The sequence below is a fragment of the Salvia splendens genome, chromosome 12 (assembly GCF_004379255.2).
Source record: "Salvia splendens isolate huo1 chromosome 12, SspV2, whole genome shotgun sequence".
Taxonomy (NCBI): domain Eukaryota; kingdom Viridiplantae; phylum Streptophyta; class Magnoliopsida; order Lamiales; family Lamiaceae; genus Salvia; species Salvia splendens.
The window spans coordinates 10,970,718-11,031,665 of record NC_056043.1 but is presented as its reverse complement, the minus strand read 5'-3'; the positions used below and the strand labels follow the sequence as shown (position 1 = coordinate 11,031,665).

The 60,948-nt window shown below is 38.2% G+C and overlaps 2 protein-coding genes, 1 long non-coding RNA gene and 2 pseudogenes across 3 annotated transcripts in view; 3 read left to right on the top strand and 2 right to left on the bottom strand.

The window, feature by feature from the left end:
- Positions 1-336: 336 nt before the first annotated feature.
- LOC121757534 lies at positions 337-1,803 on the top strand (annotated as a pseudogene).
- A 13,487-nt stretch (positions 1,804-15,290) lies between these two features.
- Positions 15,291-17,078, bottom strand: LOC121758310 (zinc finger protein JAGGED). The gene is made up of 5 exons (XM_042153729.1): positions 16,915-17,078; positions 16,687-16,781; positions 16,379-16,504; positions 16,190-16,274; positions 15,291-15,885 (listed from the first exon to the last, which is right to left on the bottom strand). Coding segments are annotated over exons 1-5 (606 nt in total). The 5' UTR covers positions 16,917-17,078; the 3' UTR covers positions 15,291-15,587.
- A 13,883-nt stretch (positions 17,079-30,961) lies between these two features.
- LOC121757532 lies at positions 30,962-31,513 on the bottom strand. The gene has a single exon (XM_042153060.1). The coding sequence runs from the start codon at positions 31,511-31,513 to the stop codon at positions 30,962-30,964; it is 552 nt and encodes a 183-aa protein (XP_042008994.1).
- A 3,265-nt stretch (positions 31,514-34,778) lies between these two features.
- On the top strand, positions 34,779-37,165 carry LOC121757298 (annotated as a pseudogene).
- An 18,249-nt stretch (positions 37,166-55,414) lies between these two features.
- LOC121758776 overlaps positions 55,415-60,948 on the top strand; it is an 8,592-nt gene continuing 3,058 nt past the window's right edge. The window contains exon 1 of the long non-coding RNA XR_006041556.1: positions 55,415-55,541. This is a non-coding gene — a long non-coding RNA (uncharacterized LOC121758776). The remainder of the gene's footprint in view (positions 55,542-60,948) is intronic.

Genomic DNA, 60,948 nt, shown 5'->3' with positions numbered 1-60,948 from the left:
TCTCCATTACTATATATCCAGAAATTAAAAGTGCAAATAAAATTTAATAAGGATCAAAAAGGCTAAAACCCAATCATCCAAAAACCTAAATCAGTTGCCAACATTTATCGAAATCTCCTGAAGTCAATTTCTTTTAGCTTCATTATTGAGCTCGAAGTATAACTGAAATATTCCCTCACATAAAATATTGGCAAAAATACTTTTTCATTTATCTAACTAAGTAGCCAAAAAGTTACTCAACCTTTCCTTAGACCATATTGTAGAGCACATTACTACATCCTTATAAACACAACCACATACATACACACACTGATATATCACATGCAATATTCAACCATGGAAAATAGGAAACTTTTTCATATACTATTGATCTCATTCTCACTCACACTTGCAACTCCATTTGCATATGGTTGGGGCTTTGAAGGCCATACAGCCATATGCCGAATCGCGCAGGTTCGTCCTCACATTTCGCCTCTCAATTCTTAGAATCACACATTGTAACAATAACATATGAAACAGGCGAGGCTTACCAAACCAGCATTAGCAGCACTTCAAAAACTGCTACCAATAAACGGCGATTTTGGGGCGTTGTGCCCGTGGGCCGACACAGTGAAGTTTCGCTACCGGTGGTCGTCGTCACTACACTTCATCAACACCCCTGAACGCCTCTGCTCCTACTCATATGCCAGTTACTACTACCTTTTTGTTTTTTTTTGAGGTTGCCTGATTTAAAATAAAGATAATAAAATAAAATGAAATTGCAGGGGATTGCAAAGATAGAGGTGGAGTGAATGGCAATTGTTTGGAAGGAGCAATCAACAATTATACTACACAACTAAACCTTAAGAAAACGCCCCAATGTAAATGATGCATTCTAATATTATAAAGTAATTCTTTTTAATTATATGTTCCATATCTAATTGTTGTAAACATAATTAAATTAGATAATCTAACAGAGGCGTTGCTCTTCCTGTCACATTTTATAGGAGACATTCATCAGGTAAAGGAATTACATTAACATATCAAATTCTGAATTTTTTTTGGTATAAAAATGATGAAATATTTGCAGCAGCCGTTACACACGGGATTTACCTCGGACAAAGGAGGTAACAGCATCAACGTGCGATGGTTCAACAGAGCCTCAGAGCTACATCATGTGAGCTAACTTTGATTTTAATTTCATGGTCTAAATCTCAGCTTTTTTGTTGGTTATTTGCACTAACAGGTATGGGATACTGATATAATAACAAGTGCACAGGGAAAAGGAGCATATGCTACAACTCTAGATGGGTTCATCAACCAAATTCAACAGAAAATAAATGTAAATCCACATTTACATAAGTCACATGTATATTTTATTGCTCTACATTAATGATTTTTATAATTTCTGGGATCTTAAATAGGGGCTGTGGGCAAAGCAAGTGAAAAGATAGGAGGCTTGCAAGACAGTAACATGTCCAAATGTGTAGGTTTAGAAAAAGACTAAGAAGTTGAAGATTGAAAAAAAAAATCAGAATCAAGAAGTCTAATAATGTGTGGATTTCAGGTATGCAACAGAGAGCATCAAAGCAGCTTGTGAGTGGGCTTATAAGGGAGTGCAAATTGGTTCAGTACTTGGAGGTTTACTCATTAATTTTAGCAAAATACTAAGTTGTATTATATTGTAGTAATTGTTTTTTTGATTGATTTTTTCACGATATTGCAGATGAATACTTCAAGACGCGATTGCCTATTGTAGAAATGCGAATAGCTCAAGCTGGGATTCGACTAGCAGCAACTCTAAATCGCATACTTGCAGGCTAACTAATCTTCAAACACCAAAAATAATAGTACTATTGTTTAAATAATGATATGCCTGCATCTGTGTTATACTTGGAATATTATATATAAATCTACTATTTTAATGATTGAGAGGCCACTCTGAACCCGACACAAAATTATATAATTCGAACATTAAAATATGAATTATGTAACTTTAAGTATTTATAAATTATATAATTTTTTATATTTCATTAATATTGTTTTCGGTATTAATAAGTAAGTAATTTTCAATAATTAAAAATGATGAAAAATAAATAAATATTACTGATATAATCTGATATTTAATTTGGGGTATAATTAAGTTGTTGGCATTCTGGTTTGTTACATAATTAAAGAGGAATGATAATGTGAGTTTTGGTATGATTTGAGGTATGACGTATGGATTATATTTCACCAAAACTATTTAAATCGGTTTCACCGGTAACGTACTAAGTATATTTCGACATGACGATGTTGAAGACGAAAATTTCTAGAATATTACTTACTAAAATACAGCTTTGTAAACTCAAGCTAGCTAGAGTTGTAGTCAAGTAACATGATACTTAACCATAACTAATCAAATGGTCAATGGTTCAATCGGTTCGGTTGACAAATAAAGTAGCCCTAAATTACATAAAATATATTGCAGAAATTTAGTGGGACATATGGAGTATTTTCTAAATTACATCAAATATATTTTTCTTAATATGTGTGAAAATTAAAAGTGAGCTATATATCTACGTAGAACGAAGAGAGCATATAGTTTATCCATAATATTAGAATCCCAAAAATTCGTGCATCATATGATAAAAGAATCCTAGAATTAGCAAAATTACATGGATTTTATTGAGCTCGGATAATTTATGTTCAATTTCCGATTATGGGCCTATTCTACTACGTAGTCTCAGGCCAGGCTACTACTCTGGGCCTTGCTAGCTCTCTTTCTACTTAATCCATCCAACCCAAGATTAAGAGGACCCAATTCATATATAATAGGGGCCGGCTTAAACCTTTTGCAATTGTCAAAGGCCCATTTACAAGTTATAAAATACTCTAACATCGACCAAGGATAGGGAAACCAAGAAGTAATTATTTGAAATAGGAAAGTGGGGACCTGTAGTTGAAAACAAAAAAGTTGGGTCAATTAGGCTCTATAGTGTTTGATAATATTAGTAGTTGATTTGGGCTCTATAAATTTTTTTTTGATGAAAAACAAACGCTCAAGCCACAGAACGGCGAGCTACAAAAAGGCAAAGCCACTAACAAAAAAACAAAACCCCCTACCTCTCAGAAAAGGGATCCAAAAACAAGCGAAAAAATCAACCTAAAAAAGCAGCCCCACCAAAGTAACAGACCAATCATCCCCTCGTAAGCCAAAACCCACAACAGTGCCACAAGAGAAGGTTGTTTTCATTTTGAATTTATATTATTGTGCAACACTATTTAAAGGGTTGTTTTCATTTTCAAATAATTAATCAATGAATAATTTAGACATATTTTGGACATCTAGGGTTTCTGTTGAGAGATAAGGAAATTTAGGGTTTAGTCATGCGGACGTACATTTAGTAGTCATGAGTGGATTCTTCTTGTTACAGATCCAAGACTATATATTATACAAACCTTCTAATTTTAAATGTTGAATCTTTTAAGAGATTGTAAACCCCATATATACTATTTTAAAGTCTTCTACATTTATCTTAATTTATCAATTGGTATAGTAAATTAAAGTAATTTTTTGTTTAGGAAAACGTCTTTGTTAAACTTCAAATCAATTCTATCGATATTATATTCTTTTATTTGACACTAAAGAAAACCAAAAATAATGAATATCAAAATTTAAGACCAAAGTCCCAATAGTTGAGTTGTTGTAATGGAAAAATAGGGGAGCTAAAGTAGAAAACATCACGGACGAAATCGGAATTGGAAAGATAGGAGTACGTAGTGCTCTAGGTTATTGGATTTGTGCAGCTGCTGCAATGAATGACAAACACAGGCATGCTTCCAATTTATTACACACTCTCATGCCTTTCTTTCACCTTAAAGCATACGTCTGTTTCACCCAAAATTCATTACATTATCTACAAACGCACATCACCCATCATGCAAAAACAACATATCACAAGTGTAACTTTTTTTTTAATAAGTCAAGGTTTCTCATATATACTCAACATTGATTCTCCATGATTGTTCTATTTTTTTAATCAAAATTATGGGGTAAATCCATTTATCAGTTTACCAATATATTTTTTCTTGAAAAATTTGTTTAAAGAAAACAACATATAGTTTAATTGTTCCTGCAATAGTAGATGACTGATGTCAAAATAATGTCCACATTTGCCATTTTGGTCCTTCCATAAAATTCTATCCACATTTACTTTTTTCATTTTTGGTAAGTAGAGGGGTGACAAATCGTGCGTGTTGGGTCGTTATCGGGACAACCTGTTAACGACCCGACCCAATAAGAACAAACACGAACACGACATGTTAAGAAAACTCCAAACCCGAACACGAACCCGACCTGCTACCCTCAAACCTGAACATGACACGAACCCGACACGAACCCATTAATGACACGAACCACCTTGGATCAACACGACACGATAACAACACAAACATGACACGACACTATAACAACGCGACCTGATAACACGATTAGAACCTGATAACACGATTAGAACCTGATAACATCTGTTCTTGATTAACAAAAGTTACGGAACCTTGAATCTGATCATTAAGGGTCTAATTAAAAACCTAAGATCTGATTACACAATCTGATTTGATGAACAATAACATCAATAGATTCATAGAAACAAAATCCAAGAAAATCCAACAAAAAAATATCATATTTAAAATACTAAAAATTAATAATATTATAATATTATTTCTTAACGGGTAACACGAACACGACATCAAATTTCCGTGTTCTTAACGGGTCGAACCGATAAGGACACGAACCCAATAAGCTTTGACCCAAACTCATTAATTTTGTGTGGATTCATGTCGTGTCGTAAATTGTCTGTCCTAAGTAGAATCTACTTTCCACTAACTCATTACACTCACATTCTAATATATATAAAGTGGTATTCGCATTTCACTAAGTTTTTCAACCCACTTTCCTCTTAAACCTTATCGGGTCAACGTGAGAGTTTAAATCATGGACGGAGGGAGTAATTGCTATGCTATGCCTATGATGTATGCTGGATTTCAGCCACGTACGCGACATCGTTTATGGGACGAAAATGACAATTTAATCACTACTTTTTCGGACTTGTTTTTAATTAATTTTCTAGTTTTTGTTATGTATCCCTTTCGGTCCTCGGGGTATTCTAGCTGCTTATAAAGCGAGTATCTTTATTTTGAATGCCATTTCTTACTAACAAGATTATTTACATTTTCAAGAAATTAGGGTTTCCCTGATCGCTCATAAGCTCATTCATTGTTTACAATAAGCTGAATGTTGCATCACCTCGGAGTATCACTATGGATAAATTCCTTCAACTAAACCACCTAAAACAGAGATTAGAAAATGTTAAATTAATTGACAAGAGTAGCAAAGGTATCGTCATCGAGAATTAATAAACTCTAATTGTAGATTAATAAATTCTAATTGAATATTGAATAAACCTAATTGGGGTTGCTGCTGCAGCAACTCAAAAACCCCTGTATTACTATTTTTTTTAAACCTTACATATGGAAAAAAGTGTGTAGAAGGAATTAATAAAGAAAAGCAATAAAAAAGTGTGCTGTTTGCAATGAAATCTAGAAGACAAAACTAGTACACAGTTTGGCTGTACATCAGATTATAAAACATCATTTTGATGAAGGATTGAGAGTAAGACAGAATAGTGCCAAAATTAGATACAATAGGTATACTTATTCTGGTTGATAAAGTGCCATTGGTTTTGGCTAAACAGAGAGGTACAATTATGGGTTGATATTGATCACAATAAAGAGGAGAAACAAATGGAGAAAAATTAGGGTACATGATGTTGCAGCTTTAAACATGTCTAAAATATGCAACGCATCTTTGTAAGCTAAATCTATTATACATATATACATATACAAGCATAGGGTCTAATTAGCCTACTTTTCATAGCTCTCATATAAATCATGCTGAAAAATATACCACAACCGTAAAACCTCTTCAAATTTCAGGTCTTGTTCCTTTCACCCATTAATTCTCGAGATTCCTAGAGAGAGAGAAAGAGCAACGTCTACTGCTCTCTGGTTTTCTTGGAGTTTAAGAGTAGATCCATTCTTGAAATATACTCCCTCCATCTATAAAATATAGTCAAATTTGTAGACGACATGAGTTTTAATAAGAAATTAGTAAAATAAGAGAGAAGAAAAACGTACGTAAAATAAGAGAGATATAAAAAAAATTAAATAAAGTATATAGAAGAAAAAGTAGGTAAAATATGAGAGATAAACTTTCTATTTTTAGAAATGAGACTATTTTTTGTGTTTATTTCGAAATGATAAAATGAGACTATTGTTGGTGGACGGAGGAAGTATAGGAAGAGGGATAAGCTTATTTTAAAGGGGGCATAGAAATTGTTTCAAGAGCTTGGAAGTTAAAGAAATAAATAGAAAAAAGATACATATGGTTGTTGCCAAACAAGATATTTTTATGGACAAGCTCAACACATGTGCAACGATTTCCGAATACAAATCATTAGGTACAAAATGGGCATACATCGAATCTTGTAGTTGCATTCTTCATCTTATATAGGGGATGAATCTTATGAAACCGCTACCTTGTATTTCTAGAATCAAACATAACCTAATTATAACTGTACAATTTCTTTATTGATGTCTATCAATATTGCTAAAAATATGTGTATGTTTATATAAGGTTATTGGTTTTAAAAAGCATGAACTTTGGACTAATTCTAATATTTTTCACAAAGTTAGAAAGCAGTCTTAAAATCACAAACTTTTGTAAGTATGCAATTATCCCAACCCGGTCTAAATAGAATTTTTTTTCTTCAGATTTTGATATTACTTGCTAGCCATGAAATCTATGTAGCTTCTAAATTATACATGAAACGTCGTCGCTAATTCTTGAATTGGATGTTGAATATCCGTTTGATATGATAAAATTTACTTCATAGATTTGTCGGGTTTAAAGAATAACTCGCTGTAAGAGATTGACACCAATCTTAAAGTTTATGATTTTTACGATCACTTTCAAAGTTTGTGAAAAATAGCATAATTCGCCCAAATTTATAGTTAATTAAATTAAAAGTCACAAGTTTTAATTACATGTTTGGTGGTGCATAAGTGTTGTTAAAAACATCTTAAAATCTTGTCTCACATCGACTTGGTAATGACCGTGTCTCATCTATATTAGTATGGAAAATCCTCCTATCTTATGAGGTATTTTAAAAGAGTGAGTGACTCATGATATTAGAGCGGACCAAACTCAATAATGAATCTCTTGTTTTTGTATGTCTCACGTGCGGAAATATGATGTATGTAATAATGGAGTGCTCATTTCAGTTGGAAGAAGCTCGGCTAGAAAGGAGTTCGGTAAGCTCGGCTTACCGAGCTGGAACTAGCCTGGAACTAGCCGAGAAGAAGAAGGCAGAAGTCGGTAAGCTCAGCGGTAAGGAAGCTCGGTAAGGAAGCTCGGCGTTGAGCTGGAATGAGCCGAGAAGGAAGAGTTCGGTTGTAAGCCGAGCCGAGAAGGAAGAGTTCGGTTGTAAGCCGAGAAGGAGTTCGGTTGTAAGCCGAGGAAGGAGTTCGGTCTTGAACCGAGGAAGGAGTTCGGTCTTGAACCGAGAAGGTAGAAGCAACCTAGCCGAACTAGCCGTTGGAGCAGCAGTTAGTTAGCTGAGATGTAGCGGTTATTCTTCTTGCTTTCTTGATTCTTCTTGTAGTTAGTTAGTAGCAGTTGCTACTTGATTATAGAGCTTTAAATAGCTCACCGTGTATGTAGTGTAGAGAAGAGTTTAATCAATAAAGAGTTTTCCAGTTTTCTCTCCAAGTTTATCATCTTCAATACTCAAAGTGTGAGTGTGTGTGTTTTCTGCATTGTGTGATCTCATACAACAGTGAGTGTGTGTGTGATCTTATTGAGTGTGTGAAAGCCTTGTGTGTGCGAATCCTAACAAGTGGCGCCGTCTGTGGGAAAGGGATATTGAAGCTGATTTGCAGAGGATCAAACGGTTTCAGAGATGGCAGCAAGGCTTGATGCAGAAAAGTTCACAGGCAAGAATGATTATGGCCTGTGGAAGATGAAGATGAAGGCGGTTTTAATTCAACAAGGCTTGGCGGCAGTTCTTGCAAAACCAGAGGAGAAAGGAAAGGCTCCAGTGCTTGATGAAAAAGCTCAGGCAAAGATGGAGGAAATGCAGCTCAAGGCACATTCTGCAGTGATTCTGTGCCTTGGAGATAAGGTCTTGAGGGAAGTTCAAGAAGCCAAGACTGCGGTGGAGATCTTGGACAAGTTAGATGAAGTTTACTTGGCCAAATCCTTGGCTAACCGGCTGTATCTCAAGAAGAGGCTGTATGCCTATAGTTTTTCTGGAGATAGGTCCATAATTGAGCAGCTAGAGGAGTTCAACAAGATCATTGATGACCTGGGATCTGTTGATGTCAAGATCTCAGATGAGGATAAGGCCATTCTCACATTGAATGCCTTGCCTAGCTCGTATGACCAGCTAAGTGATGCAATTATCTATGGAAGAGATAAACCTATCACCTATGCAGAAGTCTATTCAGCCTTGATGGCCAAAGAACTCCAGAAGACAGCCAACAGAGGCTCTGTAAGCTCCAATGTTCAAGCTGCAGAGGCCTTGAATGTGAAGAAGTTCAAGAAGCAGAACTTCAAGAAGAAGTTTGAGGGCCCTAAACCCTCAAGTTCTGATGCTCAGAAGGAAACCAGAGCTTGCTATTGGTGCAAGAAACCTGGACATTTGAAGAAAGATTGTCATGCATGGAAGAGAAAGATGGCCTCTGAGGGACACAATCAATCTGATTGTGTGGAGAGTGCTGATCCCCCGGCTCAACTCATGAATATCAGTGATAGTGGGGTCAGTCATAGGTGGATAATGGACTCGGGGTGCAGCTTCCATATGTGCCCAAATAGAAGCTGGTTTCATGATCTTCAAGAAGCATCGGGTACGGTTGTTCTTGGTAATAATCACATTTGTCAGATCAAAGGAATAGGGAAGGTAAAGCTAAGCCTACAAGATGGCTCTATAAAGATCCTAACTGGGGTGAGGTATATTCCAGAAGTAAAGAGGAACCTCATCTCATTGGGAATGCTGGAACAGAAAGGGTTCACCATATTGATGAGTCAAGGAAAATTGTTTGTGAAATCTGGAGATGCAGTGATGATGGAGGCTGACAGAGAGCATATTCTCTATTATCTGAAGGCTAAGGCTGTTGATGGAGAAAGCAATGCAGTGTCAGATGATTCCATAATGCTATGGCACAAGAGATTGGGCCACCCAGCCGAAGGAAGCTTGAAAGAACTCATCAAGAAGGGTCTGATCTCTGGAGATTTCAACAAGATGGACCCCTGTGAGCAATGTATACTTGGAAAGGCTAAGAAGGCACCCTATCCTACAGGTATTCACTCTTCTACAGCCCCTTTAGACTACATACATAGTGATCTTTGGGGGCCTTCACCGGTGTGTTCAATTGGTGGAGGAAAGTATTATCTAGCTATCATTGATGACTATACAAGAAAGTTGTGGGTATATATTCTTAAAGAAAAATCTGAAACACTCACAAAGTTCAAGATATGGTGTAAGGAGGTTGAGCTAGAGAAGGGTAGAAGTGTTAAATGCTTAAGGACAGACAATGGCCTAGAGTTCTTGTCTGCTGAGTTTGATCTGTTTTGTAAAGAGAAGGGTATGAAGAGGCACCGGACTGTTCCTGGTAATCCTCAGCAAAATGGTGTTGTGGAAAGGATGAATAGGACAATCCTAGAGAGGGTGAGGTGCCTACTTCTTGGGTCTGGTTTGAGCAGCAGATTCTGGGGTGAGGCTGTGTATACAGCAGCCTATCTCATCAATAAATGCCCATCTACTGCCCTGAAATCTGAAACTCCTGATTACATGTGGTATGGAGCTCATAGTGACTACTCAAAATACAAGGTGTTTGGGTGTGTGGCCTATGCTCATGCTAGGCAAAGTAAGCTTGAAGCTAGGGCTCTGAAATGTATCTTGCTGGGGAGGGGTGTTAAGGGGTATAGGCTCTGGTGTATTGAGCCCGGTAAGCAGAAGGTCTTGGTGAGTAGGGATGTGGTGTTCTTGGAGGATCAGATGCCATACCTGAAAGATAAGCTGGACTCCAGTGAAGATGAGGGTGATTTCTTCAAGGTGGAGCCTGTGGGGGTTGGCCTAGGAGCAGGTGGAGTTATTGACTCAGGGAGTGAGTCTGATTCAGATAAAGAAGAGGCTCCAACTCAGGGCAACCAGGCTGGTGAGTCTATATCAGACTCTATCAGAGACTATCAGCTTGCAAGGGACAGAGTTAGAAGAGAAACAAAGCCACCAACAAAGTTCTCTGATGTTGTGTATTATGCTCTGTGTGCAGCTGAAGGTATTGATGGTGCAGATCCACTCACATATAAAGAAGCTATGCAGAGTAAAGATAGAGAAAGATGGATTGAAGCCATGAATGAGGAAATAGAGTCTTTACTCAAGAACAAAACATGGATTTTGGTGGACAAATCCAAGCTGAATACAGATGGAAAGGAGAGGAAGCTGATCAGTTGCAAGTGGTTGTTTAAAAAGAAGGTAGAAACCACTGATAAAGACAGAATCAGGTTCAAGGCAAGGCTGGTGGCTAGAGGCTTTACACAGCAGGAGGGAATCGATTTCAATGAAGTGTTTGCACCTGTTGTGAAGCACACTTCGATTAGGATTCTATTGGCTGTGGTGAATCAGCTTGACTGGGAGCTACAACAGCTTGATGTGAAGACAGCCTTCCTCAATGGAGATCTAGAGGAAACTATCTTCATGGAACAGCCAGAGGGCTATGTGAAGATTGGAGAAGAAGGCAAGGTGTGCCTGTTACAGAAAAGTCTTTATGGACTTAAGCAAAGTCCTAGACAGTGGAATAAGAAGTTTGATGCACAGATGAAGAAGATTGGCTTCTCCAAGTCAGAATATGATGATTGCATCTACATCAAGAAGGCAGGCAGGACTCCCGTTGCCTACCTATTACTCTATGTGGATGATATGCTACTTGCAGGGCCTTCTATGACAGAAATTCAGAAAGTTAAACAAGATCTGAAGTCAAGCTTTGAAATGAAGGATCTAGGAGAGTCAAGGAAGATCCTAGGCATACATATTCAGAGAGATAGAGGCTGCAAGAAGCTGTGGATGCTGCAAACTGACTATATTGAGAAAGTTTTGCAGAGATTCAAAATGGAAAATGCAAAAGCTGCATCAACTCCTCTGTCCCAGAGCTTTAAGCTATCAAAGGAACAAGCCCCTAAAACTAAGCAAGAGGCTGATGAGATGGAGGCTATCCCTTATGCTAGTGTGATTGGAAGTGTTATGTACACTATGATTTGTACAAGACCAGATTTGGCTCATGCTATCTCAGTGACTAGCAGATACATGGCAGACCCGGGGAAGGAGCATTGGAATGCTCTTAAGTGGATATTGAGGTACATGAAGTCAACTAAGGACTGGGGGATTGTGTTCAATGGCTGGGAAGGTGAATCTGAGGAGGTTGTGCAGGGCTATTGTGATGCAGACTATGCTGCAAACCTGGACAACAGAAAGTCCCAAACAGGTTATCTTTTCACCATGTTTGGAACTGTAATCAGCTGGAAGTCAGGGTTGCAAAGTGTTGTTGCTCTCTCAACAACAGAATCAGAGTATATAGCTCTCACTGCAGCTGTACAGGAGAGTTTTTGGATTCAGGGAGTGATTTCTGATTTTGGTTTTGACCAAAAGACAATGGTGATTCATTGTGACAGCAGCTCAGCTATGTGCTTGGCTAAACATCCGGGTTTTCATGAAAGGAGCAAGCACATAGACATAAAGTTGCATTTCATTAGAGATGAGATTGAAAAGGGGAGAGTGAAGGTGATTAAGATTAACACCTTGCACAATCCGGCTGACATGCTAACAAAGTCTCTAGGTAGAGACAAGTTTGATCATTGCAAGAAATTGATCAATGTTTGTGCAAGAACTGAGATGAGCCCTCAGGTGGAGAATTGTAATAATGGAGTGCTCATTTCAGTTGGAAGAAGCTCGGCTAGAAAGGAGTTCGGTAAGCTCGGCTTACCGAGCTGGAACTAGCCTGGAACTAGCCGAGAAGAAGAAGGCAGAAGTCGGTAAGCTCAGCGGTAAGGAAGCTCGGTAAGGAAGCTCGGTAAGGAAGCTCGGCGTTGAGCTGGAATGAGCCGAGAAGGAAGAGTTCGGTTGTAAGCCGAGCCGAGAAGGAAGAGTTCGGTTGTAAGCCGAGAAGGAGTTCGGTTGTAAGCCGAGGAAGGAGTTCGGTCTTGAACCGAGGAAGGAGTTCGGTCTTGAACCGAGAAGGTAGAAGCAACCTAGCCGAACTAGCCGTTGGAGCAGCAGTTAGTTAGCTGAGATGTAGCGGTTATTCTTCTTGCTTTCTTGATTCTTCTTGTAGTTAGTTAGTAGCAGTTGCTACTTGATTATAGAGCTTTAAATAGCTCACCGTGTATGTAGTGTAGAGAAGAGTTTAATCAATAAAGAGTTTTCCAGTTTTCTCTCCGAGTTTATCATCTTCAATACTCAAAGTGTGAGTGTGTGTGTTTTCTGCATTGTGTGATCTCATACAACAGTGAGTGTGTGTGTGATCTTATTGAGTGTGTGAAAGCCTTGTGTGTGCGAATCCTAACAATGTACATTCTAGCTCACACCGATAATGAATATATTTAAGAATATCCATTAGGAAGAAATTTGTTGTACGTCAAAAGCCAATTCAAAATTAGTGTAAAAGTTGTCCGAGCATGCATGATTAGGGCACAGAAAAATGGACAAAGCGACAAGCAGCATAACCTAACGAATAGTAGATCTATTTAGGGTAGCGGCGAAGAGGACGAAGAACACTGCCGCCGGTGATTATACGAGCAGCGAAAGCGGCGCATATTCGATGGACCTCAACCAGTCGATGTGCGAGGATGATAGTTCCGGCACACCGATGTCCTCTCGGCATCCCATTGGCAGCAAGGCTGCCAAGAACAAGGGCAAGGCGAAGGCGACATCCTCACAGGCCTCGGCCTCGGCCCCGACCCTGACCCCGACCCCGATCGCGACCCCGACCCCGGCCCCAACTTCGGCTGCGGGACATGCCTACGCAGAGTTGGTGGCGGCCGCCAACCGGAGGACGTTGTTAGACACGCACCACACCCTCAAGCAGTGCGATGACCCGGTCGAAGCCTAATACCTCAAGTGGATGATCAATGATCTGCGCCGCAAGTTGGGAATGATGTAGAGTAGTGAACTTATTTTTTATTTCTAACTCTTGTAACCTTTTTTTTTAAGTAATGTTGGATTTGCCTTTTTTTAATTAATCGTGGTACTTTTTTTTTATTTTGTATTGACATATTTGAAAACATAAAATTAATTAACAAAATAGTAGTGAAACTTATATGAAGGACTTTAGGGCGTCCCACTCCAAGTGAAATGGTAGAAGGATAGAATGTTATAGGTGCCCCATTATGAATGCTTTTAGCCTGTACACTGAAACTGAGTTGACCTGCCAATTATACTTCTTTGTTTTTGCACTTCTATGTACCTCAATTTCATATGCAGCTTTACGCCGAATTTTACAACTAGATTTGTACTACTACTAGATTTTATGCACAACAACTATTCATCCCTACCTAAATTTTACTTTCTTCCGTGGCTACTGGTGGCGAGTTTTAAATAATATAATAAAAAATAAATTGGAAAAGTTAGTGGTACGTGGATTCTATTTTTACATAGTTTTATAATAAAATACGAGTAAGAATGAGTGAGCGGTCCACTACTAGAAAGAAAAAGGTGAAAGTGAAATGTGATATTATTTTAGGGACGGACGAAAAAGGAAATAAGTGACAAATTTTTAGGTACGGAGGGAGTACAAAATAATTATATTCCCTTCATCCCACTTTAAGTGACACATTTTCCTTTTTGGAATGTCTCACTCTAAATGACACATTTCTATATAAAGAAACATCACTCTATCTACTTTTTCCCTCTCTCTTACTTTATTTTTTCTACCTTACTCACAAAATACACTAAATAAAATCTTGTGCCGAATTAGAAATGTTCACTTAAGAGTGGGATGGAGGGAGTACTTATTTTGTCCCATTAAAAATGAAACTTTTTTCTTTTTGAATTGTCCTGTTAAAAATAAAATGTTTTCTAAAATAAAAACAACATCATCTTTACTTGTTCTTCTCTCTTAATTTATTCTCTAGTTTTATTAACTCACAAAACAATCTTACATAAAATTTCATGTCAAAAAACAAATATTTCATATTTAATGAGAAGATGTATACTACTACTACCTTTCAGCAAATCTCTAGTTTACTTTTAAACGAGTAGTCATTTGATTTTTATGATACTTATATATACTCACTATTTAATCTTGAGAATGTAAATACTTTGAATAAGAAACATTACATAATTTAATCTTAATCGCGTTTGAAATATTAAAAACTTGATACTATTATTTTCTGAATTCAGTCCCATTTATCGCAATTTAAATAGCTACAACATACTCTTACCATTTCAGGAATGGCAATTACTTTGAAAATAAAGTAGCTTTGCATGCAATGATGAATTCCAAACCACATCCGGCATTAATTCAATAAGAATTTTTATAATATGTAAAATAAAAGCAGTCCACATATAATAGAGCTTGTTGTTACAAATTTTAAATTTACCCCGAAATGGTAAATATCCAAATGCACAATATATACCTCTTATTCAGTGGCGGACTCAGAAAATATAGTTAGGAGGGGCTTCATTGTAAACTTCGTTCGTCTCATGGTAATTGAGTCGCGTTTCTTTTTAAATCGTCTTAAGATAATTGAGTCATTTCTTATTTTGACAAAAACTTTATTCTCTCTCCGCTTAATCTCTAAGCACTCATTTTGTAACTTCCGTGTAAAAAAATTGCTCCAACTAAGATGAAATTATAAAGTCAATCTCATAAATTTCATAAAATTTAAGCAAAAATTTTATTCTCTCTCAGTTTTATTTTTCATATTTTCATTATCAATTTCACATAATTAAATCAAAGAACTATTGAAAGACTAAATTTAGAATGATTAAATTAACCAAGGAAATTAAATAAAAGAGAAAAACTGAACTTATAGATTAAAGTTACAAAATATTCTCGTGGATTATGTGGGAAATTGTAATAATATATTAATTAGGGACATACGAAATTGGTGTCAATTAATGTATTTTTTCAGAAGGATGACATTCAAAATAAAATAGAGCAAACCATATAACAATAAAGTTGTAATAAAATCACATAACATTAAAGTATTTCTCAGAAGGATGACATTCAAAATAGCATCATATTATTCCATGGACAAACCTTTGATTTCTTTTATTTAAACCTAAGTTGTTGTCCACCTTCACCAACTACATACCTATCCCCACCAAATAACAACCTTCTTCTACACCAAACATATTCATTGCAAGGCAGAGAAAAGAGAGAAAAAAGAAACTAAAGAAAAATACACACCACACACACTCCTCCAATCCAGAAATTTGGTCGCTCAAAATACAAAACTCCATCTCCCCTTGCAAATCCACACATCCATCCATCTTGAAATGAAACGATGATTTCTACCTCCGGGCCCAGCCGAGCCCCTCATGATCCTGATTGTGCATCGATGAGTCACCGTCGACGCCCCGAGCAGCTGCAACGGGGGCACCAATGCAGGTGTAGAAGCTCCCATTGGGCGGAGGGGCGGCGTAGCAGGAGTTGGAGAGCATGTAGTAGTCGCTGTGGGGCGGCGACGGGAATCCGTACTGTGGCTGCGGCGGCGGAGGAGTGGTTGGGAACATTCTAGAAGGTGCAGCTGGGTATATGGATCTGAAAGCTTCGTCCATGCTGCTGCTGCTTGCTTGATGAAACCCTCCGCTAAATCATTCACTAAAGCATCAGCATTTTATTCACTAAATCCCAAACTTAATTGCGACGTTCACTACAACAAAAAATTCCGTTAAAGACATTTAAATATGCTAATTTATATTTTTAAATAACGCTTCAAAAAATATCCTATTGTTGGCGTTATAAATAAGCAAAAGAAGATTGAGTTAATTTATCATTAGTTTAAGGACTCTTTTGTGTCATAAATTATTGTTATTTTTAAAATTTTCTAATTGCGTCTAGATTTTTATTTTCTTAAAAAATAAGTAGTTCGAATTCATAACCGTTTTGTTACCTCGAGACATAATTTATGTGAGGCGGAGCAACATCGTTACTGAACACAAGCTGACGAGCCTTGTTCAGGGTTTCTGTCTCCCTTTCTGAAACATCAAACAAAAAACAATAAAATTACAAAACCACTGCTAAATAATTATTCCTACACAGAATTCAGTAGGGATTGACGGAGAGTTCTATAAAAACATGCCTTGGCGGTGGCGATTCATGTGTCCCCCAAGGGCTTGAGATTTGCCGAATTTGAGGGAACAAAACCTGCACTCATACACCTTCCCACCTTCATCTTTTTCCTCCTCAGCGCCGCTTTTCTTTTTCCCTGCAATTTTACTAATTTAACCCTATTTCATCCCCAAACCCTAATTTCCTCTTTTAGGGTTTCTTTTTCTTCTCAAAACCCCAAAAAATCAATTTGAAGCTCAAGTGATTTGGAAAGCATAAAATAATCAATCTGAGAAACAAAATCCTTAAAATTAATTGGTGCTAGAATCGCATATGTACCTGCAGATGAAGAGGTGTCGCCTAAGGTCTGTTTGCCGTCTCTTGTATAATCTTCAGGTAGATTATTGAGGTCTAACGAATTCGCTTCTGGTCTCCTGAAAAACAAAGCCAAGGAAAAATTAATGAAAGAGTGAGACTTTTAGAAAGGAAAAGTACAGGTAGTATTAAATGAAGATGAATGAAGAAGCAGAGGTAATTAAAAGGGTGTGTGGGGTGAGGTCTACATACATGGAAGCGACAGAGTTAATTTAATTTTATGAAAAGGGAGGGGATGAATTCGGTAATTGAGATGGAAGAGAAGTAGATAGAGGTTTGAGGGCTAGTTGAGTGATGGTGAAGAAATTAAAGTGGGCTTGAATGTTTTGTATCACTTTCCGCAGAAATAGAAATGAAATAACGATAAAGGGAGAGAGGGTCTCGTGACTATAAAAAGGAGAGAGGGAGGGCATTTGGTTTGTATTGAGAGAAAATGAGAGGGACGTTGCCTAATTTAATTGGCTCAGCAAGGTTTATTGCCCTAGACATACTAGGCTGCATGCACAATGACAAACAACAATAAACGAACAAAATGTATATCCAAGTACTATACTTTTGTATTTATTAATTGCGTTCACACCGGTAGAATATGACTATCATTGTAGGAGTACTAATTATCAATTAATATGCAGAATTGTCTCATGAAATCCGAATTCAGAGTGTACGCCATCCGCAACGTATCCCTTAGCCGTCTCTTATCTCGTCCGGGAGAGACGAGACGGATAAGAGACAGCGTTGCAACCTTCCGTCTCCATCCCGTCTCGGAGAGACGCCCGTCCCGGAGGGACAGCTCGCGAGACATCTCGCCACGCGTGTTGGCGACGTGGCGAGCTCCGGTTCGTCCGTGATGCCCACTCGCCGGCCCGCGAGTGGGCGTCGTTTTTATTCGAAAAAATATTTTTTTATGTTTTTTTTAAAAATTCAGGAAAAATTCAAAAATAAAAAAAAACAAAAAATATACTAGCCGTTTATAGGCGTTTTTGCAAATTTTTAATTTTTTTTAATTTTTTTAAGCCTCCAATCACTTCTATAAATATCAAATTATTCCCACAAATTAATCCACCATAAAAATATGTTTTTTATTTAAATTATGTATTTTTTATTTTTTTAGGATTTTATTAATGGGGTTTTTAACTCTTTTGGAATTTTAAGTTGTAATTTTATTTTATTTAATGAAGTGTGTTTTTATTAATTGAATTTGTTGGAAATAAAAATAAAAAAATGAAATTGAATGAATAGTTAATGAATGAGATGGTTAAGAGACGGATAAGAGATGGAGGGTTGTAGGTGTTGTCTCTTAGTTAAGAGATGAAGTAAAAAGTACAGTAGGACCCATGAATAGTTAAGAGATGAGACGGTTAAGAGACGGATAAGAGACAGCGTTGTGGATGGCCTAAGGCTATAAGCCAGTAGTCTCTTTGAGTTATAGAACCTGATTGTATTATGCATATCTTTCTTGCTTTAATGGAGTTTTTTTTGTGGTGTGGGGATGATGATGGGCATGGTATACATGTTGTTGGTGGAGAATATGGAACACTAATATACCTTAAAGAGCTGTGGAGACAATTATAGAGAATGTTGTGGAGGCACTCCAATTTGTGTTAAATGGTGTTGGAGGTGATTATATATGCTTCATAATTAGGCCATGTGGTTTTATGCTACCTTTGTAAATATATTGAATTTTTCTATTCATTTAGTACTTCCAATACCAATGGATCTTATGTTTGGTCATTTTTCACTAATCAATTCGAATGCTCACACCACAAACCTAAAATAGTCGTTTTCAGGTGATTCCTCTTCAATCACACAAACACCAAAGTAGTACTATATGTTGATTTCAAAATTTATTTTCAAAATTTATAAGAATGTGGTTAAAATATTGTATGTACTCATTTATTCACGGAACAACACCGTATCACTACAAAACTTAGTCAAAATTTATATTCAAAATTTATAAAAATGTGGTTAAAATCTTATATGTACTCATTTATTCACGGAACAACACCGTATCACTAAAAAACTTAGTAGCAGTACTTTTTTTAAAGATAAAAAATTGAGACGCAATTTCTTTGTAAAATTTGAAAAATAACCGACATTAAATTGAAGATTAATCATCTTAATTAGTGTTTATTGCAAAATTAGTATTACTCCCTTCACACTTAAGATACACACTTTCCATTTTTGTTTGTCCCAAGGAATATTACACATTACTATTTATGAAAACTTTCTCTCACTTTTTTTCTCCCCAATTAAATATTCAACTATCTTTCTCTCTACATTTAACCAACAACTCCTAAAATCTCATGTCGACTAAGAAATTTGTCATATTAGCCGAGATGGAAGGAGTACTACTGAACAAATTATTCTTACAAATAACAATGGAGTATATAAGCAAAATTAGTACTACAGCGGTATTGACGGTGGTAGGGATGTCAATCGGGCTAACCAGTTCGGATTCGGGCCTATCCACTTGGGTTGCCGGGCTATTTGGGTGCGGGCTATTCGGATTGTGAATTTTTTGGGTCATAAATTTTCAGCCCTATCCATAACCCGCCGGGTTTCGGGCTAACCCATCGGACTATTCCGGCCTAAAATACTTTCGAAAATAACCTCTTGTATCAAAATTTTTCTCTATAAAATAATTTTAAATTTTGGATATTTTTTTCTTCTAATTAGTTTTAGAATCATACAAAATCTTTTAATTTTCATAGTTTTCTTCAATAATATTTGTAGAGAATCATGATCAACTACAATATAGACAAAGATAAATCTAAAATAAATCAATCAATTCGAATTAAAGCCTGTGTTCATGTCATTATTTTGGCATTGATCATAATTAATTCTTTATGAAAATTAAATATCATATCATATCTTACATGAATTATTATTAAAATAATAAATATATTGAGATTTTGATGGGTTAGTTCTTAATAATGTCTTGATTGACTTTGGTGGTGGTAAGACAGTACTAGCAGATGATGGGACGATGGAATAATGAATCAAGGTGGAACTTGAAGGTTGATAGTGTGGGATCGAGTGGAAAAGTATAGAATAAAGAAGACTAATGATTGTGCCACATGTAATTCAAAAATATAAAAAAACCCTTAAAATATAATAATTTTTAATTAAAAGTTGCAACTCGTTGGGCAGACCCGCAAACCGTTCGGGCCAATCCGTTTAACCCACCAACCCATTCTGGCTAACCATATAGCCCGTTTTGTATTCGGGTTACAAAAATTACAGCCCTAACCCACTAATTTTATCGGGCTATTCGGGCCGACCCACGGATTTCGGGTTGGATTGACATCCCTAGACGGTGGAGTAAATGGGAGTAATTGTTTGAAGCAAAACGTCGCCATTTTTACGGCAGAATAGCCCCTGCATTGCATTGGAATACTCCCTATCTGTATCTATGGCTACTTCAATGCTCTCCCTCTTCCCTAATATCACGAACTTTGCACAAATTCTGGTTTTTCCCATGAACTTTCTAATTAGTACCATAAATCATGAACTTTCAAATCGGTTTGGTATTTTCCACAACGGGTCAAGAGTAAAATCCGGCTAGCTTATGTGGCATTTTGAATCCTATTTGGCAAAATTCTTATAAGTGGCATGTCATGTTGGCATATCTATTAAGAATATTAAACACAATACTATTATTTAACAAAATACAATTCTAAAAACAAAGAAAACAAAACAAACCTATCATAATCTAAAGTGCCAGTTTGGTGAAAAGACAATGATACCCTTTTTGGAGGGAAAATGGAGAGATGAAGTGACTTTTATTTCTTTATTTTATTTTGAGTATTGTTCAACAAAATTCTAGCTTCTTGAGAAAGTTTTGAAACACTTTTAAATAGAGCATGCCATTAGTTGAATCTACATTTATGTATCATGGACTAATTTTCTAATTTTCTGATTGCAAAATAGGGGGTGGTTCTGCTTGGAATCCGGTGATGCTCCGGCGAAAACTCCGGCAATGGCTTTGGCAAAGGAACAAACATATCAAATTAGCAAAAATCTATGTAGAATCTTTCAACTTTGAATAACTTAATATTGGTTTTAAATTCTATATTCTGAAACATGAAAAAGATATTTCATCGGGGATGAGGCCAGCGCCGGAGATGCATGGCCGGAAAGTAAAGGCAGCGGCGGCAGAAGGGACGAAGGCAGCAGCGGCGGTGCAGGCACTGCAACTCTGCAAGAGCCATCCGGCGACACCATGACCGACCAAACAGACAGTTAAGCAGGATGGAAGGAAACTCGGCGAGCACGGCGGTGGGCGTGGCGGCGTCGATTGGCAGAGAGAGGGAGGTGGCGAGGCCTATTGAGAGAGTGTGTGTAGAGGTGCAGGAAAGGAAGAGAGGGGCGTGATTGGGAGAGAGATGGAGAATAGGGAGGCTCAACTTTTATCGTAGGGTTGGTAGGGTTTATTTAGGTTTTTATTGAGTTGGATTTTTGGAAAATTTTATACTACATTGATTGATTTTCTTTTTAATTGAATATAGTCCTAAATTAGGTATTATTGTATTTTAAAAGTTAGATTTAATTTGGACTATTAATTTATTGGATTTAGTATATACTTCATATATATATATATATATATATATATATATATATTACAATTTAGTTATAAAAGTAGTAGTATATGTTAATTAGCCTTATATTTGGATTAAAATTGGAATTGTGCTATAGAGTTTAGTTTGCCTTCCATTTATTTAGGTTAAAATTACAATTTAATCCTTTATTGTAATATTTTTTTTCTGAAATAATTCACAAGCTAAACGACAACACAAATATGTAATGTTTACAATTTTCATCCTATAATTACTCAATTAAAGTTTTCAATTCTTATATTTTAATTAGTCTCTAATTAATTAAATAATAATACTAAAGATTAGTATTAAGAGTAGTGTAAAATTAAGGCAGTTCATATATGTAAAATTAAATCTCATTTATAAAGTTTGTATAACTTCTAAATATAAGAGTAGTGTAAATTTCATATTATTCAAAACAAATAAGATGCATAAAATATTATCGTTGGCAATTTACTTTTTATACGTGTATGTGGTGGGAAGTAAGAAATTTATTCTTTCCAATATTAACAACTCATTTAGTCTTTGGCCATGTATATCAAGTTATGCTACGGTCTGAAATTAAACGGAAGAAATAAATAGTCAACTAAAATGTGATTATCGGATAATACAAAATTTAGTATACATAATTCTACAGTTAATTCTACAGTTAAATTTAGTATACATAATTCTAATTGAGTTGATTTTATTTTATCTATGATAAATAATTACTATGTATTTAGTCTTTGGCCATACATCATAAGTTATGCTAAGTCATTAAAACCTATAGTGTTAAAGATCCATTTGGTACTTACTATTATAATATTTGTTGCGATTTAAGTATTTTTTTTATTGAGACATTTAATTTTTTTTATAAGTTATTATTAAGATAGTATAACTATATAAAATTTTATTATAATTTTATTTTGGATGAAAGAAAAACAAATTCTCTAAACTTGCATAGTACATATATTCAAGAAATGTTAAAATATTAATTAAGTAAAATGACAGTGTTTGGGTGATGATATTCATAGGATGAGATTGTGACAATATAATTTGCGTCATGAGATAAGATTGTGGACACTAAAGGTAGTATGAAAAGTTACAATTTATTTGATTTTGATTTCTTTTATGAGATAAGATTTTGTTCTTTATAACTTTGATTCCTATTTCTCTTTTATGCTTCTTAAAATATTATATTTATGTACATTACTCTCTTCGTTCAATAAAAATATAGGCATATAATATGCTATGGAAATTAAGATAAAATTTGTAAAGTATGAGAGGGGGGAAGAGTAGTTGAAATAATGTTTTAATGGTGGTATAAGTTATAAATAACTTGGTGTATATGGGTAATAAATTGGGATAACTTTCTATAAATGAAAATGACTATATTTTTGTGCGTACTAATGTAATATTTGGGTGAAAGATATAGCCATACATGGTTTATGGTTTTGTATATTCATTTATTTTGTATTTATAATTTGAAACTTTTATGTCCCGTGCATACGGGTGTTAATACTAGTTTAATAAAAACACAAGGAATTTAATTAGAAACAATCACCTGCGACGCTACTCTACAAAAATAAAAACACAAAACCTTTTATCTCTTTCACAAACCCTAGGAACACAGTTTAGGCAATTTCTTCAAAGATTCTTGGATAATTGGTAACAGAAACAAGCAACAACAATTTTTGGAGGTTTATTTCAGCGCGTGGTCGTGAATATCGTCCTCAATGTCGATGAGGTGGGTCCCTGATTTCAATTTTTTTTTCAATTTGGGTAGTTTTTTTCCAACTTGTGGTGGTGAATACGTTTTTCAAAATTCCCCCTTGTTTGTTTGTGTTTGTATGGGTTCCCACATATAAAAAGTTTGATTTGGAGTACGCGACTGACTTAGCAAGTTGAGTATTATAATTGAATCAACAAGTTTATTCATTTGCTTGAAGTTTTAGTAGTTTTATGAACCCCATGAATTAGACTACAAAGTATTTTGATTACAGATTGGTTGTTTGCACAATTTAGTTGCTGACTGAAATTTTGAATCAAAATTGCAGGGTTGAATTTGATATACATTTTCATCATGGTGGTTCTATTGTAAAAGATGGTGGCTTGGAGTTAGATGTAGGGGGAAATATAACTCCTAAGGTTGATTTTGATGAAGACAGATTTGGATTTTTTGATTTAATTGATGAAGTTAAGAAATTGGGCTATGATCAGTGGAGTAAACTTACATATAAGATACCTACGTCTATGAAAATGGTAGATATTAGAGATGACAAAGGTGTGATGGTGTTGTCGTCACATCTTGAGCTTAGAACAAGAATTTTGAGTGTGTATATTGTTGATGGAACACAATCTGGTGTTGGTAAGCCTGGCCTGGAGGATCCTAGCGTAGGGGATCCTGGTGTTGATGAGTTTAATGTGGAGGATCTTGGTGTAGAAGAGTTTACTTTGGGGGATCCTATCGCGAAGAAGTTTACCGTGGGGGATACTGGTGTGGAGGAGTTTACTGTGGGGAATTCTGGCGTTTAGTGTGGGGGATCTTGGAGTGGGTGACGGAGTAAGAGATAGGCAAGGGCGGGATGAGGGAGCAGGACAGGAGGAGGGTGAGTCAGATAATGAGATAAGTTATATTCCATCCAGTGACGAGGAAGATGAAACGGATGATGAGATGTACTATGATGAGTTGGCGTCAGATGATGAAGAATATACACAAGCCAGAGGGAAATTAAAACAATCAAATCTTAGGGTTATAAGTAATGAGTTATTTACAGGTGTTATATCTGCTTTTATTTACAGGTGTTATATCTGCTTTCTCCGAAAGCAGTGCTATAGTTGAACGTGGTGGGTCAGATAATGAAGAATCCGATGATGATGTCGTCTTTGATTCCACTGATGAAGAAGATGGAAGTGCCAGGCTAACATAAAGACGTAGAAGGTGTGTGTATAATCCCAAATGTGATCATAAAACATTGAAGTTGACACTTGTAATGAGATATGTGAATGGATATCAAGTTAGGGAAGCATTGACTGACAATGCAATGGTTAGGAAATACACTTCAAAATGGCTAATGAGGACCAGGTGGAAGCTGGATGTAAAGAACCTTGCAAGTGGAAGTGTTATGGGAGTAAGGTCAATAAGTATGGGTCTTTTGAGATAAAAAATTTGCAGGATGTCCACACATGCTCTAGGAATATGAAAAGCAAATTAGTTACATCCAGCTAAATTGCTAAGAAGTATCTGATCACGTTTCAGAGCCTGATACAACTATTAAGGAGCTGAGAAGAGACTTAGTGCAGAGGTACGCACATGATGCATCGAAGTGGAAGTTGTACAATGCGATAAAAAAAAGATCATTGAGTTGTTGACAGGCTCTGTGGAGGACCACTATGCAAATCTTAGGAGTTACGTATCGGAGTTGATGAAGGTAGATAAAAGAAGGAAGATTTGAAATTGATGTGGAAATTGGTTCATCATTTAAGAGCATATATATAGGGTTTAGTGGGTTGAGAAAGGGCTTCATGAGAGGTTGTAGGAGAGTTATAGGTCTGGACGGTGCATTTTTTTAAGACTTATTTAGGGGTTGTACTATTTTCAGCAATTGGAAGTGATGGGACAACCAAATGTTCCCAATAGCTTGGGCGGTTGTTCAAGTGGAAAACGAGGTTAATTGGAAATTGTAAGGAGTACATACATGGAATAATACAACAAGGCATGTCAAGAAGAAAACAAAGAATATAAACTCTTACAAGTATGTTGGATTTTCATTATTGCCCCAGTACAAGAAAACAAGACATCATGTATCAATAGCTTCGCAAACAGGTAGAACCATATCGAACATTGCTTCAAGCTACTAGCACGTATTCCACCTTGTCAATTCCCCTCACAGGATATATATAGTGTGATTTTTTTTCAACATTCTCTCACACTCAAAGTGTTTAGGTAAAATATGGAACTCTCAAGTCAATAAAAAATGTATAGTTTATCATAGGTTTGCTCGAAGTCTAGACTCTCCTCTGCTATGTTGTGAATATAGATCTAAGATCTGAAATGTCTTTTCTAAAGGTTGTAATGTAAGACTTTTTGGTTAGGTGAGGAACATTTGGCCAAAGTGACTTATAATCCCGACATGAAACTACAACTACTCCGCCATGCGTATTACAAATCTCAGTAGACTTAGGCTTTGCCTAAACTCTTCTCAACTTCCCAATCCTCATATTTTGTTCTTTAACAACTCTTATTCAATCTCAAACTCAATCTCCTTACCCAATCGAACACAGAATTTCCCTTTTCTTTCTTTCTTTCTTTCTTTGTTTATATTTTTGCATGCTTTGCATGTCATTTATTTTTTTCTTCTTCTTTTTTTTGCAACATTCTTGCTACTACAATATCCTTTCCCAAAAATTTCTTTTCCTGTGACCCAACAGAGATCCAACTCATAGTTTTGGCTATCAAATAAAAAGGCTTAAGCTCAAAATTGGCTAGCACAGGATTATGATTCGCAATTTAGTTCAAGATTAAGTTAAGGCTAGAAAGGATGGCCTAACATCATCTCCTATCACTATAATCACTATGCAGATTCAAGCAGACCGAGAGCAAGTTCTAGAAACATATGACATAGTTGATGAAAAATCACACATATATTTTTTTAGAAAAGATGTGGTCTAAATCCTCACAAGGTACTATTTGGCAAAAGACAAGGCAACGAGCAATTCACTTTTGACAAATCACAAATAGGAAACACAAGTCACTTAGCTAAATCAACAAGTTTTCGCAAACATTTTTAACCACATTTCATCATAGGCAACTCATCCAACAAACAAACTTAGTTCATCTCGCCATATAATTCCCATTCAATTTCACCGAAAGGAGCAAACAAACAACAAAAACACACAAAAGGTAAACACAAAAACCAAAAACAAAAACAAAAACAAAAATAAAAATAAAAATAAAAAGATAACTAAAAATAGGGAGAATGGAGGGGAAAGAGACTCAATTCCACTAAACATACCCCCAAACTTATTCCAAGTCAAGGCAAGGATAAGTTTGAAAGAGTGTGGAATTGAGGCTGACCTCTACTGATCTGGCGGGTGATGAGGCTGCCGCACCAAGCTAGCAATGAAATCCTGCTGCTTTTTGGCTGTGCGCCGACCTTTAAAGGCGCGAGAAAGGCCAGACCGGGCACCGATCCCGTGCAATTTTTGGCCACCACTTGATTAGGAATCACCCACTCACTATCTAAAATGGCATATCTGATGTTGGCATCTAACCACTTTATTACCTCCTTCCTCACCACATCCGACAGAGTGTCACCTTCTTCTCCCAAGAATGCATAATGCAGATATGGTGGTAGAGGTTTCAACTCTACTTTCTTATCCTTCTCTTCATCCTTGTCGTCTTCTTCTTCATTCCTAAGAGGTAGGAAATGATGACAGCGTGAATTGGGGATCTCCTTCACTGAATCTAGAGCACCTACAAACTCAATTAACTCAGGGTTAGCATCAAACATATCAAAAAGATGAAAGGAATAAATTGAGTTAAAAATACACCCCTCTAGTTGATCTTCTGACGAGTTGGTAAAGGCCACCCTTCTAAAGGGTTTCTCAAGGGATGGAACAGGGAGGTCTTTGGGAACATCTTTGACAAGCTGAGGGAGGCGGAGGAGGCCGTTGCCGCTGCGCAGGCGGCTTACGACGGGGACCCCACATGTGCCCACAGGAGTGAGCTTAGTCGTTGCACCGCCCTCTACGTACTCCGCACTAGGATGGAGGAGGATTTCTGGAAGCAGAAGGCTGCCATTCGGTGGGCGGCAGAAGGCGAAAGAAATTCCAAATTCTTCCATGGGTGGGTGCGTCAGAAGCGGGTGAAGTCCCGGATTCACGCCATTCAGGCAGGAGGACAGACTCTCACGGCAGAGGAGGACATCAGACAGTCGGCGGTTGGCTACTTCCAGCGGCTTCTCACGTCAGACGTTGAGCACTTGGAGCAGCCGGACCTTGATCTCTTGCGCAGTCTCCCAGAGACCGTGGACCGCGAGGGCCTCTGTGAAGTTCCCGACTACGATGAGGTGAGGGCGGTGGTCTTTGGTATCAATGGGGACAGCGCCTCGGGACCGGATGGCTTCTCGTCTCTTTTCTTCCAGCACTGTTGGGACATCGTTGGAGCAGAGGTGGTGGCAGCAGTGGCGGACTTCTTCTTAGGAGCTCCTATGCCCTGCAGCTTCACAGCCACGACCATCATACTCTTGCCGAAGAAGGCAAGCCCGGCGACCTGGGCAGAGTACAGGCCGATTAGCCTTTGCAACGTGACCAACAAGATCATCACCAAGATCTTGACATCGCGTTTGGCGCCGCTGCTTCCTCAAGTTTTGGCGCCGAACCAGAGCGGTTTTGTAAAGGGTCGTTTGCTTAGTGATAATGTGCTCTTGGCTCAGGAATTGATTCATGATATCGGCAGGTCGCTCATTAAGAAGGCAAATTCGCCAAATCTGGCCCTCAAGCTAGATATGGCTAAGGCCTATGATCGAGTGCAGTGGCCTTTCCTCCTCCTGGTGCTTGAGAGGATGGGATTCCCGCCGGGGTGGGTGAGTATGGTCGACCGATGCATCTCTTCATGCTGGTTCTCAGTGCTTGTGAACGGGGCTCCAACAAGTTTCTTCCAGTCTACGAGGGGACTTCGCCAGGGAGATCCATTATCGCCTTCGCTGTTCGTGCTTGCTGCAGATTATCTTTCGAGGAGCTTGAACAGGTTTGTTGACACACATCCGGATATGGAGTATAGATGTGTTAGGCGTGTGCCGGCCATATCCCATTTGTCTTATGCCGATGACATTATCATTTTTGTCAGGGCGCACAGACAGTCCGTGGAGAGGCTGGTACATTGTCTCGAGCACTATTCCGCCGTGTCGGGTCAGATGGTGAACAGGGGAAAGAGTCATTTCTACCTCTTTGAGAAGTTCAACGCTTGGGCGGCTGAGGTGGCAGAGGCGAGTGGATTCCAGCAGGGATTCCTCCCTTTCACTTACCTCGGTGTCCCTATCTATAAGGGGGGGCTGAAGGCCGACTACCTTTTAGATATCCGACAGAAGATGGTGGATCGGATTCACAGCTGGTCTCACAGACATCTTTCTCTTGGAGGGCGCCTCGCTCTGATCAAGAGCACCCTTGTCACCATCCCTCTTCACATCTTCCAGGTCTTGAAGCCGTATGAGTATTAGATGAGGGAGTTGGAGCAGATCTTGGCCCGGTTCTTTTGGGGCACGGTTGGAGAGCGGAGGAAGATTCACTGGGTTAGCTGGAAGAAGAAGATTTGCCTACCGTTGGATGAGGGAGGCCTCGGCATCCGTCGTTTCCGCGAGGTCGTCAAAGCTTACAGCATCAAGCTCTGGTGGAGATTTCTCGCGCAGGATTCTTTATGGGCGCAGTTCACCATGCGCAAGTATTGTTTCCATGCTGGTCGTGCTTTCATTTCTCCTTACTCTGTGCATGATAGTCCTATATGGCATCGTCTCACTGGTATTAGGGGTCAGGTGCATGGTCTCATTAGGTGGTCCCTCGGTGAAGGGCGGATTAGTTTCTGGGACGACGTGTGGGTCGGGGATCTTCCCCTTAGGACCTATTGTCCGCCTGGGACTGATCTTCCTGCCGCTGAGGTCTCTAGGTTTTGGCGTGATCATACTTGGCATGTTGAAAAACTGCATGATTATTTGGCTTTGTATGGTGTGCCTTTGTATGTGTTGGATTTTATCATGGCTGTTCCGATCGAGACGAGCAGGCGGGATGTTATGCGATGGAGCCTCACTGGCGATGGCGAGTTCTCGACGGCCTCAGCTTGGGAGCTCATCCGGACACGGTCCCCTAGACATTTTGGACTTAGCATGGTTTGGAATGCTGGGCTGACTCCGACCATCTCTGTCTTCATCTGGCGCCTCCTCCTCCAGAGGGTCCCTGTTGAGTGTTATGTTCAGGCCCGCGGTATCTCTCTTGCATCCAAGTGTCTGTGTTGTGTCTCTTCTTTTTCAGTTGAGTCGTTTCAGCATTTGTTTGTGTCGAGTCCTCTGGCGAGATCGGTTTGGGATTACTTCGATGGCTGGTTCCCTTACATTAGCACACACATTCACACGTGCACTGATATTGCACTTAGATTAGGTTTTTGGTGGAGGTCCTCTCACAGGGCCACCGCCCTGCACATCAGCTTCATTATTCCCTGTTTGGTATACTGGTTTATTTGGACGGAGAGGAATAGCTGCAAGCACCGCGGTATTTCTATTCGTTCTTCACATGTTATTTGGCAGGTTGTTCAACATTTGCGGATCTTGGTGGCGGCGGGTGTGCTAGTCCCCCTTCATTGGCGCGGTTGCACCCCGGCCGTCGACTTCATGCCTTCGATTTCTCCTCGCCGGCGAGTTCTACCATCCCTGCAAGTGCTTTGGCATCCACCCGACGATCCTTGGGTGAAGCTGAACACCGACGGGGCCTTTACTAGCTCGACGGGACAGGCAAGCGGTGGGGGAGTGGTTCGTGGTTCAGACGGTTCACTCCTGGGGGCCTTTTGCACGCCCCTCGTAGCTGGGTCGGCCTTCGAGGTGGAGCTCTTAGCTCTTCTTCACGGGCTGACTTTGGCTATGCAGTTCTCATCGCATGTTTGGGTCGAGATGAATGCGGCAGCAGTGGTCGCGGTGTTCACTTCAAGACACGGAGAAGCAGCGGATGTGAGACATCACATGGCTCGCATTCGCACTTTGCTCGCACAGACGCAGTTTATGTTCTCTCACATCTATCGAGAGGGCAACCGTTCAGTCGATTTTTTGGCAGGTAGGGGGTCCAGACCCCTGCCATCACCTTTGATGCGGATTCAGCGCCTCGGTCAGGATGGACCAGTTGGGCTATCCGAACTTCAAATTCAGATATCGAGATGGATGACTTCACATGGTTCGTGGTTTTGATTTATGGTTTTTTGTTTTCCTTTGGAGTTGGCCATCTTTTGGCCATCATCCTTGTTGTTATTTTGGTGTATAGCTTTGTTAGGTTTGTTTTCTCGTTATTTAGATGGTTAGTACCCGGTCTGTGGGGATACCATAGTAGCTTTGTTAGCTCTTGTGATTTGTATCTTTCGTGCGGACCGAGTCACTTTTGGGCTTGGATAATGTATGTTCTTTTGGTGATTTTTGATATATACAGGTTGGGGGTCCACCTTAGCCCCTCGCCGTGATGGTGTTTGAGGAAAAAAAAACACACTCATCCACCGTGGTCACCACATTGCAATGCTGAAAGCTTCCTCCGGATTCCCCCGCCGTGCCTCTTCAAGTCCTCATAGATGGAAAATGTTACACTTTGGCCATTGAAGCGAAATGTGAGCTCTCCATTATCGACATCAATCAAGGCCTTCCATGTGGCTAGGAAGGGTCTTCCTAGAATGAGAGGTACTTTTCCGTCCTCCTCCATGTCCAATATCACAAAGTCGGCTGGGAAGACGAATTCATTTACCCTTACCAATATATCCTCCACAATCCAGAGGACACTGATCTATCAGCCATCTGCAGCGTGATGGTGGTGGGCTTCAACGGACCAATCTTCATCTTTTTATACAAGGACAATGGCATGAGGTTAATGCTAACTCCAAGGTCACATAAGGTATTCCCCACAAAACAGTCTCCAATAGTTCATTCAATAGTAAAGCTCTCCGGATCGTTCATCTTGGCAGGAAGCTTCCTTTGCAAAATTGCACTACAGTTTTTCGTCAAGTTAACGGTTTCATATTGCCCCCACTTCTTCTTTTTGGAGACAGTCTCCTTAAGAAATTTAACATATCCAGGCATTTGCTGTAGTGCCTCAATCAGCGGAATGTTAATATGTACCTTCTTGAAGATCTCCCAGAATTTGGAGAACAAATCATCTTTCTTCTTCTTTTGCAGCACATGGGGAAATGGTACTCTGACCTCTGTTGGCTTGACTAGTGTGTTCACCTCAGGAGGGTGAACTGCAGGAGGTGATGTTTCAAGTTCATCATTTTTTGTCTCAACTTCTGCTTCTTCCATTGGTGAAGTGTTTGGCTCAGCTACAGGCTTTGGTGGGGTCTCTGGCATAGAAGGACCCTCATAACTCTTCCCACTCCTCAAGTGAATTGTCTTGCAATCCTTAGGATTTACAATTGGCTGCCTTGGGAATTGCCCTGGCTTATGCTGGCTGCTCAACGCTTGAGCAATCTGACTCATCTATGAATCTAAGTTCTTCAAATGTGCTTCAATGTTGTGCACGTCAGTCTTTACCTTTTCAAACCTCTTGTTTGTATGCTCCATGTTCTTATATGACTGTGTCGTGAAAGCATTCAGTATTTCCTCTGAACTCTTTTTCTGCGGCTCGATCATCCCTTGAGAGACTATGAACCCTGGTGGTGGTTGTAGGGTACTGTTGGGGTTCCCATATGATAAGTTAGGAAGCGTCTTGTTCCCAAATTGGTTGTAACTTCCACCCCCTTGGTTGGTGCATGAGTTGTTATAGTATTTATTGCCCCCTTGGTGTATGTAGTTGACATCCTCTACACCCTCTTGATACTGCTGCACAATTGGGCTTAACCGCATGAGATCTAACTTCTTGTGAATGAGATCTAACTTCACGCAAATATTCATATGCAGTTTTCTCCAAACACAGAAACTCTCCAGTTTTAAGCTTAAATATGCCAGCAGCTTGCATTAAATATTTTTGGCACTATGTGTCTCTGGTCATGTAGAAGGCATTCTGCCATCCACAAATGAAGCAATGTCCGAACAGGGATCTCATGACCTTTGGAAAACACTCCCAAATAAAGGAAGCATTCTTGCAAACGCTGATCCAATCTAGCGTAACTCAACTCTACATGCTCAAGAACACAATGCTGCACATTCTAATCCATAACATACATCGTGACATTCTCAGACGCCACCTCCCACTTCTCAGTCAGATTCTTGGCTTGACTAGACCACTAGGCTAATTCCAATTGCTGCTACTGCAAGTGGCAACCCATCACAATCTCGAGCCATCCGCTCCCCAGTAGACTTGAGCGTATCAGGGCACTTGTCAAGCTCACCAAAAATCTGTAACTGGAGTAATTCCCAACTCTTCTTCTCGGTCAAGAAACGCAGCACGTGAGGATTTGTGGCGACACGATTGTCATGACTGGTTATCAAGACTTTGCCCAATTGAGATGCCCTCCGACAGCCTTATCTCCTCCATCTTGAGCTCACTCAGCCTCTGCACGTACTCCTCCGCGTGCACTACACTCCCACCTCTCTCAGTACGGAGGGGATCACCTACAAGAAACCCTAAAACACACTCACAACAAAATAAAATAATCTCATAAACATGAGCAATTTTAATAAGTGATGGTGGATCCATTTTATTTTGTTGTGAGTGTGTTTTAGGATTTGTAGGGTTTGTTGTAGGTTGGAGATTTGTTTTAGGGTTTTTTGTAGGTGATTCCTTCCGCTTCTACTAGTACTAAGAGTGTCCACAATAGGGGAGCCCGGCGGCCGCCGAATCCGCGGCGCCTCCCTATAGTGAAGGACACATGGACCGCGGCTATCGGGGGCGGACAGTCCTCAGCCGACTACTCGGCGTGGACGGGGCGGGGGGGTGAGAGCCGCGGCAGTGCCCGCGGCGAGCTATTGCGGAGCCCGTGCACCGCGCCGCCGCCCGAAAATTTTTATTTTTATTTTTAATTTCGTGCATTTTTTATAAATACTCCCTCTAAAAAAACAATCCCTCCCACTTCATCCATACGCCACGCACATCTACACTCCCAATTTCACTCTCTATCCCTTTTTCACTCTATTTTTTTCGTTAATGAGCACGGTGGAGGCAGTGATTCCCTTGGCACCGGAGACTCGGGCCACGGCAACTATCCTCCTACATAGCCGTGGAGATCGAGTCTCACTCCCCCTCCATCCCAGTCGTGGGCGCCGACATCCCCGTCGTGGCAACATACACCCCAATATCGGGGTCAATCCTCCTCTGTTCAGAGGAATACGAGTCATTCTTAATCGGCGTTCGGGGATTACCGACCTGACATGGACGCGATCAACCATCCGCATCCGGATACCCCTTCTCACTGTTTCCAGCCCACCCAATATCCTCTGTCTGGATTTTGATAGATTCACATTGGAGCAGATGATGGGAATGATGAGTCCGAGCCTACCGGAGACTCCGCCAGCACGCGTGGAGACGCCGGTTCCAACGAGAGTCGGCGGGGGCGGCGGAGGTGTCGGCGGCTCCAGCGGTGGGAGAGGAGGCGGCTCCGGCGGTGGGGGGAGACGAGGAGGCGGCGACGGTTGGGGGAGAAGAGGCGGCGGTGACGGTGGGGCAGTCGGCGCCGGCAGCCGCGGCGGGGAGGCCACAGGGGGCGGTCGTCGGTCCACGCACTACACCAAAAGAGGAGTCCATTGCTGTGGCAAGGGACTGGGATGCCGTCACATCTGACGCCGCAGTTGGCAATAATCAGACCGAGTTACGCTTCTGGAGGTACGTTCTGGTGGCCTACAAAGAGTTCAAGCTGAGAGGCACCGCCCCGTGTGAGCCGGACCAGAACCGCACAAAGTGGGGGAGGATTCTGAAAGCTGTCAAGAGGTTGCGGGCATATACGAGAACAACATGTGCACTGCTGAGAGTGGCCGCAACGAAGCCGACATGAAGGCATTTTCATTCTCCCAGTTCAACATTGAAGGGTGGCCTAAGTTCGGCTACAGGGAAGAATTTCTCGTTATCGAGAACTGCCCGAAATTCAAGGCCATTTGTGCCGAAGAGCTTGCTCCTGGGCCGAAGCGGAGTAGACTCAGCAGAGCCGGGAACTACAGCAGCAGCAGCGGCTCACGTACAATCGACCTCAACGATGATGTTTCGGATGAGCCCTCCGCCACACACTCCAGACGCCCACGCCCTCAGGGCCAACAGTCCATTATCCGAGATGCTAGAGCCGCAGGTGCTTCCCGCTTCTCCGCGGCCGCATCTGGATCGCGCTCCATGGGTTCTACTCCCCACTCGGTGTTGAACAGGAACTTGGCTGTGCAGTTGATGAAACAACTCTAGGAGAACGTGTTCACTACGAGACCGCGACCGACCCGGTCACCAAGGCGATATACTACGAGCTCATGCAGAAGATTAGGGAGCAGCTGGGGTGGACAAGGGCAGCGGCGGCGGGGGCAACGAGGAAGATGGAGAACAAGCGGCGGATTCGGATGACGCCACCGAGTAGACAGTGGCGGTGTTTTTTAAAAAAAAATTATAAAATGTTCGTTGTATAATTTTCCCCTATCCATAATACAATGAATATTTGGACCCCAATTTTTTTTTTTTCGTTTACTAATTATTTTCATTCTGATAATTTTTATTCTAATTAAATTAAATATATAAATAATTAAAAAAATAATGTGATTTGTGACAAAAAGGTGTCCACTATTGCAATAAACACAAAAAAGTGGCTTGTCACCAAAGTGTCCTCGCTATCGCGGACACTATAATCATCTTCTCCCATTCTCTTCTATTCTGATTTCAAGGTTAATTCTCTATCACATTACACATGCACTCTCAAAGCAACCAATTCATTCTCTATGCAATTTTACCTCGCTTTATTTGAGTTGTGATACGTTCCTTCAATTTACAGGGCAACCTAACAACTCTGATGGCGAATCCATCCCCTTTTCCCTCCATAAATCTCTATTTGAAGCCACGGAAGTCTCTTCTCGTTCAGAATTCTGCTGGAAATGCTCGATTTCGCCTCGATAACTTGGGCCCGCAGCTGGGGTCCCGGAAGAAGGCGAAGAGAAAGAGCCGAGGCCACGCCGCCGGGCAGGGGGGGAGTTGCGGCTTCGGAATGAGGGGTCAGAAATCGTGGTCCGGTCCCGGGGTAAAGAGGGGATTTGACGGCAGCCAGATGCCCCTCTATCGATGAATCCCCAAATTGAAGGGCATTGCTGGAGGTACTTTAATATTTCTTTCAAATTGTTGAATCAATTTGCCTAATTTTGTTTTTATTCTTGGTAAATAGTGTTGGTTGACTTGAAAGGTGGTTGTGAGTTTGGTTGATTTGAATTTTGCATAGTAAAATGGAGAAGTGGCATGGGTGTAGAGGCACAAAAGTGATATAGTGGTTTCTGAATTCTGATGGATTGTGTATATGCTATCTTGTTACTGATATCTAGTAGAGTGGATTCATTCTTATTGTTTAATTTCAGGTCATTCAATGTACTTTGTTCCTCTAGTACAATCTTATTAGATTAAGTTCTAGATCATAAGCCTTGTGTGTGTGCTTTGTTGAGTGGACATTGTAGAGTATTGAGGTAAATTTGAAGAGGGCTTCCTTTTCGTTCGAGTTCTTCATAGCAGCACTAAATTTACATTAGGATATCGTGCTTGCCAAATATTTTCATATTAATTGCTAGCTCTATTTGAGAATATAGTAGAAAGGTAGAAGATATTTCTATATGTAATTATGTATTGGTTGGTTACCTTGATTGGCCACCTTGTGTAACCTTTTTGTTTTAAGATGTGTTTCAGTTTTTGTGAGTGCGCTCACAGATGCGAGTTGCAGGTGTATGCAGTCAGGATATGCTTGTCAACGATTGTCTCTGTGGCTGTATTTTGTTTTAAGTGAAGTTTGGGAACAAGTAGTCGTAATCTTTATTTACCTTGGGGAAGTTGGCCGCTTTATTTGAATTAAATTCAGCTGGTACCTCATAAGTTATAACTAACTTTTTTGCATAATCTGTTTGCAATGTTTGAAGCTTCTTATCTGATCATCATTGCACTGCAATGCCAGTTCAGTGATGCAATTGTTTCATGTCTGTACATGAACTACCTCCCCGTTGAATATTCTGTAAACTTTCCTGCCTGAAGCATCATCTGAGATGTTCAAATGAGCACAGTATATACTTAAGTTATGCAGATACTGATCTGGCTTGCTTTCGTGCATCCAGGCATGCGTGCTGGACTACCACAATATGTACCTGTGAACTTGAAAGATATTGCAGATGCTGGATTTCAAGAAGTAGAAGAAGTTTCGTTGGAGTCCTTGAAGAAGAAAGGTCTGATAAACCCATCAGGAAGGGAAAGGAGACTTCCTCTCAAGGTAACGAACAATTGAATGCTAAAATGTTGGGCATCTTTTACTTGAAAGAAGATTATATTTATCAGTCTTTTGAAATTGTATAAAAGCAACAAGGATTAATCTCATCTCTTTCATGATCACTGGAACCACTCTACTGAGATTACTCTTATCCATGTGTATTGAAGTATATATGAATGGTTGGTTTTGTAAAGAAAGAAACTTCCAGCCCCTTCACATATTTCTACATATTAGATGATTTATAATACCTAAAAAAACAGTTGGACTTCCATCATCTCTATAATACATTCAACTAAGAACTCAGTTGTTTGAACCTTCAGAAATCATTGGACTTCCATGTTAGCTCCTCATATAAATCTTGTATCAGATCTTAGGTGATGGGGACTTGAGTGTGAAGCTCGACTTCAAGGCCCGAGCTTTCTCAGCATCAGCAAAAGAGAAGATTGAGGCAGCTGGTTGCTCACTAACCATGCTTCCAGGGCAAAAGAAATGGGTGAAGCCATCTGTAATAAAGAACCTTGCCCATGCTGAAGAGTACTTCGCCAAGAAACATGCTTCAGCTGAGTCGACCGACTCACCTTCTGCTAGAGCCTCAATATTCTGAGATAGTGGAGTATAAGATATGTAAAGCAAGTATTCATTGTTGTATGTTCAAAATGTTATCTTTTGTAGGTTTTTTTCATTGAAACCATATTGAGTATTTGTTGAATATGTCAAATTGAATCAAATGGTTCATACGGCTGTTGTATATTGCAGCAACCTTTCAATTTTAGTTTCCACTTATTCATTTTATTCGGCCCCAAATGTCTCTATTTCTGTAATGTTAATATTGGAAAAATGGAACATATTTTTGGTTTCCACTTATTCATTTTATTCAGGCCCAAATGTCTGTTTCTTTCAATGTTGGCCTACATATTGTAAATTGGATAAATGAAAATTTCAAAAGTCGTGTCATTGTAGATTTGCAGAATTGTATTTATCATTTTTTAAGTATTGGGCATTAACTATTTTATCAACAAGCTAACCCAAGGAAAAATAAAAGGCTTAATAGTTACATAAATTATGTATTTTGGTCAAATTTAGTCAGTTTCATTAAGTTAAATCGATATATTAAATTATAAAGTTTCAATTTTTCTACATTATCATATTTATATTATAAAATTTGTCTTTTGATGATGTTTAAAATAACGTGTTTTATTAAATAAATGTGTGTTTTTTTTCTTATTTTAATGAATTAATGTTAATTTGAATATCACAAAATGACTATATTTTGTATATGGATGAAAACAATTAAAAAATTAATATTAAGATTTCAAATTTGGTGACTAGAATTTAACAAATTTATAACTTAAAAATAAATTAGCTATATCTATACATATATAAAAGTTGAGTTTTGGGACGTTTTGAATAGCTATTTTATGTAAAGGATGTAAATGCAATTAAAAAAAATTATTAAATGGCCTTTCATTTTTAACCCATTTAATTTCCGTAACTGTCACTATTTTTAGGCATTTCTTTTGAATAGCTATTTTATGTAAAGGATGTAAATGCAATTAAGAAAAAATATTAAATGGCCTTTCATTTTTAACCCATTTAATTTTCGTATCTGTCACTATTTTTAGGCATTTCTTAAAATTATTTTGGCTAAACAATATGGTGCGGGAGTTTTAAAATAAATTCAGCCTAACATTTGTAACTGGCATAATTATTTTAAGTATAAATTTGTGAATGTTATACGCAATATAGTTTCTTCATATGTTTGACTTATTATCATATTTATATTTATTTATTATCATTATAAGCAATGTATAAATGGTTACACTAATTAAGGAGTAATATAATAAGTGTTGTGTAATTTAATCATAATAAACGCCGCTGAACGGTTACAATTAATAATATTATAAATATATAATAAATAGGTATTGGAATTAGTTGTTACTGTTACACTGATCAGATGAGTTGTATAGTATAGTATAGTAGTAGTATAATTTATTATTAATTAATGGAATAAAGTCAAACATTGTTTAGTCCACAAATTCGTATATTACATATTTAATGGAATTAGCGTTACACTAATTTGTAACCACCGCATCATTAGAAACGTACTAAAAATGATTGAAAAAGATTCTTTATATATTTTGACTATAAATATGTGCCATATATAAGCTTATTACTCACTTCCTCATTGACTTCTCAAGTAGAATTTGTAATTTGTAATATGCAACCTGCATAACTTCATCAATCATCAAAGTTCTATGTGTTTTTGTTTGAAAAGACCAATCTTGAAGACAAGTTAAACGTGTCAGCTTAGAATGCATTTTTCATGACCGCATAATAGGTGTTTTGCCATTTCTTATCTTATCAGGTTTATAGCTTTGTTTTCCAATATAATAGTGTATTTCATTGCTTTTATATGATTATGGTGGATCTTGCTATAAAGCAGGATATTGAGAAGTTGCAATATTGTCGGGATATTTCTAGAGTATGTAGGAGAAACGACGAAACTTAAAATGTTTTTAGTAGAATATTTTATGCGTGATTGAATTTGTTGTTCATACCTATTTTAATTTGAGTTAGGTATCATCAGATATTTATACTGGTTTCGAGATATTTGTTAGGATCCAATTTTAGATTATTGGTGATGCTCCATGTATATTTTTTTGGATATTATTAAATTAATAGTTAATAAATTCAAATGTGTTATAAAGTTAATTATTACTCCCTCCATTTAATAAAAATATACATCTTTTGATTGCACATGAGGTTTTAATCTACAAGTGGTAAAGTAAGATAGATTAAGAGGAAAAATAAATAAAGTATTATTAATGGAGAATGAGTCTCATCTTATTAAGAGAAGATTTTTCAAAATTAAAAAGTGTATATTTCTTGTGAGACGGAAGGGGTAGTGCATTTAAAATTACATTTATTGCAAATGAATTCAATATGACAATTATTTAGTGTTATTTTCAGATATATTGATCATTTGGTAAATAATTCACTAATTTAACTAATGTTACATTTTTGTTACAATTTTTCATTCATCAATAATTTAGCATAAGTGGTTTGAACTTTTTGACATCTTAAATATGTGTATACAATTGTACATTTAAATTGGTTTATGTATTTATGATTTTAAATTCTCAAATAATGTAATTATATCTGATTTTAAGTAATTAATTCAAAATGTGAATTCACTGTGATAAAATTAACTGTGATGAGTAAAAAATGGTAATAACAATTAAATATGTGTATTTTTTGGACATTTTCAAAATTCATAATAAAATAATAATCTATACATATATAAAAGAGGAGTTTTGGCGTTATTTACAAAACTGCCATTTTAATTTAAAAAATAAAAATTTATTAGAAATAGTTTTTGTTAATGTAATAATGGAGTGCTCATTTCAGTTGGAAGAAGAAGAGAAGAAGAAGGAAGCTCGGCTTTGAGCTCGGCTTTGAGTTCGGCTTTGAGCCGAGAAGACAGTTGGTCTTGAGCCGAGAAGCAAAGGAGTTCGGTTTGTGTACCGAGAAAGGAGCTCGGTTGTGAGCCGAAGAGAGTGCTCGGTTGTGAGCCGAAAAGAAAGTTCGGTCTTGAGTCAAGAATAGAGTTCGTCTTGAGCCGAGAAAGAAGAAGCAACAGTTCGGTCTTGAACCGAGAAGGAAGTTCGGCCTAGAGAAACTAGCCGTTGGAGCAGCAGTTAGTTAGCCGAGATGTAGCAGTTATTCTTCTTGCTTTCTTGATTCTTCTTGTAGTTAGTTAGTAGCAGTTGCTACTTGATTGTAGAGCTTTAAATAGCTCAAAACCATGTACGTAGTGAGTAGTGAAAATCAATAAAGAGTTTTCAAGTTTTCTCTCCAAGATTACCATCTTCGATACTCTAAGTGTGAGTGTGTGTTCTTCTGCATTGTGAGTTATCATACAACTGTGAGTGTGTGTGTGATTCACCTGAGTGTGTGAAAGTCTTGTGCGTATTGAATCCCAACAAGTGGCGCCGTCTGTGGGAAGGGGATATTGAAGCTGATTTGCAGAGGATCAAACGGTTTCAGAGATGGCAGCAAGGCTTGATGCAGAAAAGTTCACAGGCAAGAATGATTATAGCCTGTGGAAGATGAAGATGAAGGCGGTCTTGATTCAACAAGGCTTGGCCGCAGTTCTTGCAAATACTGAAGAGAAAGGAAAGGCTCCAATGCTTGATGATAAAGCTCAGGCAAAGATGGAGGAGATGCAGCTCAAGGCACATTCTGCAGTGATTCTGTGCCTTGGAGATAAGGTCTTGAGGGAAGTTCAAGAAGCCAAGACTGCGGTGGAGATCTTGAACAGGTTAGATGAAGTTTACCTGGCAAAATCTTTGGCTAACCGGCTGTATCTCAAGAAGAGGCTCTATGCCTATAGTTTTTCTGGTGAAAAATCTATCATAGAGCAGTTGGAGGAGTTCAATAAGATCATTGATGATCTGGGCTCTGTGGATGTTAAAATTTCAGATGAAGACAAGGCCATTCTTACATTGAATGCATTGCCTAGCTCGTATGACCAGTTGAGTGATGCAATTATCTATGGCAGAGATAAGCCTATCACCTATGCAGAAGTCTACTCGGCCTTGATGGCTAAGGAACTCCAGAAGACTACCAGCAGAGGCTCTGCAAGCTCCAATGTTCAAGCTGCAGAGGCCTTGAATGTGAAGAAGTTCAAAAAACAGAACTTCAAGAAAAAGTTTGAGGGCTCTAAACCCTCAAGTTCTGATGCTCAGAAGGAAACCAGAGCATGTTTTTGGTGCAAGAAACCAGGGCACTTGAAGAAGGACTGCCATGCCTGGAAGAGAAAACTAGCCTCTGAGGGCCACAACACTTCTGATTGTGTAGAGAGTACTGATCCCCCTGCTCAACTCATGAATGTCAGTGATAATGGGATCAGTCACAGGTGGATAATGGACTCAGGGTGCAGCTTCCATATGTGCCCCAACAAATCTTGGTTTCATGATCTTCAGGAAGCATCAGGGACTGTAGTTCTTGGAAATAACCATGTGTGTCAGATCAAAGGGATAGGGAAAGTGAAGCTAAGTTTGCAAGATGGCTCTATAAAGATCCTAACTGGGGTGAGGTATATTCCGGAAGTGAAAAGAAATCTCATCTCATTGGGAATGCTGGAGGAGAAAGGGTTCACCATATTGATGAGTCAGGGAAAGATGCTTGTGAAATCTGGGAATGCAGTGATGATGGAGGCTGACAGAGAGCACATTCTCTATTATCTGAAGGCTAAGGCTGTTGATGGAGAAAGCAATGCAGTGTCAGATGATTCCATAATGCTATGGCACAAGAGATTGGGCCATCCAGCAGAAGGAAGCTTGAAAGAACTCATCAAGAAGGGCCTGATCTCTGGAGATTTCAACAAGATGGACCCCTGTGAGCAGTGTATACTTGGAAAAGCAAAGAAGGCACCCTATCCTACAGGTATTCACTCTTCTACAGCCCCATTAGACTACATACATAGTGATCTCTGGGGCCCTTCACCTGTAAGCTCAATTGGTGGTGGGAAATACTACCTTGCTATTATTGATGACTACACTAGGAAACTGTGGGTGTACATACTGAAAGAAAAATCAGAGACATTCACAAAATTCAAGATATGGTGTAAAGAGGTGGAGCTAGAGAAGGGAAGGAGTGTTAAATGCCTAAGAACTGACAATGGCTTGGAATTCTTGTCTACTGAGTTTGATCTGTTTTGCAAAGAGAAGGGTATGAAGAGGCACCGCACTGTTCCTGGTAACCCCCAGCAAAATGGTGTTGTGGAGAGGATGAATAGGACTATCCTAGAGAGAGTAAGGTGCTTGTTACTCAGTTCTGGTCTGAGCAACAGATTTTGGGGAGAGGCTGTGTATACAGCAGCCTATCTCATCAATAAGTGTCCATCTACTGCCCTTAAGTCTGAGACTCCTGATTACATGTGGTATGGAGCCCATAGTGACTACTCAAAATACAAGGTGTTTGGGTGCGCAGCCTATGCTCATGCTAGGCAAAGTAAGCTTGAGGCTAGGGCTCTGAAATGCATATTGCTGGGGTATCAGAGGGGTGTTAAGGGGTATAGGCTCTGGTGCATTGAGCCTGGTAGGCAGAAGGTGGTGGTGAGTAGGGATGTTGTGTTCTTGGAGGATCAGATGCCATACTTAAAAAGGAAGCTGGACTCCAATGAAGTTGAGAGTGATTTCCTCAAGGTGGAGCCAGTGGGACTTTGCCAAGGAGCAGGTGGAGCCTCTGACTCAGAAAGTGAGTCTGAACCAGAGGATGATGGTGCTCTAGCTCGAGGTAGAAAAAATGATGAGCCTACAGCAGATTCTGCCAGAGAGTACCAGATAGCAAGAGATAGAGGCAGAAGAAATACAAGACCACCTGAAAGGTTTTCTGATGTGGTCTACTATGCACTTTGTGCTGCTGAGAGCATTGATATTGCAGATCCTCTCACATATAAAGAAGCCATGAAGAGTAAAGACAGAGAAAGGTGGATTGAAGCCATGAATGAGGAAATGGAATCTTTACTCAAGAACAAAACATGGATTTTGGTGGATAAATCCAGACTGACTACAGATGGAAAAGAAAGGAGGCTGATCAGTTGTAAGTGGTTGTTTAAGAAAAAGATTGAGACCACTGATAAAGATAGAATCAGATTCAAGGCAAGGCTGGTGGCTAGGGGCTTCACACAGCAAGAAGGAATTGATTTCAATGAAGTATTTGCTCCAGTTGTTAAGCACACTTCGATTAGGATCTTGTTGGCAGTTGTGAACCAGCTAGACTGGGAGCTACAACAGCTTGATGTGAAGACAGCCTTCCTCAATGGGGATCTAGAGGAGACTATCTTTATGGAACAGCCAGAGGGCTATGTGAAGACTGGAGAAGAAGGCAAGGTGTGCCTGTTACAGAAAAGTCTTTATGGACTTAAGCAAAGTCCTAGACAGTGGAATAAGAAGTTTGATGCACAGATGAAGAAGATTGGCTTCTCCAAGTCAGAATATGATGATTGTATTTACATCAAGAAGGCAGGCAGGACTCCCATTGCCTACCTATTACTCTATGTGGATGATATGCTACTTGCAGGCCCTTCTATGACAGAAATTCAGAAAGTTAAACAAGATCTGAAGTCGAGCTTTGAAATGAAGGATCTAGGAGAGTCAAGGAAGATCCTAGGCATACATATTCAGAGAGATAGAGGCTGCAAGAAGCTGTGGATGCTGCAAACTGATTATATTGACAAAGTTATGCAGAGATTCAGAATGGAGAATGCTAAACCTGCCTCAACACCCTTGTCCCAGAGTTTCAGATTATCAAAGGAACAAGCTCCTAAAACTAAGCAAGAGGCTGATGAGATGGAGGCTATCCCTTATGCTAGTGTTGTTGGGAGTATCATGTACACTATGATTTGTACAAGACCAGATCTTGCTCATGCTATCTCAGTGACTAGCAGATACATGGCAGACCCGGGGAAGGAGCATTGGAATGCTCTTAAATGGATATTGAGGTACATGAAGTCAACTAAGGACTGGGGGATTGTGTTCAATGGCTGGGAAGGTGGATCTGAGGAGGTTGTGCAGGGGTATTGTGATGCAGACTATGCTGCAAATCTGGACACCAGAAAGTCTCAAACAGGTTATTTGTTCACCATGTTTGGAACTGTGATCAGTTGGAAATCAGGTCTGCAGAGTGTAGTTGCTCTCTCAACTACAGAATCAGAGTATATAGCTCTCACTGCAGCTGTACAGGAGAGCTTTTGGATCCAGGGAGTGATTTCTGATTTTGGTTTTGACCAAGAAACAATGGTGATTCATTGTGACAGCAGCTCAGCTATATGCTTGGCTAAACATCCGGGTTTCCATGAAAGGAGCAAGCATATAGACATAAAGTTGCACTTTATTAGAGATGAGATTGAAAGGGGAAGGGTGAAGGTGGTTAAGATTAACACCTTGCACAATCCGGCAGATATGCTAACTAAATCTCTAAGTAGAGACAAGTTTGATCATTGCAAGAAGTTGATCAATGTTTGTGCGAGAACTGAGATGAGCCCTCAGGTGGAGAATTGTAATAATGGAGTGCTCATTTCAGTTGGAAGAAGAAGAGAAGAAGAAGGAAGCTCGGCTTTGAGCTCGGCTTTGAGTTCGGCTTTGAGCCGAGAAGACAGTTGGTCTTGAGCCGAGAAGCAAAGGAGTTCGGTTTGTGTACCGAGAAAGGAGCTCGGTTGTGAGCCGAAGAGAGTGCTCGGTTGTGAGCCGAAAAGAAAGTTCGGTCTTGAGTCAAGAATAGAGTTCGTCTTGAGCCGAGAAAGAAGAAGCAACAGTTCGGTCTTGAACCGAGAAGGAAGTTCGGCCTAGAGAAACTAGCCGTTGGAGCAGCAGTTAGTTAGCCGAGATGTAGCAGTTATTCTTCTTGCTTTCTTGATTCTTCTTGTAGTTAGTTAGTAGCAGTTGCTACTTGATTGTAGAGCTTTAAATAGCTCAAAACCATGTACGTAGTGAGTAGTGAAAATCAATAAAGAGTTTTCAAGTTTTCTCTCCAAGATTACCATCTTCGATACTCTAAGTGTGAGTGTGTGTTCTTCTGCATTGTGAGTTATCATACAACTGTGAGTGTGTGTGTGATTCACCTGAGTGTGTGAAAGTCTTGTGCGTATTGAATCCCAACAGTTAATAAATTTGTCTATCTTCATTGGCAGTTTCAGAAAATGATCATAATCTTAATTAAGCTAACGTTACATTATTTAAAAGGTCAATTTAATCAATCGACATTATTTGAAAGGTCTAAACAATTACTACTATTGATTTAAGTTTTAATAGTGGACATACTAAAAGTCAGTCTGGGAAGAATACCAAATGATATAAAGATCTTCTATAAATACCTTCTGAAAAATTCGTTACCGGCTAAATGATATTAAGTTACAACGGAAGTCAATTACTTATTATTGTATTTCATTCCACCTTTGTATATTTATGGAAATACCATTTTAGTTAAAAATTTATACGATTAAAGATACAATGACTGATTAAATGTAAAACGTATGATAAGGAGAATTCTAATTGTAACTAATAACGTATTTCTTTAATAAATGGAAGACAATGACCATTGGAATTAAATTTAATTCAATAAAACCGAATAATATGAGTAGTGGTTGACCTTCTACTTACATTTGGTTCATATTCAAAAAAATTCCATTGAGACCGGTTAAAAATTTCTATGTCATTTTATTACTACTTTAATTTATAATAAATTAAATTGGAATCACTAAGAGTCAACAGAGAAGAATATAAAAGGAATTAGAATGCCAAAAGCTACTAAATTTTCTATAAATACCAATTATGTTAATTAAAATTGTAATGACCGTGGTGGAAAAAAAGTGCGGTGATTCTCATGTGTTGCCGCCTCAGACGTACTATCGTCGTCATGAACTGAAGGTTTCACAGACAAGTACATATTATTATGCATATTTCAATATGCACAATAATATTTTTTTATTTTATGATAATTAGGCGAAGCGGAAGTGAGAAAGTTTATGAAAATTAATACTAATACATATCTCCATATAATTGAGATGAAGGTAATGGTTTAGATCCAGGGTTCAATGTTTAGCGTTTAGGGTTTATGATTAATGGTTTAGGGTTCAAGTGTATCGAGCCATTCTAATTGATCTCAAATCTAGAAGCTAATAGGGTTTAGGGTTTAGTATTTATGGTTTAGAGTTCAAAGTTTAGTGTTTATGGTTTAGGATTCAAATGTGTCGATCGAGCCACTCTTATTGATCCAAAACTCTCTTTTATATATGTATAGATCTGCACAAAAATTTTAAAAATAAATAGAATGTCATCATGTTTTTTAATTAAATTTGCACTTTCTTGATATGAGCATATAATCAGATTTATAGCCAAGATTCAGGTAAAAAACCTCTATTATCAGTAAGGATTATCAAGTAGGCCGACCCAATGTAAGATATCGAATACATATCTAAAACCCCCAAAATAGAATAAGTGATCAACAAAGTAAAATTGATCTGGGACGGAGGGTGAATTTTATTGATATATGACTCATTTGTTGGTCATGATGAGTATATTTTAAAGTTAAGGGTTTAGGATTTAGGTTTCAAGGTTTGGGTTTTTAGTGTATAGGGTCACTATATTGCAATGAAATGAAGCTCGACTAGGAAATGTCTCACCAGTGCAATCTTAAATTATTGCAACGTAAACTTGCTCCTGCAGTTATAACTCAACGATTAATTCATATTTTCACAGAATTAAAAAAGTGATTTAATTTTTAGTCTGATATTGAAATGTCAAGACAGTTTATTAAAATGTCAACACAAATATGTGTTAAAATTTTAATGTGATCGTATTGACATTTTAAAGAAAAGTTAGTATTTAGACGCACTCTTGTGCCCATGTGCGGTTAATGTGATTGAAAAAGTATAATCCAAAGTAAGAGGATGTCGAATATTCTTTTGTTTATCATTTCACAAAATTTATTTCGCATAATGAAATAAATATGAAGAAATTAAAATGACTCGTGCATCGCACGGGCGTGATACTAGTTTATATTAAAGAAAGAGTTTTGTGAGTTTAATCGACAACTACATTGTATTCAAATATGGTGCCGTCACATACGATTGAGATATGAAAGTTGATTATTGATTCAACGTGATTAGTGGAATGCAATAAATAGAAAATGTATGAAGATTCAACACTAAAATTAACGTAATTCTTGGATTTTTTTTCCCTAGTTAATGTGCTTCATGTCCTGGGCCGCGTTGATTTTCTAGTTTATTAGTATATATAGATGTATAGGGAGGGCCAGTTAATACTTTCTCTAGCATACATTATCCATTTTCAATTTTATACAGAATTAAAAAGGATAACATAAAATATAGATATGCCATTCATGTAGTATTAATATAGAAATAATATGGTTCAAAATATTTTAAATAATTTTATAATTCTTAATCACTTTTCAGTTTTCATCATATGGGAGTAAGATTTTCTATATCCACAAAATCTGATAAGTTTTGATAAATAAAAGACGCATTTATGTTTTTCTATTTTTCAAGTGGAATATAAAAATGGTGTCTTGTTCCATTAACTTTTATACTCATTTTTTTAATTATAAAATTAAAAAAAATCTTTAAATTCATATCAAGTCAAATGTGTCTTTTATTCACGATAGGAGAGAGAGAGAGAGTATCATTTTTCACTTATAAATCAATATTGTTATCCCTAAAACTTTTTCCATATATGTTTATGAGTAGAGAGAGAAGATGCAAATTAGGTGAATCAACCAAATTTAATATTCACGTTTCTTAACATGTAGTAGTACTATTAGTTATTTCCATCAGCCACATGAAATCGATAATATTGACCTAAAAGGAGCAAATAATGTGGAAGGAGGCTGCTGGTGTCAAAATTACCAAAATAATAATGTTACGCCAATCTTTAACAAAAATCACACACTGATACAACAAAAGATTGTAAACTAAGTTGAGAATATTTTGTGCATAAATCTTCCACTATATATAATATGATGACGGATCCGCAGCTCATCCAGTTCTTGTATAACAACACCTCGAGTACTCGACCAGTAACATAACCTAGAATCTCTATATATGAAGGAGGATATATCAACCACTCTATTCTTGAAGGGGAAACTCTTCTTAATCACATTGTTTCATGGCTTCATTCTACAACTACTTTTAAATAGATTTCTTCTTTCTAGTAAAGATCTAGTTGACTTGGGTTTTGACTTTTTCATGTTTTTAACTCAAGACAAAAATGAATGTGGGTTACTTTGTTGTGGATTTTGATAATTAATAACTCCATCTTTTGTGTAAACTTTACACCCCTTATTTTTACAAGGAACAAATTTATTCGTTGTTGTGTAATTTTTATTTTATGGGACAGGAGGGAGTGTTATTACATGTTGATAGGGACATTATATTCTATTTTATTCTGGAAGGGAGTTGATATTCTCTCAGTATATTTATTTAGTTTATTTATGATTAATTAAAAGATTACTCTTCAAATGCTAAAAATGGATTTTTAATGTAAAAATACATAAAATTTGAGCACAAAACTAATAATGATTTTTGTTGAGTATTTTTTAAATATCAACCTAATTTTGTGGAGATAAAATAATCATCCAATTATATTATTAGGATGTGGACCTGAATGCCAATAAAACATTTGATTAAACCAAAACAAAATACTACTGTTTCATATGATCAAATACTATATCATCTTCTTTCTCGTTTAAGCACGAAACCAAAATATGATGACTAAGCAACTCTCCAAATTAGACCCCTAAACTCAATAAGTGCATGTATGTAGTAACTTTTAAATGACCCATCCAATGATTTTCATGTAAGTGTATATTATTGTATTCCACCAAAAAGTGAAGTCTTTTGGTAGGTAAATTGCATTCAAATTCATTTGGTTATATCCAGTTGACTCAGAATTAGTGGTCCAAAGGGCATGTGTTTGGTATATTGCAGCAACCTTTCAATTTCAGATTACAATTAAAACTTCATAAATGATCTGCTACTGCTTTTTTACCATTTAATGTGGTTACACTTGCACATGCATCATTATTTATTTATTTATTTAATTTATCATGAACATAATCTTATCCAACAGATCTTGAAAACTGATTTTGATCAAATTTTTTGAGTATGTATCATTTATTTGTTATATTTAAGTTTTTAGTAGGTATAACTTTTTTAACTTTGTAGATACTTGAACTCACATTTGAATTTCAACTATCATAGAACTCTTTATTATCGTTACAATTTGAATTAACTTGTATATATCGCTTGCTTTGAGATTTAGATTAGACACTCTTATAAGTACAAAAGTGATAAAATAGCCCTTCGTATAATGAGGTGTAATTTAATGCTAGAGACTTACAAGTTAGCTAGGATGGTCTAATTGAGACGACAATTGAGATTAATTGTGGTAGACAAGAGTTTGTTATGACATATATAAGTCTCAACGGCAAAGATATTTTCTTGAAATTAAACATGTGGTGCCTAACTTTGACATCCTCCCAATAAAAAATTCTTAGTGGAACTTACGCACATTAGCCCAATATTTATTTCAAGAAAAGAAAACGATGTAGATTTTATATAAACCAACCAACTATATTAATATACTTGAAGGAAATAACACGTTTACTATTTGAAATTTGGGAGCTAAGTAGCAGGCAATGTGGCGTGTCACGTGTCCCATGATTCGTGTTAGATTTCATATACGTGATAATCGCTTAGGATTAAGACACGAGACTAATTGATATTTTGGTAGATTCGGCAACTCCATGTAAATAATTGAGTAGTGTAGTATTGCTTTATGATTAATTTAATTACAATAATAAAATCATTATACTGAACTCATTATTTTAGAATGTTTGATGTGTATGTTTGATTGTACGTATCCGTTGTTTATAAATGTAGTCTACACTTTATTTTTTCATAATTTAAACACAATATCTAAGTATTGACGAAACTATTGGCAGGATCGGGATCGACCGATCTCATCGCAACCCATGACTAGCCTTCATTAATCGGCTTCCGATTCTATGGTAATTTTGCCTCTACATTCAATCTCCCTCTTTTTATTGTATGATTTTCAAAACCTCGTAATGTTGTATGATCAAAACATAAACATATCTAGTAAAAATTGAAATTTCATTATTCAAATACTTAGTCTTAAATAATTTTCCACAAGATCGCATAGTTTTTCTATGTTAATTGTTACTTCACTTTTGTTCTCTCCAATTAATAGTTTTATTTTAGTTAATTATATTAATTAGGACACGGTTTGAAAATTTGGTTTCAGTTCCAACTAACCGATTTGGAACCGACTTTAAAAATAAAAAATAAAAACTGCCACTAATAGGATGCTGCATAGAAAAATGGCCACCTGGCCCACCACTTGTGGAGAAATTTCGGAATATGGGTTTAAATTCGCTGACCTTTCGAGATAAGGGATTCAGTTTGCTTACCTTTCGAAATATGGGTTCGAGACATGCGAATTTTTCGGAACAAGGGTTTTACACCTTTTTTATATTTATTGACTTCATTTTTCTTATTATTTCCCTTCCAATAATTATAGATTTACTAAACTATCCTTTAACCCATCTCTCAAAAATTTCATTTTACCTCCCTCCAATAATAACATACGGTTAAACTTTCATTTCTTAGATTAACATTATTTTGAGCACCCACTTATGTTTTCTCCCCTTTTATACTGTCTTTTAATCTCATATCCTCAAAACAGGATGAAGTAGACACCTTGAAAAAGACATCTACAAATACCATCGATAACTTTATGATCTACTCTGAATGAACAAGCAAAAACTCCATTAGTCGAACTGCTCAAATTTTTATAGCAACTGGAAATCATAAAGCATCAGAGACATTTAGTCGTTCACATATAAGTATGTGCACAATCATAATCTGATAACAGATATCGTCAGTAACAAACCCACTTCCTCAATCAACAAATATTTCTCTAATTTCTGCAATAAATTCCAAATTTAAACGAATAATAACAAAAAATTTCTCAAAGGATAATTTTAGTAAATAATAAGAAATAATAAGAAAAATGAAGAGAATAAATAAGAGAATAATTTCTCAAATGAATTTTTATAGAGATGGGTTAAATGATAGTTTAGTAAATCTATAATTATTAGAAGGGAAATAATAAGAAAAATGAAGAGAATAAATATAAAAAGGTGTAAAGCCCTTGTTCCGAAAAATTCGCATGTCTCGGACCCATATTTCGAAAGGTAAGCGAATTGAATCCCTTATCTCGAAAGGTCAGCGAATTTAAACCCATATTCTGAAATTTCTCCCACTTGTGCTACATTGATTTCTTTATTTTTATGTTTGTAGCAATAATTATGTATGTATCTTGTATTATAAATAAAAAAACAATCTATTGTAATATGCTTAACCCAATAAAACAAAGTTTACAGCCTGCTACCGTCAATCCAAAATCCAAAAAATTTTAAAAAATAAACACCAAAAAGTTCGAAGATTCTAAAACAACATTGTCAATAGAACAAAGATTACACCTACAATCCAACAAATATTCAAACATTCAAAGTTCATATGATGTCTATAAGTGCAGTATTTCATCATCATCATCATCATCATCATCATCGCTTCTTTCCGATTCTTCCAATTATGTATCTGCATCGGCATCGTCCAGTGGCCATGTCAATTTGTCATCCTTATGGACATCCGAGAACGCTGTCACAAATAATGAATAAATAAAATTAGGTTAAAAATGAAGAATAAATAATTATATTAATAAATAGCAATGAATTACTCATGCTCATAGAATTGATTTTTTTTAAATGGTATTGGTTTCCCTTCTTCTTCCATGAGATTGGTAGAACTAGAACTAGAACTAGAACTCAACCAATCCCCAAAGCATATATCAAAGCATATATCAAAGCTTCTACCATTTTCAGTGCCAAATAGTGTCTAAATATCAAAAGCACACTCCCCCATGCTGAATGCCAACTCAGAAGAGATGGTTGATATATGAATAGAACGGATATCTTTAGGCATCTTTGATAGAATATGAAAGGGGACACTGTATTTCTTCCACCACAAAAGAATGTCAAAATGCAAGTTCATTGACATTCATCACGTATTGCTTCTCTGAGAAGTATTGAGTGAGCTCTGAGCTATCATCTTCATTGTCATCATCCTCATTAGCAACACAGAGAACTTTACCAGAACTTTTACCAAGAACTCATTGATCAGTCGATCTATTTGACACTTGGGTAGGTGGTGTTCTTCGTGGATGTGTTTGGTCCACCGTTGGAGTAAATTATCTCTAGTACAACTCAAATATTCTCAACTCCTCCGCCATCTCATTTGTCGGTGCGTCACCATACACCATTTTCAAACAGTAGGTCACATGCTTTATCTTTTGTCTATGATCCAACCACTACAAAAACCTCGCTAATTACCAAGTGATTTACTGACAAAACAATTTCCATCGGCATTTACCAATGGATTACCAAGGAATTTGCCGCTGGTAAATTTCCCCATGTCATTTCCAACGTATCTGTGACGGACTTTGCCCGTTTGTTTTACCAACGATTCTGTGGGTAAAGCTATTATTTTTTAAAAATAATGATTTTATATCATTTACCGAGGGAGTAATACCGTCGGGAAACTTAATTTGATAATCTCCTTTAATTATTATTTTATGAATTAATTACCGAGGGACAATTTCCCTTGGAAAATTTAAATACGTATACTCTTATTTCACTATTTACTTAACCCTATCTCTCTTTTACGGGAAAATCGGGTTTCTAGGCTAGTTTGCCTTTAAGATTACGTAAATGTACCCATTTTGTTATCTATTCCATAAATGGGAAAAACGCCACTCATATTGGCGTTTTTGTAAGTGAAAACGCCACCTTCATTGGCGTTTTTCAAGTGAAGACGCCACCTACATTGGCGTTTTACAATTTAGCATCGTATGCCGCTGTATTGTATTGGAATACAGTATTTGTTAAAAACGCCAATGACATTGGCGTGTTTAACAATTAAACACGCCATCTGCGTAAGCGTGTATAGATAAAACGCCAACTTGAATGGCGTGTTTAGTTAAACGCCAACGGGACTGGCGTCTCTATATAGAATATCTGTTTTCCGTTGGCAAAAATTTGAAGGACGAGTGCAAGTATAAAACGCCAACTGGGTTGGCGTTTTTAATTAAACACACCAACTGCATTAAATGTGTTCACTTTTATTGGCATATTAGTTTATATTAAAAGTCCAATCAATTTTAAAACTCAATCGTCAAAGTAGATGCTTTGAAAAGTGTGTTGTATTAAACTCTATGATGGTTATGATGACACACGCAATCTTTCTCGCACTTCAGTGATATATTAGAGTGTCCACTATAAGGCGAACACGCCCAATAGCCCCGCCCTAGTTTTTATCCATAGCCCCAATTTTGTTGTCCATAGCCCCAAAAATTTGTATCCGCCACTATAGTGGACACCTCCAATAGCCCCCAAATTTTATAATCAACTTTCATTTTATAAATGTTTCAAGTAATTATGAACAAATTTATCGGCCTATACGTAATTAGAAGAAGACGACTATACGAATTAAAAATAAAAATAAAATTAAAATTAAAATTAAAATTACACACTAAATTCAAATTAAAATTAAAATTACACACTACATTTAATCTAGTACAAATCACTAACATGTTTACACAGCGCCACCACCTCCCCTACGTGCCCACACTTCTTCAATCAAATCGGCCTGCAGTGTGTTATGTGATGTGGTCCTGCGCATATCAGCGAAGCGTTGTATCAAACATTCATTGCTCCGTGGTACGCCCATCTGGATCGGCGCGGAGGCAACACCGTGACTTGTACTTGCGCCCTCTGTGGACACCCTTAAGGATGGTTATGATGACAACTGGTAGAATAATTATAGTATCCAAATGAGGCTGATTAAAATTTACAGTTTTTTTATTCAAAGAAAAATGTGTTACATTATCTTATAAAATAGTCTTTGTTATGCATGAGTTTTAATATGATAAAATTGGTAAAAGAAAAGAGAGATTAGAAGAAAAAGTATTGTTAGTGGAAAATAAATTTATTTCATTAGATAGAGAAAGTGTTATAAGTAGATAGAAATTAATTGGTAAATATCCATAAATGGTAAAATGAAAATTTATGATACTATTTGATAAGTAATCTTATATTCGACTCATTCATTTCATTTGTATATAATTATAAAATTAATATATAAAATTATGATCCTACTAGGAATATTTTCATTCATATTATTTCACAACTTAAAATCTATATAGATCCCAATTAAAACAATTGATTGTGGGATAGAGATCACCAGCAGAAGTTGTAGAACCACTCCACGGTCTCACCATCAGCTGCACCCATTAAACGTAATTCAAAAGAAAATTAGAGGGATCGTAAATATCTATAATTTGATTTAATATTAGTTAATACTAATACCCATTTATTTTATTGAAAACTAATTGGTTTACGCTCTCTATATAAAAATAGAGTTTAATACAACACACTTTTCAAAGCATCTACTTTGACGATTGAGTTTTAAAATTGATTGGACTTTTAATATAAACTAATATGCAAATAAAAGTGAACACTGCTCGTGTTTAATTAAAAACGCCAACCCAGTTGGCGTTTTATACTTGCATAACTAAAACACGCCATACTAGTTGGGGTTTTATCTATACACGCCTACGCGGATGGCATGTTTAATTGTTAAACACGCCAATGTCATTGGCGTTTTTTAAATTGAACACGCCGACTCCGTTGGCGTTTTTTAAATTAAACACGCTAACACAGTTGGCGTTTTTTCTTGTAAAACGCCAATTAAGTTGGCGTTTTTTACGTTGCTGTATTTGGCGAAAATACAGCTACAATACGACGAGATTATAAAACGCCAATGTTATTGGCGTATTTACTTATAGAAACGCCAATGCGGTTGACGTTTTTCCCATTTATGGAATAGATAACAAAATGTTTGGTCCACCGTTGGAGTAAATTATCTCTAGTACAACTCAGATATTCTCAACTCCTCCGCCATCTCATTTGTCGGTGCGTCACCGTACACCATTTTCAAACAGTAGGTCACATGCTTTATCTTTTGTCTATGATCCAACCACTACAAAAACCTCGCTAATTACCAAGTGATTTACTGACAAAACAATTTCCATCGGCATTTACCAATGGATTACCAAAGGATTTGCCGCTGGTAAATTTCCCCATGTCATTTCCAACGTATCTGTGACGGACTTCGCCCGTTTGTTTTACCAACGATTCTGTGGGTAAAGCTATTATTTTTTAAAAATAATGATTTTATATCATTTACCGAGGGAGTAATACCGTCGGGAAACTTAATTTGATAATCTCCTTTAATTATTATTTTATGAATTAATTACCGAGGGACAATTTCCCTTGGAAAATTTAAATACGTATACTCCTATTTCACTATTTACTTAACCCTATCTCTCTTTTACCGCCGTCCTCTGAATCTTGCGACACTCTTCAACTGCGACAGTCGTCTTACCAACAATGATTTCGTTCCGTCGCGCGATCGTCAGCCCTAGGTGATTTCTCTCTTCTTTTCTGCAGTTTGCTTTCGGAATTCTTTCAATTTTCGTCCGAGTGTTGGTGTGCATTTATGGTACGGTACCAGGGTTGCCGATGACCGGAACGGCTACCGAGATCCGACCGAAGGTGAGAGTTCCACCTGAAGGAGAAAGACTCGAGGAAGATTCAGAGGAATGAGAGGAAATAGCTGGATCAATACTTTTCATATCTAAAATGGAAGGGACTTCTTTCCCTAAATATGTAGTTACAATCCACACAAGATCCGGCTATGTGAGCTCGTGATCCACACTCGCTACAGCTACACTCACACATTCTAACGGAATTCTGTTACAATTATTCTAACCAACCGATACAAAATATCTTGGCAACTTGCATGGCTTACAATAGTTTTTCCCACGCGTTTTCTTCCTTTATCTTGTTTATTTATCTAATTCACGTACCAAACCATCCGGCCCCAGAACAACCTTGACCTCAAGGTTGGAAATCTGGAAATTTTGTAGTGATATCATACAAGTACTCCCATGTAGCGTCCTCCTCGAACGAATTCGACCATTGAATCAGCACCTGCGTAGCTGGCCTGTTACCTCTCTTCACCAAACGACGATCCAAGATTTTTACTGGCTCTATGATAGTAGCATTCCCAGGGGCTGGCAAATTGTCACTAATCGGCTGATGGGTTCCCACTCTCTTCTTCAACTGAGACACATGGAAAACCGGGTGCAATTTGCTGCTAGCAGGTAACAGCAGCTTGTAGGCAACCTCCCCTATCTTATCAACAATGCGATAAGGGCCAAAGTAGCGTGGACCCAACTTTTGAAACTGATGATCCCTTAAGGTATTTTGTCTGTAAGGTTGGAGCTTCAAGTAAACCCAATCTCCCACTTCAAAGTTCCTGTCAGATCTGTGTTTGTCGTGCTGAGTCTTCATACGCTTTTGAGCTCGAGCCAAAGGATGTTTGAGTACCTGTAACATGGCATCTCTTGCCTGCAAACTCCTATCCACCGATTGTACAGCCGAGTCACCTCTAAAATAGGGAATATGGATAGGTGGGGGGTATCCATAAAGAGCTTCAAAGGGTGTGCAATCGATAGCTGAGTGATAAGATGTGTTATACCAGAATTCTGCCAAACTTATCCACCTGCTCCAGTCACTAGGTTGATCTCCACACATGCACCTCAAATACGTCTCCAAGCATCGATTGACCACCTCAGTTTGTCCATCACTTTGAGGGTGATAGGCCGTGGACATGCTCAGTTCAACACCCTGTAACTTAAACAAATCTTTCCAAAATTTACTCAAGAATATAGTGTCTCTGTCACTGATGAGCACACTTGGTAATCCATGAAGTTTGAAAACATAGTCCAAAAAAGTTTGAGCTACTGTCATGGCTGTGTAGGGATGACTCAAGCACATGAAGTGTGCATACTTAGTCAACCTATCAACAACAACTAGAATAGTAGATTTCCCATAGGATAATGGCAGCCCTTCAATGAAGTCTAGACTAACCTGTGACCAAGCTTCATCTGGTATTGGCAAGGGCTGTAGTAAACCCGGATAAGCATTATGATCATATTTATTCCTTTGACATATGTCACAACCTTGAATATAGACCCTGATATTTCTCTCCATTTTAGGCCAATAAAACAGTGAACACAATCTCTTATAAGTAGCTAACACACCAGAGTGACCTCCTGTGCTTGAATCATGAAAGGCCTGTATGATTCTCAATCTTAATGCCTCATCACTTCCCACCACCAACCTGCCCTTCCTACGAAGTTGATTCCCAATCCAAGTAAATTTAGATTTGGAATCTGGATTTTGTTTCAACCCCTCAATAACAGCAGCTAACTTGTTGTCAGAACTCCAAGTAGCTTCAATGAGTGGGTAAAGATCCACTGATACAGTAGATATAGCCATACATATTATTTCAGAAGAGTGCACTCTAGATAGAGCATCAGCTACAACATTCTCCTTGCCCTCCTTATAAGTAATATCAAAGTCAAAGGCCATTAGTTTGGACAACCAAGTGAGTTGTCCAGGAGTTGACAGCTTCTGTTTCATCAAGTGAGACAAGGTCTTATGGTCAGTTTTTACAGTAAAGTGTCTATTTCCCAAGTAATGACTCCAATAAGTAACAGCAAAGACTATAGCAAGCAGCTCTTTATCATATACAGAGAGTAACTTGAGCTTAGGTGAGAGAGCTTTGCTGATAAAGGCTATGGGGTGCCCTGCCTGCATTAATACAGCCCCAATACCAAAACTTGAAGCATCCGTTTCAATGATGAAAGGCAAATCAAAATTAGGCAAAGCCAGTACCGGTGATTGAGTCATTGCTCCTTTTAACTCCTTGAATGCCACATCAGCTCCCTCATTCCATAGAAAGCTGTCCTTCTTCAAGAGATCAGTCAAAGGCCTGCATATAATACCATAGTTCCTGATAAATTTCCTGTAGTATCCAGTTAAACCAAGAAACCCTCTGAGTTGAGTGACATCTGATGGTGTTGGCCAATCCAACATAGCCTGGATCTTCTTCTGATCCGTAGACACCCCAGCCTTAGATATTGTGTGACCCAAATACTCCACTTGTGGCAGCCCAAAAGAACATTTATTATGCTTAGCAAACAAGGAAAACTCCTTCAATTTCCCAAAAACTAATTCCAGATGTTCCAGATGAGAAGATAAGTCAGTGCTATATATAAGAATATCATCAAAAAAAACTAGCACGAACTTCCTCAGATAGGGTCTAAAGACATCATTCATTAGGCCTTGAAAAGTGGCTGGTGCATTGGTCAAGCCAAAGGGCATGACCACGAACTCGTAGTGCCCACTGTGCGTACGAAATGCCGTCTTTGCAATATCTTCTTCCTTCATTCTGATTTGGTGGTATCCTGCCCTCAAGTCGATTTTAGAAAAGATTGCTGCTCCATGTAGCTCTTCTAGCAGCTCATCAATGAGTGGAATAGGGTATTTATCCTTCACAGTGTGTTTATTGAGGGCCCTGTAATCTATACACATTCTCCAGCTTCCATCCTTTTTCTTAACTAGAACCACCGGAGATGAAAAAGGACTACAACTGTGCTGAATAAAACCATTTTGCAGCAACTCTCCAACTATTTTTTCAATTATATCTTTCTGGATAGAAGTATGCCTATATGGCCTGATACTTATAGGCTGCGTTCCATCTTTTAGTACAATCTGATGATTATGAGATCTGAAAGGGGGTAGAGTAGTTGGCTCCTTGAATACAGCCTCTTGCTTTGCCAAAAATTCCAGAATACAAGCAGGGGTGACCAAGTCCTGATCAGGGTTTTCCCCATTGCTTTCCCTCTGTACATCCGTATCCACTCGCAGCTTCAAACAGCAGAGCTGTAACTCCTCACAACTTCCCAATATCTTAGATAGGTTCTTACCCGACACAGCTTGCAGGTCCGAACCTTTAGTGCTGCCCCTCAACACATGCTTCTTAGAGTTCAGATAGAAAGACATTGTCAAATTTTTGAAATCCCATTGAATAACTCCCAAAGTCTCCAGCCACTGGATGCCTAAAACCATGTCACATTGCCCAAGAGGCAACAAGAGCACATCAGTAGTAAATAAGGTATCCTGCAAGCTCCATTTTAAGGCCTTAGACATAAATTCACAAGTAATAGAGTTTCCATCAGCCACATCCACTTTCATAGGCTTAACAGCAATAAGTCTCAATCCTAACTTCTTGGCCAATTGTAAATCCAAGAAATTATGAGTGCTTCCCGAATCAATCAAAATATTGAGAGTCTTCTTCCCCACCTTGCCAGATACTCTCATGGTTTTATAGCTCCTTGAAGAAGAGCCATGAATGGCATGCATTGATATATGAGGGTTGTCTCTCCCTTCCTCCTCAAACTGCTCCCCTACATCCTCATTTTGCACACCCTCATCTTCATCAGGTAACTCAATCAAGTACAACTGTCTCCTTGCACACCGATGTCCCCTTTCATATTTTTCATTACACCAATAGCATAGACCTTTAGCTCGTTTGTCATCCAATTCCTCACTAGTGAGAGCCCTCCTAGGTTTGCTTGGTGAAGAAGCATAGGAAGATGTAGCAGAAGAAGCAGGGGATGGCAACAATGGAGGCTTAGAATTAAAAGCAGATTGCCCAGAATCATGGGAATTAGATCTCCTCCCCGATTGAAAAGAAGCCACACTAGCAGATTCGTGTAAACGAGCTAAGCTCAAAGCATGATGAATTGTTTTGGGCATAAACATACGGACAGCCTTTTGAATGTGAAATTTCAGTCCATTGAGAAAAAAACTAACAGCATAAGACTCTGAAACATCCACTCTCCCTAACAGTGATTCAAATTGATCGTGGTAGTCAGAGATATTACCCGATTGTTTCAAGGCCAGCAACTCCGCCATCGGATCTCCCAATAGTTTGTCCCCAAAACGTTCCTCTAGCCCCGTAACAACGTCTCCCACGGTTCGTTGATCGCGTCCCGTCGGAATTTGGCCCAACTATGGAACCATTGCAGCGCCCTACCCTCAAGATTGATCACCGCAATCTTCACCATCTCCTCGGGAGGAGTTTGATCCACGACGAAGAAATGCTTACACCGAAACAGCCAGCCGTTCAGATCGTCACCCGTGAAGACCGGAAAACCGATTTTGGATTGCCTCGTCGCGAAATAGTTGCGACCCGCAGGTTGATTGCCGCGATCGTGCCCATCTCCAGACTGGATCTTCGACATCAGCTCAGTGTGCTGGACGTACAGCGCTGAAAAATCATCGCGGAGCTCCTGCAACGCCTGATCGCGAAGGCGATCACTATGCTCACGAGCGCGGTCAGCTGCAGCCATCTTCTCCATGACCTCACCCAAAGAAGCACGGATCGCTTCTTCTAACCGCTGCAAGTCACCCGAACGCGTGCTGGCCGCCATGACAGGAACAGAATCGTCAAGGCTGATACCACTTGGTACGGTACCAGGGTTGCCGATGACCGGAACGGCTACCGAGATCCGACCGAAGGTGAGAGTTCCACCTGAAGGAGAAAGACTCGAGGAAGATTCAGAGGAATGAGAGGAAATAGCTGGATCAATACTTTTCATATCTAAAATGGAAGGGACTTCTTTCCCTAAATATGTAGTTACAATCCACACAAGATCCGGCTATGTGAGCTCGTGATCCACACTCGCTACAGCTACACTCACACATTCTAACGGAATTCTGTTACAATTATTCTAACCAACCGATACAAAATATCTTGGCAACTTGCATGGCTTACAATAGTTTTTCCCACGCGTTTTCTTCCTTTATCTTGTTTATTTATCTAATTCACGTACCAATTTACCTATTTTCTATATGCAATTATTCAATTACCATATAGTTGCTGCATTTGGTTTTTGGTTCAGAACTATTGTTGGT

Coding starts and splice junctions, on each gene's coding strand:
- LOC121758310 (XM_042153729.1), bottom strand. Junction 16,275..16,378: donor CATGAATCGCCACCGCCAAG/GCATGTTTTTAT, acceptor TTGATGTTTCAG/AAAGGGAGACAGAAACCCTG. Junction 15,886..16,189: donor CACATAAATTATGTCTCGAG/GTAACAAAACGG, acceptor TGAATGATTTAG/CGGAGGGTTTCATCAAGCAA.
- LOC121757532 (XM_042153060.1), bottom strand. CDS start 31,513: ATGAGTCAGATTGCTCAAGCGTTGAGCAGCCAGCATAAGCCAGGGCAA.